The sequence below is a fragment of the Drosophila suzukii genome, unplaced genomic scaffold, assembly GCF_043229965.1.
Source record: "Drosophila suzukii unplaced genomic scaffold, CBGP_Dsuzu_IsoJpt1.0 scf_10, whole genome shotgun sequence".
NCBI classification, from domain to species: Eukaryota; Metazoa; Arthropoda; class Insecta; order Diptera; family Drosophilidae; genus Drosophila; species Drosophila suzukii.
Genome location: NW_027255897.1, coordinates 1,846,828 through 1,907,775, shown reverse-complemented (window position 1 = coordinate 1,907,775; position 60,948 = coordinate 1,846,828). Strand labels below are relative to the sequence as shown.

At 39.8% G+C, this 60,948-nt stretch overlaps 4 protein-coding genes across 4 annotated transcripts; 1 reads left to right on the top strand and 3 right to left on the bottom strand.

Annotated features, from left to right (window-relative positions):
• Positions 1-9,864: 9,864 nt before the first annotated feature.
• LOC139354593 (uncharacterized) lies at positions 9,865-10,779 on the bottom strand. Its single transcript, XM_070998859.1, has one exon. It carries the CDS (start codon positions 10,777-10,779, stop codon positions 9,865-9,867), a length of 915 nt encoding a protein of 304 aa, XP_070854960.1.
• Positions 10,780-12,182: 1,403 nt separating this feature from the next.
• On the bottom strand, positions 12,183-15,643 carry LOC139354592 (uncharacterized). The gene is made up of 5 exons (XM_070998858.1): positions 14,981-15,643; positions 14,528-14,903; positions 14,253-14,461; positions 12,386-14,093; positions 12,183-12,322 (listed from the first exon to the last, which is right to left on the bottom strand). The coding sequence occupies exons 1-5, from the start codon at positions 15,641-15,643 to the stop codon at positions 12,183-12,185; spliced, it is 3,096 nt and encodes a 1,031-aa protein (XP_070854959.1).
• A 36,626-nt stretch (positions 15,644-52,269) lies between these two features.
• LOC118878264 (uncharacterized) lies at positions 52,270-52,800 on the top strand. The gene has a single exon (XM_036820150.3). It carries the CDS (start codon positions 52,270-52,272, stop codon positions 52,798-52,800), a length of 531 nt encoding a protein of 176 aa, XP_036676045.3.
• Positions 52,801-52,842: 42 nt separating this feature from the next.
• On the bottom strand, positions 52,843-53,593 carry LOC139354591 (zinc finger and SCAN domain-containing protein 29-like). Its single transcript, XM_070998857.1, has 2 exons — positions 53,113-53,593; positions 52,843-53,045 (listed from the first exon to the last, which is right to left on the bottom strand). Exons 1-2 carry the CDS (start codon positions 53,591-53,593, stop codon positions 52,843-52,845), a joined length of 684 nt encoding a protein of 227 aa, XP_070854958.1.
• Positions 53,594-60,948: the final 7,355 nt, after the last annotated feature.

Genomic DNA, 60,948 nt, shown 5'->3' with positions numbered 1-60,948 from the left:
CCCTTTTGCGCACGGCCCGCTGGATCTCTCCACTCCGGGTCCAAAGTCCGTGACTCCTGGTTGACCCACTTGTCCTTCACGTACCGCTTCCAATCGATGCTCCGCCCACTGCTGCAGTCCCGCTGATTACCGCTCCACTGCCGAGATGTGGCACTTCCTCTCCCGGTCCAAAATTCACGGGAGTGTCCAAAGTCCGGTGGAGTTCCGTTATCCGCTTTTGTACACGGCACTCTTGCCTTGCCCGCGAAGTCTCCGTTCTCTCTCGATCTCCATCCTTGGTCTCCAAACTCTCTCGCTCTCCATCCTTGGTCTCCAAGCTCTCTCGTTCTCCATCCAAGTCTAAAAACTCTCCTCGCCGCGCCGTTACTACGCGAATTCGCCGCGTATCTGGTAAGCGGCCGGCCATCTACTGCTGCATCTATTTGTGGGGAGTTATTCAACTCCTCACAGCTTGTTACCCCAATTTCACTTTTGTCTACATTAAGAGTAAGATTGGCTTTGCGGAATTCCTCTGCAAGCCGAACCAATACTGACAAATGGGATGCAAAATCTTCCGTAACAACGCAAAGGTCGTCTAGGTAACCAAAGACACAATTGCGAAGATCTGGGAATATGATCTGATCCATTAAACGACACATTCTGGACGGCGCGTTACATAGGCCGAAAGGCATAACTTTGATATGGTATAACGGTAGACCAGGCACCGTGAATGCCGTTAAAGGCTTTGATTCTGAGCTGAGCTGGATCTGCCAGTAGGCATCTTTTAAGTCTAGCTTGGAAATGATATTAGCTATCGGTAACCTCGAAAAAATCCCGTCAATGCTAAGCAAAGGATAAGCATCCTTTTTGGTAGCCTCATTAAGTGTGCGCGCGTCAAGGCAAAGTTGAATTTTGTTAGGCCTGACTACCAGACGCATCGGGGAGCTCCACGGGCTCACGGAAGGCTCAATAACATCCAACTGAAGCATACGGTCAATTTGCGCATACAGCAGTTTTTCTACTGCGGGACTTACAGGGTAGAAACGTTGTTTTACCGGTAATGCATTTCCCACCTCGATTGTATGCTCTATTAGGGACGTACGACCTAATCCATCTGATGCTTTTGGAAATAATTGCTTAACTACTGCTAGTTGTTGACTTTGCGTGGCAGTTAACGGATATAGGTTTTCACCTGAAAGCTCACTGATTTCCTTAGGCGCCTGTAACGACGATATAATATTTGGAGATTTCCAGAAGTCATGGCCTAGAACTAGGTTTTGTTTAATGCTGGGAATAATATATAATCTCATAAGCTTTTTAATATTGTTGTAGCTAATTTCGGTATCAAGGAAACCTGTTATAGCTTGATTTTCCCCGCCTGCTGTTTTCGCTCGCGACTTTAAGGGCTTGTATTCCGACAAATTTGAAAAATCTTGCAGTGCCAGCTCTGCTCCAATGCAACTTATGTTTGCCCCCGTGTCCAACAGACCAAGTTCTTTATACTGTAGGAACGACACTTCGATAACTTCGTATGTCAGTGGAGTTGTTAAAAATAGTCGAAATCTGCATTTTTTTTATTTCTCTTAACCTTAGCATAATAGGCCTTTAATATATTAGTGCGCCTATTTATTTGTGGATCTTTATCCTGAAATATACGGTTTCTTACTTCTAAATAGTTTTGCATTCTCTCTTCATAGGGGCGAAATCGCATTGGAATTAGATTTCCTTTCGCTTGCTTATCTATTACTGTATTTTGACTTACATTTGCGGGGGCACTCGGTTTTTGGCGAATGCACCCACTCTCGGTTTTCCGACTGCTTTTGGAGGCAATTTGGACATTGTGGCGTGTAGGCGTTTAGCTTTCCACAGGTATAGCAAAAGATACGACGCTCCTCTAAACAGTTCCGCCAGATATGTCCTACTTCTTCGAAGTTCCAACACTTTAGCTTATCATGAAAGCCTTGTAAGGCAGCAAGTTTCGCCTCTGCTTGTGAAGTTTCTTCCGTTTCGGAACTATCATCTTCTAGCGCATATACTTGACGGCGATTCGGTCCTAGTTTGGACTTACCCTGATCTGAGCGACAACTTATCTCCTGCAATAAATTTTCGCTCATGTGAACTAAACGACGTAAATGTCCTACAGAATGCACTGGCTGGTATAGCAATTTTTCTCTCGTATCGGGTAGCAAATTATTCTTTAATATTTCACAAAGCTCTTCTTCTTCAATTTTAATAGAGGCTTTGTCAATTAATGAGGCCACGGCCTCATAGAAAGAGGAAAACGGTTCTCCGTGCTTTTACTTGCGCGCTCTAATCAATTCCATGCTCATAAAGTCCAATCGGTAGTTCTTATATTGTTGACGGAGTGAGGCGCAAATGTTTGACCAAACGATTCTATCCACCTGCTTATGGTATCTCCAAGACCAAGATCTAGTTTTTCCAGTGAATAAGACATGCATGTTCTTACACATGATTGTAAGGTCACTACCTAATGTTTCGTTGGTTAGCACTTTTATTCTATAAATAAACTCGTCCACTCCTAACCCTTCAATAGACCCATCAAAATGTACACCGCACTTTTGCATGATGTCGACTGTCTGCCTAGAATGTATAGATGCTGAACTGAGAGATGATGATTCCCGGTTCATATCGGATACCTGCCTATTATTAGATTGAGGACGGTTATGTATAGATATAGATGATATATCGGTATTAACCGTTTGTTTTATCATTTCTTGGATAGTATTATAGTCCACCGTCTGATTTCGACGGGTATTTGTGGTGCGAGCTGGTCTACCGGCGCGGAGCCTACCGCGAATTGGTCTACTAGCAATACCTTCCACCTGGATTGTACTCTGGCTAGCATCCAAAGCAGAAGAGTGAGTACCACTGACGTTTAACGGGACTGGGTCGGGTATGGTGGCCGTATTAGCTTCTTCTAACTGGGCTAAAGTTCTGGCTAAATTTCTGGTGGTTACTCCCCGCGAAACTGGGTCGGGCGGTGGAGGCACTTGTTGCGAACGAGAGGGCGAGCAATTTCCTACAACTACTTTAATTTCTTTTCTGGTTATTGGGGCACTACAGATATAACAACAAGAATTCTCTGTTAACCATGCTTCTACACAATTTTTGGGAAATATTTTTTTGGGATATTAACAAGGATTGGTCTTATCCATGACAGTTGCACATAGTGCGCAATTATTCTCCATATTACCAGAAGAGGCGCTTGGAGGCGAGTTTGTAACTGGCATTTTGATTTTTTTTTTCTTGATCTATGTTTTGATTGTTCCTGAATTTGACATAAAATGGCAACTTAAAAAAATCGGGTATACTGACTTAGCCTGCAGTGTAAATTTATGAAAAATTTCGCTTATTGAAACTAAATATGATGGTCTCGAACTGTCAGATTTTTAACTATCTACGGTTCTCTATTCGGCAAGTAAACGCATTGTATCGCATTCGGAAAAGGTCCAGGAAAGATACATCGTACCTTGACAAAAAAATACGCCAGCTTCATGATAATTAAGTATTGGTATGTGATCTTAGTCCCCTTCTCAATATTCTATAAATATGCAAGCTTGACTTTTTTCTCTCATTAGATATCCTACAACAAACTCCTAAATCAGAAAAATGTGAGCAATAATTGTGAGTAACAAAAGATTTCCTATAGCTGATGTTTTCGCTATTTTTTCCTATTGGTGTATGTCAATCCGTTGGTTTCTCGGTCTGTTATCCGTATCTAAATAGCAGCGTCGTAGGCCTTGTAGGGGGTCGACCTCTTCCCGTACCTTATAATGCGATAGGTAGACCGATCAAGACCAACTACTTCACCAAAAATAATACTATAATGATCTAAACACTACTGAATGGATTAAATCTATGTTCGTACCACTAAAAGTTTTTATTCTTAAAGTGGGCCCACGTTGGGCGCCAAAAGTTCTGTAATGGTTGACTCAGGATGAGGAGATGCTATTTGGCGAAAAATAAAAGTGTTGCCAGCACGCGATACACCAGATAAGTTGTTAGTAGCGATCTCTTCCTTCTACCCAGTTATGGCGTGTGGAATCCTCTAGTGCCTTAGCTCTTTCGGCGATGGGGTGGGTCTGTGTGCCGTCTCTAACTGTCCATACATACTTTAGTTTTTAGGATTCCTACAGAAACTACTTTATATAACGTAACATTGAAAAGAAAAGTGGAGGGGGAAAAAAAGACCAAAATTTAAATATACTACTGCCAGGCTAACGTTTTACAAGGTCTTAGCTGATATTCGACACTTGCTTTCTTTACCCACCCAACCATAATCTTTTCGGCTATTCGACGACGATACCCAAGAGATACTTCCGATTCATAGTTTAAATTGCCATGTCAATTCAGGAAACAACACACCTTTAGCAGTTCATGATTTTCTTCAGGGTATTATCCATATTTATTTAACATTGTTTTTTTCCAGTAGCTAAAATTACCCCTCGCTGCCGTAAAGTATACTTTAATAGGGGTTTGATAAAACTATTGGTTTTGGTTTTTCTGGCTGCAAAATGATAGGCGAGCATTCAGTTCAGAATGACGACCATTACAATTTGGGATATGGTTTGTTCCGACACCTGCAATAGAAATAAAACTTTTGGGAAGGTTTCATCCCCGATAGCTGAGAGACTAGTTTCATAGAAACGGACAGACGGACATGGATAGATCTAGTGATGCTGATCAAGAAACGTGTCCTTCACTGCGTTGCAAACTTCTGACTGAAATCATTATACCCTCTGCTGGACTGTAATTAAGCATCATTCTATTTACATTTTAGAGGCAAAAATAATTTAGCAAAGAAAAGCAACCAAATTAATTAAGTTTAAGCGAAATAGTTAACAGCACACGCGTGTTTGTTTTTTTTTCTGTTTTTTGGTTTTTGTCACTGTGTTATTAGATGATAATTAGATTATTAAATGATAATTTAAGAAACAAATTGATAAGGAAGTTGCGAAGGGCTTGGCAGTCGCTGGTGGAGCGGCGCTATTACTTGGTGGAATATTGGGCTTAGGCATTGCTATGGCTAGAAAGTAATATTATATAATATACTTTTCATTAAAACATTTTCTTTGAAAAATAATTTGTTTAAACAGTGGTTGATTATGATTCAATCTATTTTTGTATAAAATCGACAACAGTATAACTATTGATTAAATTTGCTTGTTCCTTTTTTTAGCAAACAAAAACGGGAGAAATAGTGAAATCCATAATTTTTCCGGAATCTTAATCCACCTGCATCTTGCACAACACAGCCGTTACTTCATTAATATTCTTAAAAATTGTATTAAGTTTAACCGCGGTAATTCAATAAAAGGCCCAAATGTTAAAATTATTTAATATGTAATTATAAAATAGGACCCCAAAAAAGGGAAAGTCAACCGGCAGTTTAAACAGCTAGACAAAAAATATAAAAAACCGGAATTCTGATTAATTTGAGGACGTGTGTACTAACAACTGATGACGCAAGTTATATGACACATTATTTGGGGGCACTATCCCAATTTATGGACATCTTTGAGCCGAGAGCCACTCTCCAAAGAACTCTGACTGGCTTAGAGATAAATCCTTGGTCATCTATTTCTCTCTTTCTTTATGGTTTATATTAAACTTATTTATTTTGAATTTATTTGGTCGCCTTGCCAAACCCCTGACTTAAACTTGTAAACGCATTTGTAAACGTTAAATTTCCGACGAACTTATTAAAAAGCTCTTGTTTCCCGTCGGTTAACGCCGAAAGAGTGATCGAAGTAAAGGCTTTTATACTTTCTAAGGCGTATTAGCAAGAAGAGACAATAACGAAAATGCCGAATTCCGACTCTGTGACGTCGACAGCGTCACAGTGTTTTTGCCTTCTGACATGCCACCTCGAGCCGACTCCAGAACTATAATATATTCTTGATCAGGATCACCAGTCGAGTCGATTTATCCCTGTCCGTTTGTCCATGTGGACGATGTGATCTCGAAAACTATAAGAGCTTCGTAAGCATCGAAAGTTTGTTACACAAATGTGCAACGCCCGCTTGAAACTGTGGCACCTTTTTATACCCTTGCAGAGGGTATAATGATTTCAGTCAGAAGTTTGCAACGCAGTGAAGGAGACGTTTCCGACCCCATAAAGTATATATATTCTTGTTCAGCATCACTAGACGAGTCGATCTAGCCATGTTCGTCTGTCCGTTCGTTTCTAGGCAAAGTAGTTTTCAGTTTTATAGCTATAGGGCTAAAACTTTTTTTTGCAGGTAGTATATGAGTCGGAACCAGCCGTATCGGACAACTATAGCTTATAGCTCCCATAGGAATTATCGGAAAAAAATGTTTAAGAAATTATATCTCTGGTGTTTTTTAACATATAAACTCCTACGCTTGGAAATAACATTTTTTAATTAGTTCTGAATTTCGAATTTAATTTTATCAAAATCGGACGACTTTATCATATAGCAGCCAAAGGAACGATCGGAAAATTTGTGGGAAAAATAGTATGAAACAAATCATAGCTTCGGTGTGTTTTGACATATTATTTTATACTATTGGGAATAACACTTTTTCTACTTTTAAGAATGTTGAATTAAAATTAATAATTATAACTCCAAGGGTATACAAACTTCGGCTTGCTGAAGTTAACTTCCTTTCTTGGCTTAATGTGAAAAATATATTTTTAAGAAAAAATTTTTTTACGTATTGGTTTTATCACTAACTTATCGATTGACCTAAAAGAAGGGTACGCCAACAAACATCACAAAATCGTCCGTATGTACGCAAACTAGTCTGTCAGTTTTAAAGCTATCTTCCCAAAAGTCTTATTTCTATTGCACGTAGTTAATAAGTCGGATCGAGCCGAAGTTTCTATACCCTTGTCGTTCACGTGCGAGCGTTGTAGGTATAGGGCTGTTCGATTTTTAGAAAACTTAAAACTAATTACAGAAACATTAAGGTAATGTCCCATTTTAATTTATAACCGATTATGTTCACCGAAAATGAAATATAACAGCTATATGATAAAGTCGCCACTTGCCACTTGCAATAGAAATAAAACTTTTTGGAAGGTTTCATCCCGATAGCTGAGAGACTAGTTTCATAGAAACGGACAGACGGACATGGCTAGATCTAGTGATGCTGATCAAGAAACGTGTCCTTCACTGCGTTGCAAACTTCTGACTGAAATCATTATACCCTCTGCAGGACTGTAATTAAGCATCATTCTATTTACATTTTAGAGGCAAAAATAATAGCACACCCGTGTTTGTTTTATTTCTGTTTTTTGGTTTATGTCACTCTGTTTTTCGATGGTCGATATGTAAATGAGTTTAAAAATTTAAATGATAATTTAAAAACTTGCATTTCAGGAATACATTAAGAAACAAATTGATAAGGAAGTTGCGAAGGACTTGGCAGTCGCTGGTGCAGCGGCGCTAGTACTTGGCTAGAAAGTAATATTATAAAATATATTTTTCATTAACACATTTTCTTTGAAAAATAATTTGTTTAAACAGTGGTTAATTATGATTCAATCTATTTTTGTATAAAATTGATTAAATTTGTTTGTTCCCTGTTTTTGGTAAAATAAAAAGGGGAGAAATAGTGAAATCTATAATTTTTGCGGAATCTTAATCCACCTGCAACTTGCATAACACAGCCGTTACTTCATTAATGTTCTTAAATATTGTATTAAGTCTAACCGCGTTAATTCAATAATTCAATATTTAATATCTAATAATAACATTGGACCTGTTGTGACGATTCGCACCCGATCGTCAAAGTTGAGCAGAAGTCTACTCTGGGGGTCTTTCACACACTTTGTAATAAAAACTCAGAAATATGTTGAACTTCACCAGATGTATTCATTTGTATACTTTCAATCTTTGACTTATTGCTAACTTTTGATTTACAAATTAGGAAATATAAAAGCTCGGTTATAAACGCGACCAGCTTCTCCTTATGTCTTCTTCGTAGTGTCGTGCTGCTAACATTAGCAGCAGAAATCTAACATTCGCTGTTAAAACTGCTGTTGTCCACTGCTCCTCAGAGTCGCCAGAAAACAGCTGTCCAGCTTCTCCTAATCGACAGAAACACCCGTTCATGCCGCCCCCAATACTGGACCCAGTATTCAAAGCCTTAGACCATGCTTAACTCTGATAAGGTTGAAGTGTGTTATGGAGTGAATGCGGGTATATTCAAAGGTGCATGGGTTGTGTACTTGGGCTAGACTCTTCAGTAAATCTTGGCAAGGGTAAGCGACAAATCTTTGACACAGACCTCTTGTAAATACCCGTTGAGGTCTTAATTGTAGCTGCTCGAACGAGCCCATCGGCCCCAGGATGTAAGTCGATGATTCGCCCTAATTTCCAGTCAGAAGGACCAGTTCGATCATCATTGATAATGATCATGTCGTTATTATTATTATTATTTATTATTTATTGTTTTAGGCTTCCTAACGCTACAAGTTTTAAAACTTATAAATTACAGCGCTAGTCACAACTGGTAAACATATTTAAATTTGGACAAAATTGGTTCTTAAATATAATGACATACATTGTTACATTTATTGTTGAACATTTAGATAAATAGAAATGAAGTTAAATCGAAATTAAAAAACTAAGGAAAAGGTTTTGGGGATAAGTCGCAATGTTAAAATAGGATAATATACCTAATAGTAGACTAGAACTGCTATTTTTTAGGTGTGAGAGAAGTTTTGTCTTAAATAGTGTTGCGCTCCTAGTTTCTTTTATGTAGTTGGGAAGCTCGTTCCACGTTCTAATCGCATTCATAAAAAATTGTCTATTTGAAAGCAGAAACCTGTGTCGGATGCAGATAATATTCTTTGTTCTTGTAGATCTGGAGAATTGTAATTTTTCAAATAAGTACGATGGCTCCCTGGTGTATATAACTTTGTGTAAAAAGATTATTGTTCTACTTTTCATATAATCTGCCAAGCTTATATCAAATATCTTGTAAGAAAATTGAGTTACATGGTCAGATCTATGCAAATTAAATATAAAACGCGCAATACTGTTGTATGCTATTTTCAGCTTATGTTGACTTGCTACATCACAATTTGCATAGATCTCTAGACCATAAAAGAGTGTGGGTATTATACAAGACTTGGCAATTAGAAGACGCACACTAACAGGTAAGGAACATTTAACTAGTGACAAGGATCTTATTAGTCCGTATGTTTTGCCTACAGCTTTGTTTACGTGGTCATTCCAGTTCAAGGTTCTGTTAAATGTGATACCCAAATTATTGGCGGTTTCCACGTACTCAATTGGTGTTTTGTTAATCATCAAGGGGAACAGTTCAATATTGTATAATTTCTTCTTAAAAATGATTAAGCACTTTGATTTCAATGGATTGATGGCTAGACCGTTGTCTTTTGCCCATTCATTTACTCTTCCAAGCTCCATTCTACAAATATCTAAACACTCACTAATTCTGTTTAAGGGACGACTAACATACATCTGAACATCATCAGCATATAAATGGACATTACATTTCGACAGCACAGAAGGAAGATCATTTATATAAAGTGTGAATAATAGTGGTCCAAGAACCGAACCCTGGGGTACACCACGCTTCAGATAGGCAAACGAAGAACAAATATTTGACGATACAACATATTGACGACGATTTTTAAGATACGAACACAAAAGTTTGACGGCAGTATTGGAGAAGAAATACAAATTTTTGAGTTTTGAGCACAGGATATCATGATTTACTGTGTCGAACGCTTTGCTGTAGTCCAGCAAAAGTAAGAAGGTGACATACGAGTTGTCCGTCTGTTGACTTATATCTTCGGTTATTTTTAAGATGGCTGAAGTGCAGCTACGATTTTTTCTAAATCCAGATTGATGGTCATTTAAGAGGCTATTGAAATGAATTATTCTCTAAAGCGGCATCTCTGCTTGAGTTGATTTCGCCCACATCACTACTCAGATCAGAAAGCTCATTGGTGCTTTGCACGTAGTAAGCCTCTCCTCCGTCTATAGGCTTAACAAAAACGTCTCCACGGCGAGTAAAGACGGCCGCTACGCGCTTTTGTTTTTTGAGGCGCATGGCATGCTTAAAAATTTCGTAATTTGTTTTCGTTAATTGTTCATTTAAGTATATAAATGCCGGCGAGTCAAAACCGATCAGCTGTAAGCTCAGCTGCGATTTGGTTGTTTGTCGGTGCACTCCAATCGCCCGCAGCAGCACAGCTTTTTCGCGCACGTGATCCATTTTTATTATTATTATTGGGTCAACAAGTGAGTTTCTTTGGCGCGGTCGGACTCGAAAAATAGACCTAACTCGCGGAGGAGGGGTCAGGTGTAGTGAGAAACAAAGTCGATTGAATAGGGTGTTTAAATTTTCGCCCTCGACGTGCGGTACACCATGCCAGCGCAGGTTGCATGCAACATCCGCGACCTCCTGTGCATTGCACTTTGCTGCCAGTTGAGCATCCAGTTCACACACTTGTTGTTTCAGTGTATTCACCTCTTTTGCCTCGGTTTCCAGCTCTCGCACTCGTTTCGTAAGGTTGTGTATTTCGGTGTTCATTGCATCGAATTTAGCCTGTAGAGTGTTGAGAAAGCGGGCCTCGCTCTCTCGATACTCTCTACCCAGTGACTCCCTTTGCTCCGCAAATTTATCGTCGATCAGTTGCAACAGTTCCATGTTGATTTCCTTCCGTTGACTCGTGAATTTTGCATCAATCTGTTGCAGCAATTGTGTGACCGACGTGCGAGCTACCTTGATTTCGGTACTCGACTTTTCACTCCTTAGTCGCTTTGATGCACTCATACTGTTGTTGTTTTGATCAATTTTGAGTTTGAGTGATTTGTGTAATTGTATAAGTTATTGATTTGAGTGTGTTTTCGGTAGTTTTCAGTCTTTGTGCACTGCAGTATATGTGTGTGAATGTTTCCTTTCTTTTATCTTTACACTTTCGACCAAAAGAAATGTGTTTTAAGTGTTTTTAAACAAAAGTATGGAGATTACACGCACGATTTGAAAGCTAAATGATCATAGACCACAGGCAGCTTATAGTCCGATAGAAATTTTTAATGTTTCTAGATTTTATAGACTTTTTGAGCGACTGTTTCGGGAGCTCTGCAAAAACGCGACTTTCCTTTTGCTACTTAGGCAGCTGAAGATTGTCAGTTTCGTGGCGCCACTTGGGGCGCGCCTGCAGATGAGATAGCCAATCTGCACTCCATTTTCTCCAAAAGAGGCGAAACATCCTTTGACCATTCAGGAACTCTGTGTTTAATGAAGAATCCTTAAGGCTAGGCTCAGGGAGTGACATCATCGAATCGCCGATTAAAAAATGTGCAAGGGTGAGAGCTTGCAAGTCATCTAAGTCAGACGTTAAGGGGCATAATGGCCGAGAGTTCAAGCACGCTTCTATCTGGACAAGAATGATAGACAGCTGCTCGTACGTCATTCGAATAACATTAAACGATCCTTAAAAATGGGTTTTAACAGCTTTTACGTTGGATTTCCAGAGTCCTCCAAAGTTTGGACTATGTGGAGGATTGAAATGCCACTGAATGTTTCGACGAGTAAGTTCAGGAACTACTGTCTTTTCAATTCCTTTATAGAATTCATTGGTCCACAGCTTTAGAGACTTGTCGGATGAGATAAAGTTGGTTCCACAGTCGCTGTATAGATGTTGACAAAAACCCATTCCCGTGTCTGCTTCCAAATGAATCGCTTTGCTCGCTAAGCAAATGAAAACTGCAATGCTTTATAGCAAGTGTGACCTCTGAATCTGGAAGACTTTATCTCAATCGCACTAGTGTAATCAACTCCAGTTGCTTCGAACGCCCGTTTGGGCGGATTGACACGGTGCGCTGGTAAATCTCCCATCAGTTGGCTTGATGGTGACGGGCGGTGTTTGAAACAGGTTACGCACTGTCGCAGAATCCTTTTTACTGCCTGTTTACCGTTACGATCCATAAAACTTGATGAATTGTAGATAAAGTTAGTTGCACACCGCCATGTAAGGTGTTGTGATGAGCGTTCCTTATAACCAAAATCGTCAGGTGGTGGGCCTTTGAAGGATTATTGGTGTGCGTTGAGACATGGAGAGCTGCAAAGCATTCTTAAGTCTGCCTTTAACTCTTATGAGCCCCTGATCGTCGAGAAACGGTGATAGCTGGCTGAGTTTGTTGTGTTTGGATAGAAATTTGTTGGATCGTAGTCTAGATAATTCCCGAATAGACTTGTTGAACCATCCGCACCAGTGCGAACAAAGCCTGTTGGAATTCAGATACCTGAATAGGGCCGGTGAGTCTATCCGCTTTTTTGTGACGAGTATTATAAATGAATCGTTTGACGTAGGCTGTAACGAATAAGAGTTTATTATAGGAGGAATATGATTCGATAAATGGTTGCACTTCTATACAAATGTGGGCTCCGATGTGCTTTAAGGATTGCTCTCCTGAAATAAGTTCTGATTTTGGGGACTGAACTGGATTAACTGGCGAATGCTCCTCTGAAAGATGCAGCCAATGTGGTCCGTTCCACCAAAGCGTGTGATGTTTCAGCTGGGAAGGGGTGAGTCCGCGTGTAGCACAATCTGCTGGGTTTTCTTGCGTAAGAACATGTCTCCACTGCGATGGCGAGCTTGCCTCCAGGATTGCTCCAATTCTATTCGACACAAATGTCTTCCAACGCCTAGGGTCTCCGCTGATCCAATACAGCACTATCATTGCATCCGACCAGTAGTGTACGGATATGGTGTGATGTGATGCTTGAAGTTGATTTACAATCCAATCGGCTAACTGTGTACACAGCAGGGCTCCGGATAACTCAACTCTCGGAATTGTTAGCGGCTTAACAGGTGTGACTCGACTGCGGGCGGCTAATAAGATAACCTGCACGGAACCATCCGTACAACTAGCTCGAAGATAAGCACATGCTGCATACGCCATGGATGATCCGTCACAAAACATGTGTAGTTGCAACGTCGAGACATGCCTTAAATCGAAGCCTAACCAACGAGGGATGTGTATCTCTTCAATGTCGGGGAGCTCTTGAATGAGCTGTCGCCACCGCTCGGCGAGTTGATCTGGCAATGGGTCGTCCCAATCTAATGATGCGGGGGGCTCATCCTTGCGCTCGATACGAAAACTCCAAACTTCCTTCAACAGGATTTTGGCAGCGATGATCACTGGTGCCAGGTATCCCAACGGATCGAATAAGCGTGCTACTGTGGATAGTATAGAACGCTTGGTGAATATAGGATTGAAAGAAAACTTAAGATTAAAACCAAAACCATCTTTGTTTGGATGCCAATACCACCCCAAAGTTTTTATGGAGTCCTTATTGTCTATCTCAAAAACGCTACTGTTAGAGAGATCTGTAGTTGGGATGCTTTCTAAGATATCTGGATGGTTGGATGCCCACTTCTTGAGCTCCATGCCTGCTGATTGCAGAGCTGCGATGACATCATTGCGAATTTTTAGAGCTCCGTCGATTGTCTCGTGAACATCGTCCACATAGATTTCTTTTTTAAGGACATGCTCGGCCAGAGGATAGCGTTCGCGCTCGTCGGACGCAATCTGATGTATGACTCGAATCGCCGTGAAGGGTGCCGAGGCAGTGCCAAACGTTACTGTAGTCAAAAAATATTCCTTGATGAGTCCCTTTTCATCGCGCCAGAAAATTCGCTGATACTGGGCATCTTCTTCATGCATATCTATGCAGCGATACATTTTTGTTATATCGGCCACGAAGACATACCGATGGAGACGCCAGTTGAGTATAACTCCTCCTCCTTGTAGGGCGGGACCCGTGCATAAAATATCATTCAAAGACCTCCCGTTAGACGTTTTGCACGAAGCGTCGTATACGACGCGCATCTTTGTAGTTAAACTGTCGTCTTTGATTACAGCATGATGTGGAGCGGTGCACGCAGAGATTGAGAGTTGCCTTTGAGCGTTGATCCTAGTGTGTTCTTCCTCACTACCTTTTACCTCTTTTATCTGCTTTAGATCAAAGTACTCTTGAATAGTGCTGACATACTGTTGACTAAAATCTGGCCGATGCTCAAGTTTCCTTTCCAGGGCGTGGAAACGGTTTAATGCGATTTGCCTTGACCGGCCGATCACCTGTGTGGGGTCAAACAACGTTTTTAAAGGCAAACGAACTAGATATTTCCCATTCGGCTGACGGATATGAGTTTGTTGAAAATGGTCTTCACACCATTTTTCCTCTGCGCTGAGTTGTCTTGTTGTGGAAACCTGATCCAATTCGAAAAACCTCTGTACCATGTTGTTTAGGTTTGCCAAATTACAACGAATGGAGATTGAAGTCGTCTGGGCTGCTTCAGCTGGTCCAAAAACTATCCAGCCCAGCTGTGTGTTTTGTGCAATTGGTTCTGCAACCGTCCCTTTGCGTATGTCCGGAAGCATTAATTGCGGGATAATGTCGACACCGATAAGTAGGTCAATGCGACCCGACTTGATGAAATTAGGATCTGCAAAGGATAACCCTTGGAGATGTTTACAGGACTTAATGTTTACATTTTGTTTTGGTAAATGACCTGTTAGTGACCGAAGGATGAAGGCTGAGGATACGTAGGCATTAAAATCTGATCCTGAACATGAGATTATGGTGAAGTCGGTGCTGTGCCTGCACTGATTATGCGACGTATTACCAATTCCCGTGATCTCAGCTCGAACAGGATGCCGTTTGAGTCTAAGCGCTTGAACGATGTTTTCCGTGATGAGGGTGCCTTCAGAGCCATGGTCGATGAGAGCTCGAACTAAAGCTGACTGCCCAGTGGAGTTATTTACGATCCGAACAAGTGCAGTAGCAAGAAGGGTCGTTGAGTTCAGATGGGAGGCAACTGCGCTGAAGAGTTGCGTTGATGGTGCATTTTGTACAGCGTCTGCGCTCCGACCAGAGTCTGAAGCATGCTGTCGGGATACTCCAGGAGTCAATGAAGGACTTTGTTGAGCATTCGGGAAATGTAACAAAGTGTGGTGCCGTTGACCACATTGCGAGCAGTTTCGGTTGCTGCTGCATTGACTGAGAGAGTGGGAAGCACTAAGGCAATTGATGCCTTCGAGCGGTCGAATATAACCTTTCGCGCGAAACAATCCTTGGCAAGGAAGTCCGGGCACCGTCTTAGAACGTGATTCTGTTGGCAGAGCGAGCACCTGATGGATCCAGACTCAAGAGTGCTGTGGAAGCTGTGTCCCCTAACAGTGGAGTTTCCCGATGGTCTGGTTGTCTGGCGATGGTTGGTCGATTGTATAGATGATCTAACTGGAACGGCTGGTTTCCTACTCTCAATTAGGTCGATGCTGACCAATCGATTGTGAAGAAACACCTCCAGCTTTGTGAAGGTGGGGATTTTCACGTTGTTGCCCAGGGAATGTTCCCAGGCCTGTGTTGCGCTGATAGGCAGCTTTGTAAGTAAATGATGTACCAACCAATGATCACAGGAATCAATGGCAATGTGTAGTCGTCGGAATTCACTAATACATACATTTGCCAAGATTAACAAATTTCTAAGGTCCACCGCGATCTCCTTGGACAGTGGCTCGATTCCGTACAGTGCATTCATATTGTACATGAACTGCAGTCGAGGGTTGTTGTATCGTTTTACCACAAGGTTCCATGCCACTGAATAGTTGGTTTCTGTTAATGCCATATGGTTTATATCCTGGTCTCGTCCGTGCGGTAGTGCTTGCTTCAAGAAATGAAATTTTTGAACGTTTGAATGAGATTGATGATCATGTATTAGCTGCGTAAAGCTGTCATAAAAAGATGGCCAATCCGCAAAATTTCCTGAAAAGTGGGGTACGGGCAATTTGGGCAGCTGAATTGTGGAAACAGGATGGGCACAAGGGTGTTGTTTATGGATTGATCACCTGATTCCTGTATTAGGTCTGGAAACTTGGTTTCGTATTCATCGGCGAATGAACAATAAATGTGGCTGCATGCTTGCTCAAAATTGTCTTCAACAGCATCCGCAAAATATGGATGCGATCGTGGACATTGCTGTAAAATGAGCGCTTGATGATTTGTGTGAAATTGTTTTGAAAGCTCGTTGAGCTTGTTGAGGCGAAACTCATAGTAGGATTTAGTTTTCTTTATTTGACGGTCCTTCTTAGCATTTTTAATTAGTTGGGTCAACCTGGAAGATAAGTCCATCTGCATTGCGTACATGTCTGCAAAAGGCTCGACCACAGCCAATGGTGCTGAACTCCGTTGTGCCAAATCACTACCATTACTTTCATATTTACCCATTTTAATGTTTTCCTAGTGCACTCTGCTTTGAAATACCACGCACAAATACTCTCACAAACACACTCACCTGTTTCAGTCGTTCCGCTCGTATTGCGATCAAACTTTGAAGGAAGGGGACGGCAAACTTCTCGAGACTAGTGTGTCGCATGAGATGGCAATAGGCATGGGTTGAATCCGCTATTCTCCTCGACTTCTTGATTCCTCCGTTATTCGAGGCTCCGTTATGTCGATTTATGTGGCAAAGGTTGCGTAACTTTGCTGGTTTAAATTAATAGTAGATTTGCAAAATAAGTAAGCACAAAGATTGAAGTAAGTTTACAAATATTGGAAGCTGATGAAGTTATGAGTGTATGTTCCCCTCATGGGCCACCAAAATGTTGTGACGATTCGCACCCGATCTTCAAAGTTTAGCAGAAGTCTACTCAGAGTCTCAGAGTCGCCAGAAAACAGCTGTCCAGCTTCTCCTAATCGACAGAAACACCCGTTCAGGACCCCAAAAAAGGGAAAGTCAACCGGCAGTTTAAACAGCTAGACAAAAATGATAAAAACCCGGAATTCTGATTATTTCATCAATATTCATCTATTTCTCTCAACTACTTCTTCCAAATTATTTCCACCCAGATCAGTTTCACAGACTCCGCATGAAACTGATTCTCTAAACGTCCAAGCCGATATTGTAAACATCAGAGCCCCAAAGCGAGCCTTGAAGTCCGCTAACGTAAACACAAGAGCCCCAGAGCGAGCCCTGAGTCCGCTAACGTAAACACAAGATCCTAAAAGCGATCCCTAACGTAAAAATAAATTCACGGCCGAATTTTAATTTTAAATTTAATTTGCAAATTGCATCATCGTATTTTCCGACTCTCTTGTGTCACTCTCTTTATCAATTTTGAGTTAAATCTCTTAAGCCGAGGTTTATTATTGATCATTGAACTCGAGGCTGGGCAGTTCGTTTTTAAGAATCGAATCGAATAAGTGAAGTTAAAAAAAAAAAATAAATTTGTTTAACAAATTCACTAATGAGAAAGTTAATTCGCATACAAAGCAAAATTAGAACAACATCTGCAAAAAAGAAAATTTCGTAGTAAAAATGATAAATTTTTACCAAATCCTGAATTTACATTTATAGAAGAGTATCGATTTCTGTTCCGATATATCTCCCGGGGTGTAATGGTTGACTCAGGATGAGGAGCGGATATTTCTTCCTTCTACCCAGTTATGAGAACGGCGGGTGGAATCCTCTAGTGCCTTAGCTCTTTCGGCGATGGGGTGGGTCTGTGTGCCGTCTCTAACTGTCCATACATACTTTAGTTTTTAGGGTTCCTACAGAAACTACTTTATATAACGTAACATTGAAAAGAAAAGAAGAAAAAAGCAAATAGAGCAAAATTTAAATATACTACTGCCAGGCTAACGTTTCACAAGGTCTTAGCTGATATTCGACACTTGCTTTCTCTACCCACCCAACCCTAATCTTTTCGGCTATTCGACGAAGATACCCAAGAGATACTTCCGATTCATAATTTAAATTGCCATGTCAATTCAGGAAACAACACACCTTTAGCAGTTCATGATTTTCTTCAAGGTATTATCCATATTTATTTACAAAGGGACGTTTGTTGATTTAACATTTTTTTTCCAGTAGATAAGATTACCCCTCGCTGCCATAAAGTATACTTTAATAAGGGTTTGATAAAACTATTGGTTTTGATTTTTCTGGCTGCAAAATGATAGGCGAGCATTCAGTTCAGAATGACGACCATTACACCACCCGATAATATTTCTTCTTTAGATGCAATATTAGCGGGAATTAGCTTCGAATGTCCTTGGCATGATAAGTTCCTACCTCTTTTCCTTGAAAGTTTTCAAGTTGGTAATAACAATTTCCAAGTTTTTTTTTTCTAATCCTACATTTCACAAATTGGGGACCTAACTTTGCGTTAAAATTCTGTACGAATTTACTCTGAGCAAAATTTCGACGATACACTTCCTGTCCTTCCCGGAACGAGGTCGGCTTTGCCCGCAAATTGTATTGCCGGACATTGCGATCATAGGCACGACGGATATTTGCTTGAATATCTTTTCGCAAAAAAACAAGGTTATCTATTCGAGATATAGGTACTATAGGTTCCTCCAACTCGGCTGAGGAACTTGTGAGATGGTTCCAAAGTCGCCTAGCTGGGGCAACCGAGCGGGTCGCAGGTTGCGGATAGCGGACGACCTCTCTCGAGGTCAACTGTGAATAAGCTAAGCGAATAAGTCAAACACGGTACCGTGGACGGAAACCCCAGTAAATAAACAGTCCGGACAGCCAGCGGATATTTTGCAACGAAGCAATACCGACGATGCGAGTTGTTCAGCCGCATCTAAATAGTTGCTTTACACAAACCCACTCCCAACACAACACCTACCCAACTCCCCTCCCAAACAACATCTCACTCCGGGCCGGACTACGGTGTAATACGGACCGTGCCAAGAGTCAGCCTGGCTGGGGGCCCGGATCAAAAATAGCCCAGTCTCAAACGGTGTGCTCAGGGACATGGCGACCCCCTGTTTTAACTATCGCCTTACCCGGGCATCGCGGATCTCTGCCCGGGCGGACTTTTCCCCCTTCTCCGCAACTCGTGGGACCTAATTATGGATCAAAAAACAGAAGAAAAAAAGACAAAAAACATAGAGACGGGTACTCTTAAAAAACCCATGGATAAGACGAACACTGGTTCCACCTTCCATACCAGCACGGCCCAGAAAGGGCTGCATCCCAAACTGGGGATAATGGGTGGCAGAAAGCCAACCGCAAACGCCTCCGCGACGTGCGCATCTGCGCCGAAAGCAACGGTAGGCACTGCCAAGGCGCTCGGGCCACCCGCTGGTGCAAAATATACATACGCAGAAAGGCGGACTGCCGCCCAGACTCTGCGCTCACACACCAGGAGCACCGTTGCCACGCCTTCGCCTGAATGGCTAAAGAAGGTAGAGTGGGCAAGGAAGGTGCTCCCAAACTACGGGAAGGAAAAGCCCACTCAAGAGGCGACTCAGGCGAAAAGGCAGCGATCCCTCGAACTACCCGGGCCATCGGCGAAGAGATCAAAGATCCAGCCATCGGTCTCTTTCGCCGAAATCCCGAAGAATCGTGTACTACTCGGCCTGATTGACAGGGGAAATCCGGAGAGCAGGATCCCCAGAAACAAGTGGAAGGCAGTGGAGTCCCACCTTTCCCTCATTTGCCTGCGCATGGTACGAGAGAAGCCAGGCACCTTGCCCTGTTGCATGGACGCGGGCTGGTACCAGGGCAGCGTCAAGGTGGTAGCATGCGACAGTCAGCGGTCGGCTGATATGTACAAAGAGGCGACAAGCAAGCTCGGCGAGGTTTACGAAGGGGCGAACATCGTTGCGCTTGACTGGTGCGATGTCCCCAGTAGACCCCGAGCCAGGATCTGGATTCCAGCAGCGATCAAGACGCCGGAGGACATCCTCTTCATGTTGCAACAATGCAACCCGCACCTCCCCACGAAGGACTGGAAAGTCGTCAAGGTGGAGGAGCATGAAGGGGACGTCAACCAGGCGGTTTTGGTCCTGAACAAGGAGTCAGTAGCTCCGATCGAGACTGCTCGTGGAGTGCTGAACTTGGGGTTCAGTGCGATACACATCAAAGTGTATAAGGGCGACTCCAACGCCGCTAGCAGCTCTGCCGGCAACCCAGCCGAGCAGGTGCTTGCTGAGGAGTTGGAGGCACCTGGTGGGCCGGAGGACGGCTACTCTACCGATTCGTCGCTGAGCAGAGAGATGCGTGTGCTCGGACCGGCAATCGAGGACGTGGACCTCAGCGACACAGAGGAGGCCGACGTCACTGTGGTGGAGGTTGAAGCTGTAGATGTCACTAAGACTTCTACAAATAAACCTTCACCACAGTAAAGCAGCGTCTGCTGCACTTCTGCTTCGCCTGACAGAAGGCGGAGCCGACCTAGTCCTCGTACAGGAACCTTGGGTGGTAGGAGGCAAGGTTGCTGGACTAGGAACAAAGGAATACAAGCTTATGCTTGACCCGAAAGAAGGTAAAATTCGAACCTGCATATTAGCCAAAAGGCATCTTAGTATATTTCTACTTCGCAATTAGAGCAACGGAGACAACACCGCAGTAAGCCTGGAGCTGCAGAGTGGCTCTATAAGGGTTCTATCGGCCTATTTGGCCTTTGAGAAGGAAAACCCCCCAGATGCGCTGGTCAGAGGACTAGCAGAGGAATGCGAAAAGCTCAAGTACGGATTGGTAATAGGCTGTGACGCCAACGCCCATCGCACCCAGTGGGGTTGCCCAAACAACAACGACAGAGGTGAGTCTCTTTTTGATTTTATTCTAAATTCGAACCTATTCTTATGCAATAGGGGCAATGCCCCTACTTTCATAACTAAAGCTTGCCAAACGATCATAGATCTAACTTTGGTATCAGATTCACTCGTAGGCGCAGTCAAAAACTGGGCAGTCTCTGCGAGCACTCCTTTTCGGACCATAGATTCATAGAAACCGTACTGTCCCTTGATTCGCCCTTGCCGGTCAGCTTCGCCAACCCCAGACGAGCGGACTGGCATAGGTACAAAGAAGTTCTGACAAATATCCTTCCCATGGAACCGTCAGAAAGCATCACAAACCCACATGAGCTGGACGAAACAGTATACAAATTCACAGAGGCATGCAACACTGCCTTCAAAGTGGCATGCCCCACAGAGAAACCAAGAGTAAGGAAAAAACCCCCCTGGTGGACCCAACAACTATCTATCCTCAGAACCAACTGCAGATGCCTGTTTAACAGAGCAAAGGCGGGAAATGAGGACACCAATTGGCTGAACTACAAGTTCAGCCTCTTACAAAAAGGCCATTAGAAGAGCAAAACGAATGGCATGGCAGACCTTCTGCTCTGACATAGAAAAAACAACTGATGCCGCAAGGCTCAGGAAAATACTCTCTAAGACAGCCGCGCCCTTGGGCTATCTTCAAAAAGCAGATGGATCAGGGTCAGACTCCAGTAAAGAGTCCTTGGACATGCTCCTAGATGCTCACTTCCCGGGGAGCCAACAAGCAGGTCATCCTCCTGAAAGAGGAGCAGAAGAGGGTATCGAAATAGATCCACTCCTATCAGACCGCAACATGAAATGGTCCATTCATAGTTTCAAACCATACAAATCGCCGGGACCGGACGGGATAACACCGGCTCACATCCAGCAAGCAGGACAAATAGCCATAAGCTGGTTGAAAAAAATCTTCCAATCCATCCTGGCGGTAGGAGAACTACCAACAGCATGGCAAGAAACAAAGGTGGTTTTCATTCCCAAGGCAGGGAAGGCCACTCACACCACAGCAAAGGATTTTAGGCCAATAAGCCTAACATCATTCCTGCTTAAGAGCTTTGAAAGAATGATAAGCCTACACATAAGGGCCACCGTAGACCCGACACAAATATCAGAAGCACAACACTCTTACACCAAAGGTAAGTCAACCGAATCGGCGCTACACTTGGTGGTAAACAGCATCGAGAAATCACTCAACATCAAGGAATACACACTGATCGCCTTCCTGGATATAGAGGGAGCCTTCAATAACGTGCTTCCCACCGCTAGAACAGAATCTCTCACAGAACTAGGGGTTGAGCCGCCAATGGTGAGGCTAATCCATAAATTGCTGATAAGCAGAATGGTCACAGCCACACTAGGGACCTCAACCCAGACTAGACTAGTGAACAGAGGCACCCCGCAAGGAGGTGTACTATCACCCCTCCTGTGGAATATCGCAGTAAATAAACTACTGCGGATTCTGGAGGGAGGAGGCTGTAAGGTCGTGGCATACGCAGACGACGTCGCCATCATCTTTAATGGAAAATATCCACAAACACTTTGCGATCTTATGACCGCTAAACTTAAAATACTATCGGAATGGACGATAGCGAACGGACTCGGGGTAAAACCCTCGAAAACAGAACTTGTTCTATTTACAAATAGGTACAAAGTTTCACAACTTAACCCACCCATTTTAAACAATTGTAATCTCTCCTTTAGCGATCACGCCAGGTACTTGGGGTTAGTACTAGATAAACGCCTCAAGTATGGCTTAAACAACCAAGAGAGAACCAAAAAAGCGACCATTGCACTTTACTCCTGTAAAAAAGCAATCGGGCTAAGATGGGGCATGTCCCCAAGAATAGTTAACTGGATATACACAGCGGTAGTCAAGCCAATCCTACTGTACGGAGTGGGTCTGTGGTGGACCGCCTTGCACAAACAATGCATACTGACTCCTCTAAACAAAGTATAGCGAATGGCGGCTTTGTGTATTAGTGGAGCCCTTCGAACCACCCCGAATGAAGCGCTGAATGCGATCTTGAACCTCCCTAGCCTGGACTTAGCAGGCATGGAAAGGGCCAAATCGGCAGCTATTCGACTGAGGGACACAGGGCAGTGGAAAGCCCAGTTATATGGCCATGCTAAAATTCTCCAGCATGATTCCGAAAATCACGGATCTGTGCAAATCTATTGAATATAGTCACACACCCTTTGAGGCCCTGATTCCTGATAGAGAGGAATGGGAACAGGGCCGACTGGGCACGACGGACGCAATCTGTTTCTATACAAATTAGAAGGACACGTCGGCGGAGGTGTATACTCCGAACAATTAGATATCAGGAAGTCATTCAGGCTCCCGGACCACTGTAGCGTCTTTCAGGCGGAGGTCCACGCTATAAAAGAAGCACTAACCTGTTTAGGGAACCTTAGCCTCCAGAGAGGACACCTAAACATATATAGTGACATCCAAGCGGCTATTAAGTCGATCTACTCGACAAACACCAACTCCCGTACAATAGCAGACTGTCGCAGATCTCTCCACGAGATGGCAAATCAGCTTACTATCAGCCTAATATGGGTTCCGGGTCACCGGGACATCGTAGGCAACTGCATAGCGGACGAATTAGCCAGGCAGGGCACCACCAAGCCTCTCCTACCAGGAGAGGAAAATGTCGGTATGCCCATGGCTACTTGCAAGCTAAACATAAAAAACCACTTCAATACACTAGCCAACACCCATTGGCAAGGCGCACCACAGTGTCGCATATCTCACCAGACATGGCCTGTGATAAACAACAAGAAAACCTCGGAGTTACTCAAGCTCAGCCGCACAGAGTGTGGCATGTTGATCCGAGCTCTTACAGGCCACTGGCATGTTGGCGCGCATGCCGGCAGGCTAAAAGCCCCGCAAAATGATTTCTGCAGAAGCTGTAGGGATGAGGAAGAAGTGGAAACGGTAGAACACCTTCTCTGCTTCTGCCCAGCCCTATGCAGACTCAGACTGAAACACTTAGGAAGCCCCTTCATCGACGATCTTACCGAAATATCGGAGATTAATCTCAAAAGCATAAGTGCCTTTATTAAATCTTCCGGGTGGAAGACATGCTGATCAGCTTAACACAAGCCGAAACTACTAGAAACGGGACCCTAGAGAAGGAAGAAACGAGATCATGCGGTATCACAACGGACCCATTGAGGTCTAAGTGTGTCGGACTATAGTCCGACAGCCGCCCAAACCTAACCTAACCTAGGTTCCTCCAAAAGCGATAAGTCTTTGAGTAACTTATAATCGGAGCCGTGCGTTATCATATCCAGTCCGAATAAAGTACGGTATGGGGAACATCCTAACGATTGATGCAAAGATGATCTCAAGGATCATCAAGTTTATAATAATAAAGTGCCTGTCCCACTCGGTTTGATCGTTTTTTAAGTACGAACGGACCGCAGCAATTAGGGAACGGTTTACCCGCTCGGGCGCATTACTTTGTGGCGAGTAAAGCGCGGTATATACGTGGTTTATGCCTAATTCCGTAATAAAAGCGTTAAATTCCGATGCCTTAAATTGTGTACTGTTGTCGCTTACTATAGTTTCGGGAACGCCTACACTGTGAAACACCTGCTTTAGTAGAAACTCTATTTTTGCCGCCGACGTACATTTTTTCAATGGTTGGAGCCAGGGATAATTGCTAAAATGGTCCAGTACTTTAAGTAGACCAACATGTCCCTATTTACTACGCGGGTAAGGGCCTAGCAGATCGATATACAGACGTTGAAATGGTCTGTACGTTGGACAGTGCTCACCCATGTGGGGGCGTAAAGTATAGTTAGGCGCCTTGTTCTCCTTACGTGCGTCACAAGATCGAATATAGTCTCTAACATCTTTTGATAAGCCTGGCCAAAATAAATTTCGACGTATCTTTGCTATGGTCTTTTGCATTCCCGCATGAGAGGAAGTAACGCTATCGTGGGCTTGTCGGAGAACCTCTTCTCTTAAGGATTCGGGAACCCACAGTTTCCATGCCTGTTTATCTTGCATTTCGTTTCCGTCTGCATGTTCGTTACGAATATACAGAATTTGATCTTCTATTTTAACGTCTGAGAATTTATCTATATTGTTCGTAAACTTGGTTTTTAACGCCGTGTATGTGTCTTCCTGAAAAGCCTCGGAACTTAGGTCTATTATGGGGGCCATATCTATTGCCGAGATTTCGTTTTCACATAGCCTAGATAGGGCGTCAGGAACAACATGGTTTTTTCTTTGCGATGTGACAAAGTGAATTTAAATTGCTGCAAGCGAAAAATCCACCGAGCAAGTTTGCTGCCTCATAAGCCAAAGTAAGCTTGAATGGTCAGTAACTACTTCAAATTCTTATAGTTATAGATAGCAACGAAAGTTTTCAATAGCTAATACTACAGCCAAACACTCGCGCTCGGTTACGCTACAGTTGCGTTGCGAACGACTCAGTTTTTTCGACATGAATGCGATGTGCTATTCAGCATCCTCTTCTGACAGTTGAACCAGCACGGCACCAATGCCAAAGTCGCTAGCATCACAGTGAAGATAAAATTTTTTTTCATAGTTCGGATTTGTTAACACGGGAGCCGAGGTCAAAATGGATTTTAACTTATCCATTGCTACTTGGGCTTCGGCAGGCCAAAATTTTACCTTTTTAGAAAGCACATCTGTGATTGGGCAGGTGAGATCAGAAAAATTATGTATGAATCGTCGATACCACCCACAAACTCCGAGAAATCCGCGAACTTGTTTTAGGGTTTTTGGCGATGGCCAATTTATAATACACGAAATTTTGGCGGGTCGGTGCAAATACCTCCACTACCAATGACATATCCTAAGTAGTTGATGCTTTGTAACGAACTGATCTTATATCTGCTCGCTACGAGATTCGTGCGGCTAGCTCAGAAGATTGTATGTTCGTCCCACCAAATTTATATGACGTGACTGCCCCCGTAGATCAGTGAGAAAACAAAGGGTTCAAATGGTAACAGTGGGATTTATTCTCGTGGTATTAGTACAGCGGGTGTGTGCCTGGGCTGGCTTCGGTATCTCCTGGCTCTGATTCCGCCGACTGCTGGCGCTCCTCTTTCTGGCTCCTCGACGCGTTGACTCGGCTTCCGCTGGCTCCTGGGTTTCGGGATGCTCGTAGTGGCCGCCTCTGCTTGCTTGCCGACGCGCTGCCTCGGGGTCGCTTGTTGCGCCTTAGACTCGCAGAGAGTTCGGCCTTGTGGGCTTGGGGAAGCGTCACCGTTCTCAGACTAGGGTGAACAAGCCTTTGCCGACGCCTTTCGAGGCAATACCTGTTCCTTGCTCTGTCCCGGACGGTCCCGCTAGGTTCTTGCTCAGATCGCGCTGACAGTCAAGGCTGCCGCCAGGAAGCTGCCTAGCAGTTCACTTTGCTTTACGCCTAGCGCAGACGAACGTTCCACCCGGTTTCACCCTAATGCGTGACGTCCGCGACGCTCCTGTGCTCCCCAATGAGCTCCGCGCGGCGATGGTAACGTGGCGGCCGGAAATGTCTGCTGGCGTCGCTGTCGATGTCCTCTGCGCTGTCTCCTGACCAGTAGCTTGTCGTTCTGGCACTCGGGGAGTTGGGCGGTTGCTGTTCGGGAACTTCGCCGGTAATCGCAAGGCTCTCCAGGCGGCCGCCTCTTGAAACCGCAAGTCGATTTACCGCTCGTCCGTCACGTCAGGTCCTGCTTGGTCGGGCAAGGTACGCTGGGTCGCAGACAACTTTCCTCCCCAAGCTGACGGTTCTTCGTCGTAGGACTCTTTTGCTTGTCTCTGACAGACCCGCCGGGCGACTCGCCGGGGTTTGGTCGTGACAAAGTTGGAAAACAATCGCCTTGACTTCGCCGTGTGATACCTTCCGGAACTCAGCCACTTGTGTCTCAATTCGGAGATTCCTGATGTCCCAATCCCGAACTTCTCGACGTGGCGATCTTGCTCCTTGTATGCTTCCCACGGCGCTGCTTCCGACGACTCGCTTGGTTGTGACTCCCTCGTAGATTACTTGCTTGACTGACTGTTCACTTGGTACTTTAACTGATCTTAAAGGTTTGACTCCTCGTGATCGACTGATCCAGCTGCCAGCGCTCTGCGGCCTTATATAGGGCCTCCGAGAACCGTTATTTCCCTTTTGCGCACGGCCCGCTGGATCTCTCCACTCCGGGTCCAAAGTCCGTGACTCCTGGTTGACCCACTTGTCCTTCACGTACCGCTTCCAATCGATGCTCCGCCCACTGCTGCAGTCCCGCTGATTACCGTGATGCTTGTGGCACGCCTGTGTGCCGCTCCACTGCCGAGATGTGGCACTTCCTCTCCCGGTCCAAAATACACGGGAGTGTCCAAAGTCCGGTGGAGTTCCGTTATCCGCTTTTGTACACGGCACTCTTGCCTTGCCCGCGAAGTCTCCGTTCTCTCTCGATCTCCATCCTTGGTCTCCAAACTCTCTCGCTCTCCATCCTTGGTCTCCAAGCTCTCTCGTTCTCCATCCAAGTCTAAAAACTCTCCTCGCCGCGCCGTTACTACGCGAATTCGCCGCGTATCTGGTAAGCGGCCGGCCATCTACTGCTGCATCTTTTTGTGGGGAGTTATTCAACTCCTCACAGCTTGTTACCCCAATTTCACTTTTGTCTACATTAAGAGTAAGATTGGCTTTGCGGAATTCCTCTGCAAGCCGAACCAATACTGACAAATGGGATGCAAAATCTTCCGTAACAACGCAAAGGTCGTCTAGGTAACCAAAGACACAATTGCGAAGATCTGGGAATATGATCTGATCCATTAAACGACACATTCTGGACGGCGCGTTACATAGGCCGAAAGGCATAACTTTGATATGGTATAACGGTAGACCAGGCACCGTGAATGCCGTTAAAGGCTTTGATTCTGAGCTGAGCTGGATCTGCCAGTAGGCATCTTTTAAGTCTAGCTTGGAAATGATATTAGCTATCGGTAACCTCGAAAAAATCCCGTCAATGCTAAGCAAAGGATAAGCATCCTTTTTGGTAGCCTCATTAAGTGTGCGCGCGTCAAGGCAAAGTTGAATTTTGTTAGGCCTGACTACCAGACGCATCGGGGAGCTCCACGGGCTCACGGAAGGCTCAATAACATCCAACTGAAGCATACGGTCAATTTGCGCATACAGCAGTTTTTCTACTGCGGGACTTACAGGGTAGAATCGTTGTTTTACCGGTAATGCATTTCCCACCTCGATTGTATGCTCTATTAGGGACGTACGACCTAATCCATCTGATGCTTTTGGAAATAATTGCTTAACTACTGCTAGTTGTTGACTTTGCGTGGCAGTTAACGGATATAGGTTTTCACCTGAAAGCTCACTGATTTCCTTAGGCGCCTGTAACGACGATATAATATTTGGAGATTTCCAGAAGTCATGGCCTAGAACTAGTTTTTGTTTAATGCTGGGAATAATATATAATCTCATAAGCTTTTTAATATTGTTGTAACTAATTTCGGTATCAAGGAAACCTGTTATAGCTTGATTTTCCCCGCCTGCTGTTTTCGCTCGCGACTTTAAGGGCTTGTATTCCGACAAATTTGAAAAATCTTGCAGTGCCAGCTCTGCTCCAATGCAACTTATGTTTGCCCCCGTGTCCAACAGACCAAGTTCTTTATACTGTAGGAACGACACTTCGATAACTTCGTATGTCAGTGGAGTTGTTAAAAATAGTCGAAATCTGCATTTTTTTTATTTCTCTTAACCTTAGCATAATAGGCCTTTAATATATTAGTGCGCCTATTTATTTGTGGATCTTTATCCTGAAATATACGGTTTCTTACTTCTAAATAGTTTTGCATTCTCTCTTCATAGGGGCGAAATCGCATTGGAATTAGATTTCCTTTCGCTTGCTTATCTATTACTGTATTTTGACTTACATTTGCGGGGGCACTCGGTTTTTGGCGAATGAACCCACTCTCGGTTTTCCGACTGCTATTGGAGGCAATTTGGACATTGTGGCGTGTAGGCGTTTAGCTTTCCACAGGTATAGCAAAAGATACGACGCTCCTCTAAACAGTTCCGCCAGATATGTCCTACTTCTTCGAAGTTCCAACACTTTAGCTTATCATGAAAGCCTTGTAAGGCAGCAAGTTTCGCCTCTGCTTGTGAAGTTTCTTCCGTTTCGGAACTATCATCTTCTAGCGCATATACTTGTCGGCGATTCGGTCCTAGTTTGGACTTACCCTGATCTGAGCGACAACTTATCTCCTGCAATAAATTTTCGCTCATGTGAACTAAACGACGTAAATGTCCTACAGAATGCACTGGCTGGTATAGCAATTTTTCTCTCGTATCGGGTAGCAAATTATTCTTTAATATTTCACAAAGCTCTTCTTCTTCAATTTTAATAGAGGCTTTGTCAATTAATGAGGCCACGGCCTCAAAGAAAGAGGAAAACGGTTCTCCGTGCTTTTACTTGCGCGCTCTAATCAATTCCATGCTCATAAAGTCCAATCGGTAGTTCTTATATTGTTGACGGAGTGAGGCGCAAATGTTTGACCAAACGATTCTATCCACCTGCTTATGGTATCTCCAAGACCAAGATCTAGTTTTTCCAGTGAATAAGACATGCATGTTCTTACACATGATTGTAAGGTCACTACCTAATGTTTCGTTGGTTAGCACTTTTATTCTATAAATAAACTCGTCCACTCGTAACCCTTCAATAGACCCATCAAAATGTACACCCCACTTTTGCATGATGTCGACTGTCTGCCTAGAATGTATAGATGCTGAACTGAGAGATGATGATTCCCGGTTCATATCGGATACCTGCCTATTATTAGATTGAGAACGGTTATGTATAGATATAGATGATATAACGGTATTAACCGTTTGTTTTATCATTCCTTGGATAGTATTATAGTCCACCGTCTGATTTCGACGGGTATTTGTGGTGCGAGCTGGTCTACCGGCGCGGGGCCTACCCCGAATTGGTCTACTAGCAATACCTTCCACCTGGATTGTACTCTGGCTAGCATCCAAAGCAGTACCACTGACGTTTAACGGGACTGGGTCGGGTATGGTGGCCGTATTAGCTTCTTCTAACTGGGCTAAAGTTCTGGCAAAATTTCTGGTGGTTACTCCCCGCGAAACTGGGTCGGGCGGTGGAGGCACTTGTTGCGAACGAGAGGGCGAGCAATTTCCTACAACTACTTTAATTTCTTTTCTGGTTATTGGGGCACTACAGATATAACAACAAGAATTCTCTGTTAACCATGCTTCTACACAATTTTTGGGAAATATTTTTTTGGGATATTAACAAGGATTGGTCTTATCCATGACAGTTGCACATAGTGCGCAATTATTCTCCATATTACCAGAAGAGGCGCTTGGAGGCGAGTTTGTAACTGGCATTTTGATTTTTTTTTCTTGATCTATGTTTTGATTGTTCCTGAATTTGACATAAAATGGCAACTTAAAAAAATCGGGTATACTGACTTAGCCTGCAGTGTAAATTTATGAAAAATTTCGCTTATTGAAACTAAATATGATGGTCTCGAACTGTCAGATTTTTAACTATCTACGGTTCTCTATTCGGCAAGTAAACGCATTGTATCGCATTCGGACAAGGTCCAGGAAAGATACATCGTACCTTGACAAAAAAATACGCCAGCTTCACGATAATTAAGTATTGGTATGTGATCTTAGTCCCCTTCTCAATATTCTATAAATATGCAAGCTTGACTTTTTTCTCTCATTAGATATCCTACAACAAACTCCTAAATCAGAAAAATGTGAGCAATAATTGTGAGTAACAAAAGATTTCCTATAGCTGATGTTTTCGCTATTTTTTCCTATTGGTGTATGTCAATCCGTTGGTTTCTCGGTCTGTTATCCGTATCTAAATAGCAGCGTCGTAGGCCTTGTAGGGGGTCGACCTCTTCCCGTACCTTATAATGCGATAGGTAGACCGATCAAGACCAACTTCTTCAGCAAAAATAATACTATAATGATCTAAACACTACTGAATGGATTAAATCTATGTTCGTACCACTAAAAGTTTTTATTCTTAAAGTGGCCCCACGTTGGGCGCCAAAAGTTATGTAATGGTTGACTCAGGATGAGGAGATGCTATTTGGCGAAAAATAAAAGTGTTGCCAGCACGCGATACACCAGATAAGTTGTTAGTAGCGATCTCTTCCTTCTACCCAGTTATGGCGTGTGGAATCCTCTAGTGCCTTAGCTCTTTCGGCGATGGGGTGGGTCTGTGTGCCGTCTCTAACTGTCCATACATACTTTAGTTTTTAGGATTCCTACAGAAACTACTTTATATAACGTAACATTGAAAAGTAAAGTGGAGGGGGAAAAAAAGACCAAAATTTAAATATACTACTGCCAGGCTAACGTTTTACAAGGTCTTAGCTGATATTCGACACTTGCTTTCATTACCCACCCAACCATAATCTTTTCGGCTATTCGACGACGATACCCAAGAGATACTTCCGATTCATAGTTAAAATTGCCATGTCAATTCAGGAAACAACACACCTTTAGCAGTTCATGATTTTCTTCAGGGTATTATCCATATTTATTAAACATTTTTTTTTTCCAGTAGCTAAAATTACCCCTCGCTGCCGTAAAGTATACTTTTGATAAAACTATTGGTTTTGGTTTTTCTGGCTGCAAAATGATAGGCGAGCATTCAGTTCAGAATGACGACCATTACAATTTGGGATATGGTTTGTTCCGACATATAAACCACCTGCAATAGAAATAAAACTTTTGGGAAGGTTTCATCCCCGATAGCTGAGAGACTAGTTTCACAGAAACGGACAGACGGACATGGATAGATCTAGTGATGCTGATCAAGAAACGTGTCCTTCACTGCGTTGCAAACTTCTGACTGAAATCATTATACCCTCTGCTGGACTGTAATTAAGCATCATTCTATTTACATTTTAGAGGCAAAAATAATTTAGCAAAGAAAAGCAACCAAATTAATTAAGTTTAAGCGAAATAGTTAACAGCACACGCGTGTTTGTTTTTTTTTCTGTTTTTTGGTTTTTGTCACTGTGTTATTAGATGATAATTAGATTATTAAATGATAATTTAAGAAACAAATTGATAATGAAGTTGCGAAGGGCTTGGCAGTCGCTGGTGGAGCGGCGCTATTACTTGGTGGAATATTGGGCTTAGGCATTGCTATGGCTAGAAAGTAATATTATATAATATACTTTTCATTAAAACATTTTCTTTGAAAAATAATTTGTTTAAACAGTGGTTGATTATGATTCAATCTATTTTTGTATAAAATCGACAACAGTATAGCTATTGATTAAATTTGCTTGTTCCTTTTTTAGCAAACAAAAACGGGAGAAATAGTGAAATCCATAATTTTTCCGGAATCTTAATCCACCTGCATCTTGCACAACACAGCCGTTACTTCATTAATGTTCTTAAAAATTGTATTAAGTTTAACCGCGATAATTCAATAAAAGGCCCAAATGTTAAAATTATTTAATATGTAATTATAAAATAGGACCCCAAAAAAGGGAAAGTCAACCGGCAGTTTAAACAGCTAGACAAAAAATATAAAAAAACGGAATTCTGATTAATTTGAGGACGTGTGTACTAACAACTGATGACGCAAGTTATATGACACATTATTTGGGGGCACTATCCCAATTTATGAACATCTTTGAGCCGAGAGCCACTTTCCAAAGAACTCTGACTGGCTTAGAGATAAATCTGTGGTCATCTATTTCTCTCAACTACATTGTTTGTGCCTTACCGAAGTAGACACTTTCGGGTCACACCGTGGGACAAGGGGGTAATGAGCACGTGTCGCTGGCACGGGGACGCTTTGCTGGCAGGACGATCGCTTCGCGGCAACGGTAACGATAGTTACTGCGATGCCGGACCACAGGCGATGCAGAACTGCGCTCCACTAGCAGTGGAGATAGTGTATTACGAGCCCTATTCCCAGAGGTAGGAAGTAGAACCGCGGAGTTATGAGATGCGTTGATAACTGATTTATTCTTCATTTGATACCTGCTTATATACTACTTGGAACACGGAAGCTTAGTGTAATGATTAGTGAAATAAGCTATATTCTAAAGTAGGTCAGGGAATTATGATTATGGTGCAGTTGGCTCAGCTAAAACTGCAACATGTGATGACTGCATTGGCGCGTCACTGTGCCGTTGAGTCGATGAGACGGTGAGTTAGTGAGACATATAATATGCTGATCAGCAATTCTCATATGCTGTGGGTGCTACTGAATGCCTGGTACTGACACTGCAACATGTGCTGACTGCATTGGTACTGTTCCCAACTTGGCTACTGATGATTTGTTGGGTGTGGTCATGTTGAGTATCTTTGGGTACAAACATACTTCTTCCAAATTATTCCCACCCAGATCAGTTTCACAGACTCCGCATGAAACTGATTCTGTAAACGTCCAAGCCGATATTGTAAACATCAGAGCCCCAAAGCGAGCCTTGAAGTTCGTTAACGTAAACACAAGAGCCCCAGAGCGAGCCCTGAGTCCGCTAACGTAAACACAAGATCCTCAAAGCGATCCCTAACGTAAACATCAATTCACGGCCGAATTTTAATTTCAATTTTAATTTTCAAATTGCATCATCCTATTTTCCAACTCTCTTGTGTCACTCTCTTTATCAATTTTGAGACAATTCTCTTAAGCCGAGGTTTATTATTGATCATTGAACTCGAGGCTGGGCAGTTCGTTTTTAAGAATCGAATCAAATAAGTGAATTTAAAAAAAAATAATAAATTTGTTTAACAAATTCACTAATGAGAAAGTTAATTTGCATACAAAGCAAAATTAAAACAATATCTGCAGAAAATAAATTTCATAGTAAAAAATGATAAATTATTACCAAATCCTGAAACTGTAACTTCGGATTGCAGACCGCATGTACATTTATAGAAGAGTATCGAAATCTGTTCCGATATATCTCCCGGAGATTTAAGTCTTAATTGCGTGCACTCATTAGCTCTAATGACTTTAGAAAACATGGCAATTAACATATCTTGACGATTGTCAATGTGCGGGCAACTAATTAACTATTTTGTTAAAGATGCTGAAAAAAATTAAACCTCCTTAACAACTTGAACTTCTGTGGCTGCGATAACGGGACAAAAATGGTCTTCAGTTTTAAAAAACTAAATTGTCCTTTTATAAAAAATTAGTTAAACCAAAAGAATACACTTACTTCTTTGATTTGAATTGACTAGAATCCAAAATACAGTATAATATTGCGCAAAACAAATACTGCCGTGCTTTTGCACAAGCAAAACTTAAAAAAAAATTGCATCGCTGTAATGTTTGAAGTATTGTTTTTGGGATTCCTGCGCAGCGCAAGTTTGTTTCACAACTATTTTTAGATATAAACAAACTCAAAAACATAAGTGGATTTTCACCTAACAACATTATTAAGACACATTTTGCTGTTATTTTGTTAAATCAACTGATTTGGTTGATTGATATTCCCGTTATTCGTAGAGTAAAACTTTTAATGTAAAATGGTATATTGTAATTGTGGAAAAGTATGTAACAGGAAGTAGTAGTCACCTCGTGACACTCCATATAGACATTTGTATTGGATGCCCGCTTTTTCACTCGTTACAGCTCAAATGAAAATTTTGCGATGTCAGTCGTGATTTCATGCATGCCTTATACGTGTTTGTCGTATGGGAGGCCACCTGGTCAAATGTTCTTGGAGATATCTTGTGTGATATAATATAAAATGTGATCGATAAAAATGGTATAAATAGGCTTATTAACTTTTTATTTGTATTCATTTTTAAAAAATAAATTTTTGCATTATTTAACTTTATGGTTTATACCAAACTTATTTATTTTGAATTTATTTGGTCGCCTTGCCAAAAAGTTTGTCAAACAGTCGATTTGCCGGGCAGTCGATTAAAAATATTGAAAATAAAAGTACGAGTTTTTAGTATATTTTTTTTTGTTTCACAGGTATAGGGGGAAACAACAAAAACTGTAAATAAATAATTTACATATTTTAATTGCTTGTAATTATTTTATTAATCACTGTGGACGGCAGTACACGTAGTGGCGAAGCGCGCAAGAGAGCGTGCGAAGACAAGTACTATATAAAGCCGCAGAATTGAAAATCTGCCATTATGGTCCATTATGGTATCGCACTAACTAAGAAGACTGTTTACCAAGACTTTCGAAATATAGATTTGTTTGGGAGAAAAAGCGGTGAAAGCGTAAAAGAAAAATTTAGAAAATTGGAGCTGCTGGATGCGATGGGGATAAAATCCGCCGGCTGTTTAGCTAGTTTTATTCTTTGTGAGAATACGCGTCGAATGACACCACATTTGTTGAAATCCGATGTCCCGTTCAAAAGTAATTCCAAAAACAAGATTTTCTTCTTCCCAAATTAAAATGTTTGTCCCTTTGTTTGTGGGTTTGTATGCATCCCATCTTAATTTTAGGGTTTTGAAAACCCTATGGGAGTATAAAGTAGCTTGAATTAGAAACCGTTTGTTCTACGACTTTTGGAAAAACCCGCTAGATTAGCGGGAAATCAAAAAAAAAAACAGATTTAAAATGCTTATAGTATCTAAACAACTAATGCTACAGAAACGTGCTATATATCCCTAAAAAGATAATTTAATTTGCTAAATACTCTTCATATAGAAAAGTTGAATATAATAGATTTCGAGTTAGGACAAAAAGTTATTTTTTAAAACCACTTTTTGACTATTTTCTCAAAATGGAGTCAAACGATTTCCTTTTAAAATTTTAAATCCCATAGCCCTTGAGATTCCCCAACTTTTGATTTATAACACTTTTTGCCCTAAAAATTTCCGTTTGGAAGATATTAAGCAATAATTATTAGATTTTTTCAAACGGAAAATCTGTTATAATTTTAGGGTCCTTTACTTGAATGAAGTAGGAAACTTGATCTATTTGTTCTACCACTTTGGAAAAACCCGCTAGTTCGGCGGGAAATATTAGAAACGAGAGGATTCTCTTGGAATCTGAAACTGTACAGCCCTTGAGATTCAAAACTTGTGCTATTACAGTAGTATGAAAACGCGAATGCTGGGACAATTAGCATATTAACGGCCCCGCCCCCTTACTAATTAGCATATTAATGACCCCCGCCTCTCACTAATTAAAATATTAATGGCCCCCGCCTCTTCATTAATGTATGCGGGTTCTGGGACAATTAGCATAATCCTTAAATTATCTGATCTTAAAAGGTTTAGATGTCATAAAAATGTCACGATCATATCCATAAAGAGTATACTAAATTGCCCCCCAACCCCACACCACCACGTGACAATACTGATCACGTGACCTTTTTCCTCATTATCAGCAATTAATATTCAGCACGTGTTGCTGTGCACGTGAGAAAGGTTGCAAACCCAAAACATCTAAAGATGGTTACCTTAGAGGGACATGTCCGATCATGTTGGGGAATAACGTTTCCTATGATTGTAAAACTAATTTAGAAATCAAAAGAACCCCAATAAAATAAATCAAACAAGTTAATGATTCTCAGATGTCGAATATTTTCAAACAGACATTTTTTTTCGCCCCAGAATGTTTAACTGGTAAATTTTCCAAGATCTCTCCTTTCTACAAACGGGTCATAAACATATCATAAAAGGGGTTCAAGCAAGAGCTACCCGAACATGCGCACCTGTCTATTACCTGACCGGAATAAAAGGGACACATGCACAAGCCTGAAGGCGCACGCTCATTGACAAGATCATGGGCCTCACGCCAACGACCTCTAACACGTCCCATAGTAGGGGTTGAAATCACGACCGCGCAACAACTTGCAAGGAGCCGACATATCCCAGTCGAGAAAATATTTACATTCTCCGTACCTATTTACGTCTACACTAAGGGTGTTAGCTTCCAAGTTAACTCGACTTAATGCGTCTGCTACTAGATTTTGAGATCCTTTCTTATATTCGACCTCGTAGTCATATTCATTGAGTTGTAACTTCCAGCGGACCAATTTTGAGTTTGGTTCTTTGAAGTTCATTACCCTCTTCAGTGGTTTGTGATCTGTCCGTATTTTAAATCTTTGTCCGAATAGGTATGGTCTAAAATATTTAGTAGCCCAGATAATGGCCAACATTTCTGTTTCGACTGTCGAGTAATTTAGCTCCGTGTCGGACAGGGTTCTGCTTGCGAATGAAAAGGGCACCGCACCAATGGCTACGTTACTAGCATCCGTTGTGAGTATGAAGGGTTTGGTGAAATCAGGGTAACGAAGAATTGGATCATTACACAATAAGGTTTTACACAATTCTAAGGCTTCCGTAAACTCAGCTTCGATTTTTATCGGTGCTTTTCCTTTTAATTTCTGGGTTAGAGGCTTAGTCAATTTCGCAAAATCTCTAATGAACTTCCTATAATACCCCAAAAGTCCGAGAAAAGATTTGATTTCCTTTCTAGATTTGGAAATAGGAAATGCCTTAATGGCTTCTATCTTCTTTGGGTTAGGTCGAACACAGTAGGGTGTATTTGTATGTTCTGGATAAAACGATGGTGTATTTGTATGTTCTGGATAAATTTTTATTGTATGTTCTGACTTACTGTTTCGCTGGTGCGGGGGCGCTTATCGCGAGCGGAAGTTGTTGTTGTGGAAGCTGCTAGGGCCGCGCTCACTTCTCCTCCCCCTTCCCCTCCCACTTCCCCTCCCACTTCCCCTCCCACTTCCCCACCCGCTTCCCCTCCCGCTTGTCCTGGTGCTTGACCCTCTGGGGGGTTGCGCTCACTTCCCCTCCCCCTTCCCCACCCACTTCCCCTCCCACTTCCCCACCCACTTCCCCTCCCACTTCCCCTCCCACTTCCCCTCCCACTTCCCCTCCCACTTCCCCTCCCACTTCCCCTCTGCCTTCCCCTCCCGCTTGTCCTCGGACTCTCACTCTCGTTTGCGATAGCGCCCACTCCGCCCTCCCACTTGTCCTCTCACTCTCGTTTAAAAGTTATGTATGTGTATATTGTTATAAACATTGTTGTGTGTATATATATTGTTGTTATCGCTTACCACATGTATTTATTTTATTGAAATATACTACATAAGTATTTTATCTCTCTTTCTTTTCAGATTTTTTTTCGTCTCGCAAACTGGTTTAAATATGAGATGTATAGTACTGGGGTAATTCAGAAAGCAGAAGTCAAATTCAGAGCAAGAACTCACTTACACTATTTGAAGAATCCTTCATCATCAGCATTATAAGCAGCAGCAGCAGCAGCAGCAGCAACATGTCTGACTTTGGAGAACAGTTTAACGAGCTTGGGGCCGTCTCTCTACCCCCAATTAAGAGTGTTAAGGCTCTCCCGTTTGACACACCGATTGTGATACAGAACGCTGAAGTGAAGCAGAAACGCTTCGGCGCTAAAATTATGCTCACATTTGAAGATTTTGTGCTGTTCTTACCAGAACGCTTTAGTACTCTGTCATCGAAAGCTGTGGAGCACATGGCGACGGGGGGCTACAAGCTAGTCAAACTTAAATCAGGAGGGGATAATTATATTTTAAATTTTTGTAACGAATAAGAAAAAAAATAAAATAAACTTTTTTAATTAATATTTAAAACAAAACAAAAACAAAAATGGGTGATGTGTGATGAGTAACACAAATCCTGTCGCTAGTGAAATACGATATTGTGATGTCTGTAATCTAAATGTTGCTAAAATTAGTTGGTCGCATCACTTACGCACCAACTTGCATAAACAATTATCTGGTGCGCAAATAAGTGATAACTTGCGGTGTATAAGAAGTGCATTTCGGAATCGTATTGAAACTTATATAATTACAAATCCAAATAAAGAATGCTTGGATATCAATTTATTTCAACAATCAATCAAAGAACAAGTGATCACTATACTCCAAGAAGCTCAAAAAAAACACGTCAATATCAAATTTAATTTTGAACAATTCTGTAATTATGTTGTGATTAAAGAGAGTGAAGATCATTGTGAAATCAATCTAAAGTCATTTCAAACAAAAATGCAAGTCTTAAATCCAACAACGAGTCAGACTGAAAATCTAAATGAAATAATCAAAAATTTAAATGACTATATGAAAAGTGAAATATGCGAGTTTCAAGAACGAGACAGTGGTTGGTCCCTAATTGAAATAGTTCATTTAGAAGTTAATATAAATAAATATCAGCCAATAAAGGGCTCGAATTTCATTGGTTTACCAAGAGAAATAGTAAATAGAAAAGCCTGCATCAACGTGCAAAATAGAGACGAATATTGTTTTAAATGGGCATTAATATCGGCTTTTGTGAAATTACCTTGTAATAAGAATCTACCCAATCAATATAAACGTAAAGGCATTTACAACATTGGATCGGATATAATAAATATAAGAAATAAATCGTTAAATTTTAGTGGGTTAAAATTTCCCACACCGGTCGACAGCATAAAAATATTTGAAGAAAATAATCCTGAAATTAGTGTAACTGTGTTGGGTGTAGACAGCGATGAAAAGACAATTATCGGCCCATATTATTTAACTAATAATAAAACTAGCAACGTCTTACACACTATATATCTACTACTTCTCGAGAAGGATGACAAATATCACTATGCTTGGATTAAAAATATTTCCAAGTAAGTATGAAATTAGAAAATTTAAAAAAAAAATTATATATATATTTCTTTGCTTCTCCGAAAAGTACGAGGAAGATTCATCTATGCAATGGCTGTTTTCTACATTTCTACAATAGCGACAAACTGGAACAACATATTATGGAGTGTAATAGAATTATAACTGAGATGCCCACAAATGAAACGGCGACTTTAAGATTTAAAAATTTAAAAAATCAATTAGATGTTCCTTTTGTAGCATATGCTGATTTTGAGTGTATTTTAGAAGGGATGAATCTGAAAACTTCGGATAACATAAATTTGATTCAAAAGCACATACCGTATGCATATAGTTATTATATAAAGTGTTCATTTGACAATAGTTTGGATATATATCGAATATATTATGGTAATGATTGTGCAACACATTTTGTTGAGAGCATATATAATGATTGTTTAGTGTTATATCAAAATCACTTAAATGTAACGATACCCTTATATCCGCTATCAATGGAGCAACAAAAAATAATTTACTTAGAACAAAATTGTAGTATATGCGGTAATTTATTCACTGATCAATCTAAAAGAGTTCTAGACCATTGTCACTTAACAGGCAAATATAGAGGTGTACCACATAATAATTGCAATTTAAACTATAAATTAGCAAAATTTTTCCCAATATTTTTCCATAATCTCTCGGCATACGATGCTCATTTATTTGTAAAAGAATTAATTAAAATTCCTGGTGATATTTCTATAATTCCGCTAAACAAAGAGTTTTATATTTCGATCTCAAAGAAAATTTATATAATTCCCAATGAAACGTTAGAACTTCGATTTTTAGATTCATTTAGATTTATGCCTTCCAGTTTAGACAGCTTAGCCAGTTATTTAAAAGAAGAAAATCTAACCACAATAAAGTCATTTTTCACGGACCCGAACAAATTTCAAATGGTTAAACGTAAAGGCATATTTCCGTATAGCTATTTAAATTCAGTTGAACGCTTGTCAGATACACAATTACCGTTGCGCGAAAATTTTTATAACCAATTAACTGATAGACACTGTTCTGAAGAGAGTTATCAGCACGCTCAAAACGTTTGGAATGCCTTCGAGTGCACAAATTTATTAGATTATTTATTATTATATTTGAAGGTAGATGTGCTGTTGCTATGCGATGTTTTTGAGAATTTTAGAACAGTATGTAAAAAAATCTATAATTTAGATCCTTGTTAATATTATACAACTCCTGGTCTATCGTGGGATGCTATGTTGAAGACAACTAAAATTGAATTAGAACTACTCACAGATATTGATATGTATAATTTTATAATGAAAGGTATTAGAGGTGGTCTTGTTCAATGTAGTAAACGTCATTCTATTGCAAATAACAAATATCTAAATAACGATTACGACTGTGAGAAAGAATTAAATTATACTGTATACGTAGATGTTAATAATTTATATGGGTATGCTATGTCACAAGCTATTCCGTATAAAAATTTTAAATGGCTAGAAGAAACAGAAGAGGGAAATTTTGAAAATTTTGATTTAAACACGTGCGTAGATGATCAACAAATTGGTTATATTTTAGAGGTCGATTTGGAATACACTGAAAACTTACACAGCCAGCACAATGATTTACCATTTTGTTCGCAGAACAAAAAAAATGAAAATATGCAACTATCAAAATTGATTGCAGACTTGACAAACAAATATAATTATATAATTCACTATAGAAATTTGCAGCAATGTCTTCGACATGGACTGATTTTAAAGAAAATTCATCGAATATTACAATTTGATCAATCTGATTGGCCTAAAAAATATATTGATTGTAACAATCATCACAGAACATTGGCTGTTAATGATTTTGAAAAGAATTTTTTCAAACTGCTAAACAATGCAGTCTATGGCAAGACAATGGAGAATGTCGACAAGAGAAAATCAATTAAATTAGTGTCCAGGTGGGAGAGTGATGGTAAAAAATTGGGAGCTAGAGCACTTATCTCAAAATTTAATTTTAAGAATATATTGCAATTGGCCGATGATTTCTTTGCAATTCAAATGAAAAAAGTGCATGTTGTCTATGATAAGCCTGTCTACATTGGCTTCACCGTTCTAGAATTATCAAAATTTAAAATGTACAATTTTCACTATGACTATATGAAGCCGAAATATCAAGAAAATATAAATTTAATGTATATGGATACTGATTCTTTTATCTATGATATTAAGACTATAGATTTTTATGATGACATTCGTTTTGAAATTGATGAGCATTTCGATACTTCAGAATATGATAAGGATAATGTTTTTAAATTACCATTGATAAACAAAAAAAAATTAGGTATGATGAAAGATGAGTGCAGGGGGGATATAATAAAAGAATTTATTGGACTCAGAGCTAAAATGTATTCAATGCAAGTCTCTAATATAAATAATGCTGAAACAACGGAGATCAAAAAAATTAAAGGAGTAAAGGCGAGTGTGACCTCAAAATTAACTATTTACGATTTTCGAGATTGCTTGTATAAAAAAAATAAGCAAGTTGGAACAATGTACTTATTAAAATCGAAATTACATCAAATTTATACGCAAGAGTATACAAAAGTCACCCTAAACTATTTAGATGATAAGCGCTATATAAAAGAGAATAATATAGACACACTTGCATGGGGTCACAAAGATATAGCCTACTAAGTTAAGCTAAAAATAAAAAAAATTGTGTTTTTTTTTTCTATATACAAATATATTACATTTTATTTTTTCGAAATAAAAATTTTAAACATAAATGACCACAGTTATATGTATTGAATTTTTGTTCATTTCTATAGTTATATTCAATGGGTGGTTTTAAATATTTCACAATTTCAATGGGCGGTTGCAAATTACCAAAACTATCATAGTATTCTTTATAATTTCTATTCTTGAAATATGCTACCCAATGCGTGCCACTACCGCTTTCGTTATCTAAATTAATTATCCCACATTCGTTGGTCCATGGTTTCTTGGGGAGACGATCACGCATAAAAACACCACGAAAGTGTCTAAAATGCTGTTTACCAAAATCAATTAAATCAATATCGGTAAGTGCTTGTTTGGGTAGCATATTTATTAGTTTTTTGGTGAATATGGCTTATAAAATAGTCCATATCCTTTCTTATAAGGTTTCAGGAAAAGTCCTTTTCCCATCGCAATTGATTCCATATAGCGGTTATGACGTGTCGCTTCGGCTAATTGTTCTTTACCATTTTTGACAGCGTTTATTGCTTTAGCAACAGCAGATCCACCACTAGCAAGACCACCAACTGCACCAAATGCAGTCAATATTGGTATCAACGGTAGGAATCCCCCAATTTTTGGTAATGGTATCACCCTCGGAATATTGGAGATATTATTCGCTAGACCTCGTCTTCGTCCTCGTTGTCCTCGATGAAAACTAGGTGGGATTGATTGTTGAGATATCTGAATTGCTTCATCGATACTCGTAGGATTTCTTCATTTCAAAATTCGTCTCGTTTTGCTCACAATGCTTGGGAATGATTTTTTTTTGTTTGTCGATGACGTCGACGTTGTTTTTTATTACTAGCTGATTTCCTCTTACGTTGACGTCGACGAGATTTGTTCTTAGTCATACCTAGGCCGAATTTAACTTTTGTTTTCATAGCGTTTGTCACAAACCAAGTAGCAGAACGTTCTTTTAGACCGCTATCTTTTGCTTTAAAACGTTCCCACGCTCTATCACCTAATATATCATCAGCCTGATGACGATATTTCAGGTCTTTGAATTGTGAATATGCAATATCGTGCTCTCGACACGCTGCATCTAGCGGATTAATCCCTTTGTCTCCACGTTTCAAACGCTCTGCAAGTTTTGTGCCTGGTCCACAAAATTGATATCCTGGCAAATGAAGTTCAATTGGTAGTTTGTTAATCAAGTTGTTAACGAGTCCACTACCAATTCGATACTGATATAAATTTAATTTATGTTTATAATTTATACGCATTATTGCATTTCCTTTTTTTTTTTTTTGTTTTTTGTTTATGACTATTCCGTTTCAATGACAATCGTATATTAAACAAAAACGAAATATATACTCAAATATTTATAGTATTTTCATTAGTAGTTGTAAAAATTTGTCCAATAAAACAACCACAACAACAACAACAACAACAACAACAACAAAATGAGATTTATAAAACAAACCAGACAAATTAAAGTTCGAAATGTCGATCAAATTTGTGGTGAGGGGGATAGGAGTGGAAAAATTACACATAGCCCATAGTTACCGAATTCGATACCCGCTCTAATTGTGGGGCCATCTAATTGTGGAAAGACAAACGTAATGATAAGTTTAATCGAAAGTCCCAATGGACTTAAATTTCAAAATATATACATTTATTCAAAATCGTTGTATCAGCCAAAGTATCAATATTTAATGAAATTGATTAAACCAATTAAGGGGATACACATGTTCACGTTTTCAGACAAGGAAAAAGTCGTCAGTCCAGAAAGGGCTAGACCACACTCAATAATGATATTTGATGACGTATGCAAACAGCAATAAGAGATTATTTCTGTATGGGTCGCCACAAACACATAGACTCCTTCTATCTATGTCAAACTTATACAAAAATACCAAAACATTTAATACGTGACAACGCTAATTTGATTATAATTTTTAAACAAGATGAAATGAATATTAAACATATTTACAATGATCATGTTATAGGCGATATGACTTTTAAGCAATTTATAAAAATTTGTGAGGAATGCTGGAAGCAAAAATATGAATTTGTTCTCATAAGTAAAGATAATGATATTGATAAAGGACGATATAGAAAAGGATTCGATAGTTTTATACATCTATAATCATCATCATCTCTCGATCAGCTCTGGATCAGCTCGGCATCAGCTTTGGATCAGCTCTGGATCAGCTCTGAATCAGCTTCGGATCAGCTTTGGATCAGCTTTGGATCAGCTTTGGATCAGCTATATATATATATATATAATATCATATATTTTACTAGTAAATAATTGGTTTTTAAACAAACAACAACAACAACCACAGCAGCAATGGTGAAATCAAAAAATAAGACTAAAGTGTTGGATGATCTGATTCAAACCAGATTGTTGTTGACACAGAAATTGAAGAGCATGAAGTCGAATGAAATGGATCGAATTAATATGCTGGAAAATACCTTTAAACCAATTACAAAACCTTTGAATGTGATTGCGGAAAATTTTCTAAAAAAGAACAAGAAGGCAAATAAATACAACGTTGAGAATCCGACTAACTCGAACAACAACAACAACAATAATAAGCGTGAACTGATAAAATATGACGATCATCAGCATCGAGGTCTTCAAGAAGGAGAACAACAGCAGCAGCAGCAGCAACAACAACAACAACAACATGTTGAAATGCTTAAACACAAAAGACGAAACTCTCCAAAGAGGGTTAAGCGAAGAAGACTAGACAACACCGACAACACAAACAACGATTTGGAGATAAAAGTGAGAAAATTTAAATCCTATAATGCAAACAGAAGGAAAAGAAGACCTTATCAACGAAGAAACATCCAGCATGAGGATGCTGCTGCTGCTGCTGCTGCTAATAATGATGATGCTAATGTGTTTGATATGGAATTTAATCGTCCGCAAATAACGAGTTTTCCAATAACCAACAACAACCCACCCGACTTGATAGATACTTCCAACGATATCCTATCAGACTATACTTCATTTTTGGATAGTCAAAGAGCAAAATACTCTAATTTATTAGAAAAAAACAGTCCTGCACACACACTAAAACGGGGGAACGATGATGACCACAATGCAGTAGTTAGTAGTAGTACATCTGCTGCTCTCCCTCTCCCTCTCCCTCCTGCTCCCCCTGCCCCCCCAGCTCTCCCTGCTGCTGCTGCTGCTGTTGATGATGATGATGATGATTATGATTTAAAATTAAGTCTTTTTAAAAATCTCAAACGTAATGCTAACATTGAGAATTTATCTTTAGCAGCAGTTCAGCCTAATAACAAGAGATACAAATTACCTTTTAATCTGCTACAAAAAGATTCTATGCTTGAAAAAAGTCGTAAGGTCAATGGTCCCAAATTTAATAGATTTAAAAAAACAGCACAGGCATCGTCATCGAACATTATAAATTTTATACCGAGATCATACACACACACACAAAAAAAACGAAGTGCTCACACAGAAAATTTACCTCTGCCTCAGTCTTTTTCTTCTTCTTCTTCCTGTAATAAAAGATTAAAATTAATCGAAAAAAGAGATTTTATGCTTGAGAAATGTTTTTTGATAAATGGACCCAGATATCCAAGATATAACAAGATAAAACAACAGCCACAACAACAACAACAGCAACAAAACAACAACAATGTGATCAAAAAGGAAAAACAAACAAAGGAAACAGAGAAAAGTTTCGATCAAGAAATCACCGTTTTTGCATAATATTCAGCTCTTAAAAAGTCAAAAACAATTGGACATGTTGTATGGTCTGAATATAAAAGAAAATGGTGAATGGTATTTTGCCAATAGTAAATTGAAATATAATAATAATAATACAATTGATAAGGAAAAATGGAAATTGACTCCTGGTCTATTTCAATTGTTATTTCACACGAAGCCCGCGCATTATTCAAATCTGGACTTGAAAAATTATCGAGATATTCTGTTAAGAACAAACGCACACAAACGAAAATATCAGAATAGTTCACAAGTTAAGGGGTCTAAATCATTTAAGTATCAGCATATTATAAAAAATCTAGTTAAACCGAAAACACAACTTATTGGTAAAGGTTTGCTTACAACACAAACAGCAGCAGCAGCAGCAACAACAAAATCTTACTCCAAGGAGGATAGAGGATACAAGTATTGGGATGATCCGAATGAATTAATCGAGAGATTACGATTACTATTAGCATCCGAGAGTGCTGGAAATACCAATCACAAAAACGAAATTATATCCATTATTGAAGAGCTTAGAGAGGCAAATATAATAAAATGAATCAGATTAATAAATTTGGTGAAAGCTTGTCGTCCGGAGGAGTAGGAGGAGGAGGAGGAGGAGTAGGAGGAGCAAGTCTAAAAAAATATATTTTAAATCGACAAGAGAAAACGGATATTGATTTAAACAGCTTGAGACAGAGCATAAATATTTTAAAAAGCAAAATAATTACATTGGAAACAAACCTTCAATCAGAGGTCAGTGAAAGTGCGAATCTTATAAAATTAGCTCTAGAGGACTACTCTCAAGATATTTATACTAAGTATATAGAGCGATTAGAAGAAAATATTCAACGGCTTGAGAACGTTCTCTTTAAATTACTCTCTACACAGCTACCTACGGATGAGGTGAAAAAAATTAAAGTACAGTTCCCCATTGTTGTTAAATATATTGACAATAAAATAAAACAAAATGAGTGACAACAACAACAACAACAATAACTTGAATGCGGATAAAAGACAACTCACCGTAGAGTTGCAAAGACAAGGACGAACAAATTTTATCAGACGACGTGTGATAATGAAGGGGATAGATGATTTATGGCAAGCCGATTTAGTTGAAATGATACCCTATCAATTATATAATAAGGGATATCGTTATCTTTTAACTGTTATTGACACGTTTTCGAAGCAAGCATGGGCTGTTGCTATTAAAAACAAAACAGGAGACAGCGTCACAAAGAGTATGAACAGCATTTTCGATGATGCACAAAGAAAACCGAAAAACTTACAAACAGATGATGGTAAAGAATTTTTCAATAAGACATTTCAAAATCTGATGAAATTAAATCATATTAATCATTATTCAACGTGTAGTATTTTAAAAGCCAGCATCGTTGAACGATTTAATAGAACCATCAAAAATATGATGTGGAAAGAGTTCAGCTATCAAGGTAGCTACAAATGGATTAATATCTATAAGGCATTGATTGCTAAATATAATAACACATACCATAAAACAATTCTGATGGCGCCAAACGATGTAAGTTTTCTAAATGAAGAATTACTCCTCCAAACCGTTTACAATCATCTGAAAATCACTCATAAACCAAAATTCAAAGTTGACGATTATGTGCGAATAAGTAAACATAAACATGTGTTCGAAAAAGGTTATACTCCAAACTGGACAACTGAGATATTCCAAATCAAACGGATACAAAATACCAATCCCATTACGTATATATTGAAAGATTATCAGGGAAATGATATTAAGGGAGGATTTTACGAATATGAGCTGATGAAAACTAAATTTCCCGATACATATCTAGTGGAGAAGGTTATTAGACGTCGAAATGGTAGAGCATTCGTTAAATGGTTAGGATTCTCATCAGAGCATAATTCCTGGATTGATTTTTAAACACACACACACACACACGCAGCATACTATATATGTGTATGTGTAAAGCCTATAAACATTTCATTCCCTCCCGAACCGTTAAGATGTCGATAACATTAACACTAACAGGCAATACGTCAGTACTTGTTGCAGATTATTTTCCTCCAATTGAACTTGAACAGAACTATCAGTGTGCGTTAATCAGTCTGGACACTTATAATTCGATTCCAAACGTTGACGTAGACAATAATTTATTTCATATTGGTAAACATTTGATAAAAATCCCCGTAGGTTCCTATGAAATCAGCGATATTAATGATCTATTGACACGAAAATATAGAAAGTTAACACAGAATGAGACCGACGGAATTCCCAAATTCTATCTAGTTCCAAACTATAACACTTTGCAATCAGAAATTTTCTCTGCAACTGATGAAATATATTTCAATAAGGAAAAGTCAATCGGCTCTTTATTGGGATTCACTTCGAATATATTAAGCCCTAATATATTACATACTTCTGATAAGGCAATTGATATCACAAAAATTATTACCATTTGTGTACAATGCAATATTATAAATGGTACATATATAAACAACGAAACAACACACACACTACATCAGTTTGCGCTTGTCGTTAGTCCTGGATATAAAATAACTGAGGTACCACAAAATGTTATATATCTACCAGTAAACACAAAAGAAATACATTCGATAACTTTAAAAATCTGTGATCAAGACGGTAATCTGATTAATTTTCGCGGTGAAAGAATTACAATAAGATTACATTTAAAACCAATATAAAAAAAATGATTATATACAACAACAACAACAACAACAACAACAACGTCTATAAAAAGGCATTATCACTCAATTCTCCCTCACTCGCTTCACCAACGCTGACCAGATTAGCTACTCGACAACAACAACGACGGCGACGACAACAAAAACAAATCCCATTAACGGAGTGCAATAAAAAATTTTTATTGAGTTTAGGATTCAAATTAAAAAATAAAAAAGTCACATATAATTAACGTGCTCGAGAAACCGACTATTGATAATTCAATAATAAAGAAAGATTATCATAGTTATTCACCCTATTTGCGATCGTATGAGAACAATGACGAAATTCGGATTGCCATACAAAATCAAGATTTGTATGTGTTGCCGAGCGAAAGTTTTCTTCACATTCAAGGGCATATCACAAAAGTTGATGATCAAATCGAAACCACAATAGCTTTATTGAATAATTGCATGGCGTATCTATTTAGTGAAATACGATATGAATTGAATGGTATTGAAATTGATCGAACACGATATTTGGGTGCAACAAGCGATTTAAAAAATTATTTATCAATTAAACGAAATCAAGAACACTTGCTCGAAAATTGTGGATGGTCCATCACAGACAATTTAAAACTTGAAAGAGGAAACTTTAATTTTTGCGTGCCGTTGAATCTGTTACTTGGATTTGCTGAGGACTACAATAAAATACTGCTGAATGGGAAACACGAGCTAGTTCTATTAAGAGGAAAAGATAACGATGATGTTTATAAGAGCACTGCTGTAGCTTTAACAATGAGTCAATTGAAAATGACGATTTCGAGCATTGTTTGGAAAATGCCCCATGTACAATTATCTGATGCTTATAAATTGTACATGTTTATTGTGATAAACAAACAAACGCCATTATTGATTCCCTTCAGGAGTTGGGATATATACTATAACCCAGTAGTTCCACAGACTACTAAATTTATTTGGAGTGTTAAATTAGCTGCTGAAACTGAACGCCCTCGCTATGTTATTATCGCATTTAAAAACAATAAGAAGTATGTTCATTGTGATTTAGTCGATGTGAAAGTATATCTCAATTCTGAAGTATATCCGTATGACGGATTAAATCAAAATTTTTCTTATAATAGATATGCACTATTATACGATATGTATATCAATTTTCAAAAAAGTTACTACGGCTGTGCTGTGAGTCACAACCGTTATTATCGCTAGAGACTTATAAAAATAAGGCTCCCATTATTGTCTTAGATGTAACGCATCAAAATGAAGCAGTAAAAAGTGGACCCATTGATATACGAATTGAGATTAAAACACAAAGTAATATCCCTTCAAAAACATCTGCATACTGTCTCATAATTCATGATAAATTATTCGAATATACACCGCTATCAAACGAGGTTGGAAAAATATTAGAAATATATATATATATATATACAATGTACGTATATGTGAATATTTTTTCTATTGCGTTCTCTGTGAGAATGCAAGCAAGCAAGCATTAGTAGCAAGTCGAACTGCAAGCTAGAAACTACAATGAAAACAAGAATAAAAACCAAAAAAAAAAATATAAAAAATAAAAATAAAAATGTTGCGAATAATAATCATTGTAATTATTTTACTATTCGGTTGCAATTTCGGGGAGGGAAACTGTAATCCTATTCCGAATCCTGAATTTGCTTCTATTCTGAATATCACCAATAGTATCAATACAAATACAAAAAGTGTAGAGTTTAATATAACATTATCGAACAAGGAGGTGTTAAAAGTAAACCTCTCATTAGAATTTATGAGACAACCATCATCAACACCACCACCACCACCACCACCACCAACCACAACAATAAAACCCAGTGAGTGGGTGGAATTGATAACTGAATCGTCAACACCAACACCACCAGCAGCACCACCAACATCAACAGCTAACGATGAGGACAATGCCGAGGATAATATTAAAGTTACGGTTGATCAAGTAATCGAATTGTTTCAAGCAAACCTAATAGAAAAGGAGAAAAATATTGGAGGAATACTGAATGCAACAGTACCATTCTATAGGCACTTTAATCTCCAATATAAAGAGTCGGCTATATCAATTCGTTGTTTGTATAAAAGCAATTATGAGAAGAGAACACTAAATATAAAATGCAATCGATATATTGAGACAATCATTATTGAACGTTTATTAGCAAACGGTGAGGTAGAACAAACATTTGTCGAAAAAAACCCCAACACCCTGAAGAACAATATCCTCAACGAAGACATCAACAACTATATACAAACTGAGACGATGACAATCACTTGAGAGAGAGAGAGGGGCACGCGCTAGAAGTCGATTACAACACACAAAACAAACAGACGCAGCCAATAAACGATAATCAGTGGAGAGCCGGAGCCCCGAGAGAAAGAAAGCAGACAAAAAAAACTGTTTTAATCTTTTTTTATACGTATACCTATATATATATATATTTATATACACATACTTTATTCATGCATTTACTTACTAGTGTTGTTGTTACTATGCTATCAGCCCAAAACAAATGCAGCTAATACTCAATAATCAGTAGAGAGAGCCAAAGCCAGAGCCCGAGAGAGAGACGTCAAAAAAAAAATTTATATTCTTTATACCTATATACTATACATGCATTCATGCATTTTTTTACTTTAATCACAATTCTGTAAAACTAGTCTCTAAGCATTCACCCACAGGGAAAGTATATAATCGCATAATAAAAATTAATAATAAATACACAAAATGAAAATAATTATGGTTTTGATATTATTATTTGTACCTGGAATCCTCGTTGGAATAGCGCCAGTAAAAAGCGAATATGATATCAAAAAATTCCCTACCAAACGGAAATTAAATACTCTAGTTTTGATCTCGTTGTAAACGAAACATTTACTATGTTTATGCTACGGGAATCGCGATTTCTTGAAAGCGCGATATAGAAATAACCCCTGTTTATGCGACACATATCATTTCGTGATTTGATTTCAGTAGAGATCCCAGACGTGAAAAATTAGGTATTTTAGTCTGGTCACACTTGCATAAAAAGTAAACAAACCAAACAACGCGATGGATAAAGTTAAATTTTTTATTTACAATCGGCAAATAAGATCCGGAAATTTAATTTCCAAAGTCGCTGAGTGGAGGCACAGAAGATCGATGGCTTTATTAAAAGCGAGGCGGTTTTTGGTGGCCAGGAGTCACAGGATGCTGATGCAGGTTTACCCGGCTGCAACCGCGACTCTCAGCCTGAGGACATCCAGAGTGCGAAGATTTAGGAGCAGGCCAAGAAGCAATGCATTTTGGTTACTTATGCAAGAGCCAAAATATGAAAATTTGTTTTTTGAAAACTTAAGGATGTCCAAGAGTTCATTTTTCGAACTGTGCGAATTGCTACGTCCCCACATACCAATGCAGAGCTTGTTTCTAACCGTTCCAGTTCCCTTGGAGAAACAAGTTGCGATCTGCGTATATAAACTGGCGACCTGTGCCGAGTATCGAGTGATTGGGGATGTATTTGGAGTACATAAAAGTACTGTGCACAAGTACTTTCATATTGTGGTTAAGGCAATATTGAAACTTACGAGTGAATTAATTTCATTCCCAAAACTGGATGAATGCATTCAAAATGCAAGTGCATTTCAAAAAATGTGTCACATTCCTAACGTGATTGGAGCTACTGACGGTAAAATGCCTTTTAGAGTATTAATTACAAATTATAAACGCTATGTATCAATTATTTAGGAACACACATTCCTGTTAAAGCCCCAAAAATTGGGTACATGGATTTCGTCAATCGAAAGGGATGGACATCGATGGTCATGCAAGCTGTAGTTGACAACAATTACTTGTATGTAAAAACATATTTAGATATTGGTTGTTTTTCCAAATATTATATATTTTTAGGTTTAGAGACGTCAGCATGAAATTTCCAGGAAGTGTCCACGATGCCACGGTCTTTAAAGAATCGGGAATTTTTAAGAACCATAGCCGAATTATTCCGGAATTTTTAAAACTGGTGGGCAACAAGGAGATTCCCTTCATTATCCTGGGAGATCCGGCATACCCATTGCTACCGTGGCTTTTGAAACCATATACCGGACACTTAACTCCACAGGAAGAGTCGTTTAACTGCTACCTTAGCACGGGCAGAATTGTTGTAGAAAATGCCTTTGGTCGATTAAAAGGACGCTGGAGGTGCCTGGCCAAAAGAATAGATATTAATTATAAATTTGTGCCATATGTTGCTTTGGCTTGCGCGACACTTCATAACTTCGTCGAAATAAGAAAGGAGAAGTTTACGCCAATCAACGAGTATGAATGTAACCAGCAACCACCGGACTGGCATTGTAACCAAGTACTGGAATCTTCTGAATGCGATCCATCTGACCTTAGGGAACACCTTAAGGAATACATTGTTTCTAACTTTCCTTTGCGAAGCAGTTCAAAATAAATGAAAATTGCACAATTACTTTTGTTTCGAAATATTTCAGCTTTAATTGGAGTTGAAGAATTCTAGCATGAATCTTTGGGTCTCCCCCCGATCCTCCGCAAGAACATCGCGCATGCTCTGCACAAAGGTGGCGTCGATTTCCCGTTGAGCCTCAAGGAACTCCTGGTTCTGCACCTCCAGCCTGTCCAACGCCTCCTTGTTGTCGTCTGACATCTTCTGTACCATCTGCACGACGTTTGCCTTGTCTAAAAATCAAATGAAATCATTGAAAATTACCATCGTGTTACCGTTAATGAGAATTAATATGCTTACTTGAAGTACGGCTGCTCCTAGGCATAGATGTCTCTACCAGGAGTTCAGGTGCATCAACAGTAGAACTGGATTCATCAATCCCCTCTGTTTCGGTGAAGACTTCATTGGCCAGGTCATCGAAGCCATCGATTGCCACAAATCCCTCCTCCGATGTGTCCACACCTACAGCCTGAGACACCGGGCGAGTCCCGTACATCTCCTCGAGCTCCTCGAAGTGGGTGCACGTTTTCCTGGCAGCCCCACTGACTGCATTGCTGCGCTTTACTTCAAAATATGATTTTTTTAACTGTCGCAGCTTGGTTTTGATTTGGTCTCCGGATTTGATCATATTTTTAGCCTTCATCGATTCTGCGAGGCCCCTGTAAACTAGGTTGTTTCGCTTGGTCTTCCCATCGAACTTGCTCAAGATATTGTTTTCCTTCATCAGGCCAAGCAGCTCGGTTACCTCAGCGTCTGACCAAAACGATCTTTTCGATTCCATGGCTATTTCGATAATTATTCCCTTTTCTTTGTTTAATTTGCGTTTTAATTTCAACTTTTATGCACGGCGTTGCCACCTGATTTGTATAGCGTTAAGTTGGTTGCGCATCACGAATTCACGCTTTGAGGCTGAAATCATAGTCAACTTTCGTGTGTTGCCGAAATCACGAAATGGCGTTTATGCACACACGAACCGGCCGAAATCGCGAAATGAAAGCGTGAATTCGGCATCGCATAAACACAGTAATTGACTGTCAAAGTAAATTTAATTTTTGAACTTAATACCGCATTTGTGGAAGTGATTCGAGAGAGCAGCAGCAGCAGCAGCAACAACAAAAATCAAAATGATATTAGATTTAAACGAGATTTGGTACTATTCGAACATATGCCTCTTACTTTCCCCACGATCGATGAGGTAGTTGAAAATTTTCGCCGAGAGTTAATTAGAAAAGAAGAGGATATTGGTGGACTAATTGACGCACCCGCTGTAATTTGTAGATATTTCAAATTAAGATACTTGAGAAGTATTGTCAATATTCGATGCAATTATCATAGCGATTTCACAAATAAAACATTACGAATTTTTTGTCATCTCTATAATGCTATAAGCAATACCAATGAGCGAAACCTGATAGAGAAAAATTATTTTTTTGAACGAGACTTTACCAACGATGAGGGAGATGATTATTACGATGAAGCCAACCCCACCAACCTTCAGTTAGAGAGACACATCGGAACGTATAACATCAATGATTATCAACAGGTTTTGCATATGAATATTCAATAATAACAACACAAAAAAAAAATAATGACATTTACAAAAAAAATTATTGATTTTATTCAAAATTATCTACACATTCTGTCGCCCGAGGATAAAGAAACTCTCCAAAGTATACATATGCGATTAGAACATATTAAAAATTTAAATATTACCTTTAATCGAATGGAAACGAATAAAGAGATGAGTACAACTTATGCTGCTGCTGCTGCTGCTGCTGATGATGTAGTAGATTGTGAAAAAGAACCACATTTCAAGTACATACAACAAAAATTGGTTGATGAACATGACGCATTACAAATTATGACTTCCTATCAAATTTTGTAAGTATACTACTAATAAATATATATATATATATCAGTTATTTTATTTGTTATATATATTTCAGATCATCATCATCATCATCGTCATCATCTAGTATATCCGAATAATAAGTGGGAGGCTTCCTGTGTTGTTTGTGTGTGTGTGTGTGTATTATAGAGCGAGAGATTGTAAAAAGGAAAACAAAGAAAATGGGGGGAAAATTAAGGCAAGATAGAATGTGATATATAGTATATAGATTCAGCTTTAAAATTGAGTGTATGTTGGTCAGTAGATTTAGTATGTTGAAAATTATTCTCGAGTCTCTCTCTCAAGCATTTCGAACAAAAAAACAAGGAAGAACGCTATAGTCGAGTACCTCGACTATCAGATACCCGTTACTCAAAGGGAAATGGAGATATGCAAGCAGCAAAGCGAGATTAAAATGCGCCACCTACCGGCGGTAGACAGATTTAAGCGTTATGGGCGTTGGAGTGGGCGTGGAAAATTTATTTTTGGATCAATCGATAGGTATTGACGACACCAATACATTTCAGTTAAAATTTTTTATCTAGCATTCAAATTGTGGGCGTCACAGGTTTTCGCGGTTTGTGGGCGTTTAAGTGGGCGTGGCAAACTTTTTTTTGGGTCAATCGATAGGTATTGATAAGAACAATACATTTCAGTTAAAAATTTCTATCTAGCATCAAAACTGTAGGAGTTACAGTTTTGGGCGGCTTGTGGGCGTTAGAGTGGGCGTGGCAGTCTACTGAAACAGTCGGAAACGCTTCCTTCTGCCTGTTACATACTTTCCGACGAATCTAGTATACCCTTTTACTCTACGAGTAACGGGTATAAAAATGCATTTTCGCGTATTCCTATTACTGTTAGTATGCGCAGTCGCTAAAATCACTTCAAATCAAACAACAACAACAACACCACAACCCCCCGACAACAACAGAAACAGCAACAACAACAACAACAACAACAACAACAACAACAACAACACAAACAACAACCAGCACCAAAGAACCAGGCTCATCATCATCATCAGCAACAGCAGACAACACAACAGCAGCAACACAAACAACAACCAGCATCAAAGAACCAGACTCATCATCATCAGCAGCAGCAGCAGCAGCAGCAGCAGCAGCAGCAGCAGCAGCAGCAGCAGACAACGATGACGTTTCAAAAACATCACTTGTACCAAAATATGTCTATCATATTAACATTACTATTATATTTTTATTATTGCTTTTGTTAGTCTATCTTGCAATTGTAATATTTCAAATAATCTTTTCTTGTTATATAGACTGCATCAAAGTTGCGATGACTGAAGATACAGCATCAGCAGTTCGAAATAATAATAATAATAATCACGAACTTAATAATGTTTACTGTCCTCAAAATATTTAAAAAACAAAAAAAAATTTGAAATAAATTAAAATACTAATATTTCATATTGTGGTGAAACTAAAAAAAAAAATCGTATTTAATATTGGGGTGAGCGGGAGGGAGGGCGGTGGGGAGAGCGGGAGGGAGGGCGGTAGGTAGAGCGGGAGGGAGAGCGAGAGGGAGAGCGAGAGCGGGAGGGAGGGCGAGAGTGGGATTTTTTTATCACTCACTTGTTGTGCAGTTGAGGAATTTAAATCACCCACTCAGCCAATAAATTTAAAACACTTTATTTCTTCGTTATCACAAGAAAAAAATAAAAATACATACTTTGTATTGCAAGTGATTGTGTGTGTGTGTGTGTGTGCACTTTTTGCGCAGTTGTGAATTTAAATCACCTTTTTTTCTCAAAGCATACTCTTATCATCCACTCAGCCAATAAATTTTAATGTCCTTTTTTTCTTCGTTATCTTTCACATAACTTTAAAAAAAAAAAAACGAAAAAAATCCAGCAAGCCACCTACTCAAATAAAAAACTTGAGCGTGGGGGTAGAAATAAACAAAATAATAATTTTTTTTTGCAATGGATGCAGTTATCGCACATCCGGTGTTCAAAAGGGATTTCAAACAAAAAACACTTACTTTGTATTTGCAAGTGATTGCAAGAAAATGTAGCGTCCACATACACACACTCAATCAGCGAAAAATTTCCAATAAATAGCGCTGAGACAGTCAAATTCAAAGTCAGTTCATAATTGAATTAAGTACGTGAACAATATATATATAACCAAAACTAAGCAAGCAAGCAGAAGTTAACATGGAGTCACAAACGATCAAATTCAAGAAAGTGGTAGTAGGAGCAGAAGAAGCATCCGGTTCAAATTGGTTAAGCAAATTGAGTAGACCACCGAAAGCGCTTCGATGCTCCAATTGCAAATGTGTGGTGTGTACCCACAGACAACCCGGTTACGCAACCTCAGAAGAAGACGAAGAAGAAGAAGACTATACCGTCCACGATTACACCACTGAGGACACCATTGAGGATAATAACGTAGCTCTCCACCATAGCCATACCTGCTGCGCCTAGACAAAACAAAAAAAACATAAAAAAAGAATGTAAAATTATAATTTATTCTTCATCTCTTTTTATACCCGTTACTCGTAGAGTAAAAGGGTATACTAGATTCGTCGGAAAGTATGTAACAGGCAGAAGGAAGCGTGTCCGACCCCATAAAGTATATATATTCTTGATCAGGATCACTAGCCGAGTCGATCTAGCCATGTCCGTCTGTCCGTCTGTCCGTCTGTCCGGATGAACGCTGAGATCTCGGAAACTATGGGAGCTAGGCTATTGAGATTTGGCGTGCAGATTCCTGAGCTTCCTACGCAGCGCAAGTTTGTTTCAGTAGACTGCCACGCCCACTCTAACGCCCACAAACCGCCCAAAACTGTGGCTCCTACAGTTTTGATGCTAGATAGAAAATTTTAACTGAAATGTAATGTTCTCATCAATACCTATCGATTGACCCAAAAAAAAGTTTGCCACGCCCACTTTAACGCCCACAAACCGCAAAACCCTGTGACGCCCACAATTTTCATGCTAGGTAAAAAATTTTAACTGAAATGTATTGGTTTTATATTTATATATATTTATATTTTTTCAATTCAAAAAAAAAACAAGGAAGAACGCTATAGTCGAGTACCTCGACTATCAGATACCCGTTACTCAGCTAAATGGAGATATGCAAGCAGCAAAGCGAGATTAAAATGCGCCACCTACCGGCGGTATACAGATTTAAGCGTTATGGGCGTTAGAGTGGGCGTGGCCAATTTTTTTTTGGATCAATCGATAGGTATCGACGAGACCAATACATTTCAGTTACAATTTTTTATCTAGCATGAAAATTGTGGGCGTCACAGGTTTTTGCGGTTTGTGGGCGTTAAAGTGGGCGTGGCAAACTTTTTTTTGAGTCAATCGATAGGTAATGACGAGACGAATACATTTCAGTTAAAATTTTTTATCTAGCATAAAAATTGTGGGCGTCACAGGTTTGGGCGGTTTGTGGGCGTTAGAGGGGGCGTGGCAATTTTTTTTTCGGGTCACTCGATAGGTATTGATGAGAAGAATACACTTATGTTAAAATTTTTATTCTAGCATCAAAACTGTAGAAGCCACAGTTTTGGGCGGTTTGTGGGCGTTAGAGTGGGCGTGGCAGTCTACTGAAACAAACTTGCGCTGCGTAAGAAGCTCAGGAATCTGCACGCCAAATCTCAATAGCCTAGCTCTCATAGTTTCCGAGATCTCAGCGTTCATCCGGACAGACGGACAGACGGACAGACGGACAGACGGACATGGCTAGATCGACTCGGCTAGTGATCCTGATCAAGAATATATATACTTTATGGGGTCGGAAACGCTTCCTTCTGCCTGTTACATACTTTCCGACGAACCTAGTATACCCTTTTACTCTACGAGTAACGGGTATAATAAAGGGTTCCAAAACACAAGTTTCTAAATCTATCATTGATGGTGATGGTGATGCTGCTAGTACAGATGATGGTACTACTGATGTTGCTGCTGCTGCTGGTGTTGCTGATGCTGATGCTGCTGCTGCTGCTGCTGGTGTTGCTGAAAAGGAAGATCCTCGACCCAATAAGTTGGTTAAATCCAGCACTGTTAACTCTCTTGCTAAACGAAGATCTATCAACAGTGAAGACGCTGTTGGTGTTGCTGATCGAGAAATTCGAGAGCTAAAGGATGAAATTGAAGAGTTTCGTACGTTATACAATGATGTAATATCTAGCGCCGATCTGAGAACCTTACGCACTATAAAAAAACTTTTGTCAGTAAGAACAGTACTTACTCCAGGGGACTACAGAGCCTTACGCCCAATCAGGGGGCAATTCATGTGGGGAGCGTTATGGGCGTTAGAGTGGGCGTGGCAAATTTTTGTTTGGATCAATCGATAGGTATTGACGAGACCATAACATTTCAGTAAAATTTTTTATCTAGCATGAAAATTGTGGGCGTCACAGGGTTTTGCGGTTTGTGGGCGTTAAAGTGGGCGTGGCAAACTTTTTTTTGGGTCAATCGATAGGTATTGATGAGAATATTACATTTCAGTTAACATTTTTTATCTAGCATCAAAACTGTAGGAGCCACAGTTTTGGGCGGTTTGTGGGCGTTAGAGTGGACGTGGCAGTCTACTGAAACAAACTTGCGCTGCGTAGGAAGCTCAGGAATCTGCACGCCAAATCTCAATAGCCTAGCTCCCATAGTTTCCGAGATCTCAGCGTTCATCCGGACAGACGGACAGACGGACATGGCTAGATCGACTCGGCTAGTGATCCTGATCAAGAATATATATACTTTATGGGGTCGGAAACGCTTCCTTCTGCCTGTTACATACTTTCCGACGAATCTAGTATACCCTTTTACTCTACGAGTAACGGGTATAAAAAGTCCTAAAATTATTATTGAAGATGATGATGACGTTTTCGGTGCGGGATACAATAATAGGAAAGAATTAAGCAGTTATGAGATTGAAACATTCGTTAATACAGACGAAGTTGATGAGCTAAAAAATGAAATCGATGAATTTTGCATTGAGTATGAAGACATTCTCCCTGATTTTGAACTACAGACCTTACGTAATATGAGGAAATTGATGACGATAGGGGCACACATATCAGACAGCGAATTGAAGTTTTCACGTAACATTAGAAAACGTTTTAAAGTAGGAGTTTATATTATAATACAACGCTACCAGGACTTGGCTGAGAGAATTGAGAGGCGATATTAATAATATACACATATATAACAATAACCTATATATATATTAACCTATCAACATTAATAAAAAACTTATTTACTCCTGAAAATAGAATCTCTTAATATACAACGTTCTCATTTCAGCTTACACTCGCAAAAACAAAAAAACAATATTATATTGTTTCTGTTCAACGACCTATTGATTATATTAATATTCACAAAATATGGCACTAGAACGTTGAACAGAAACAATATCAAAATCAACGATCGTGTGTGTGTGTGTGTTTTTTTTTTTTTTTTTTTTTTTTTTTGTGTTAGTGGTGGTTTAAAGCATCGAAAGCCAACTCGGAGCTGAACTAGCTTGCCGAAGTCTGGGACTCTAACCCAGTAAAAACTCCACCCCCTCCCCGCTTCCCCGGCGGTACTGCCGTTAGGTATTACTTCGCCGGGGGGGGGAATGCCCTTAGGGCTCTCTAGGATTCTATCCAATTGGAATTTCGCAGTCTTTCTGCGATGCGCTGTTTTTTTCATTATCCGACTCGCAGAGTGGGCAGTGCGGATAACGTTCATGCTTAAACCTATTCAGATAGTATTTAAAGCATCCATGTCCCGTCAACAGTTGCGTTAAGTAGTAGTCCACATGTCCATGCTTCCGTCCCAGCCATCTCTGCAGTTCTGGGATAAGCTTATACGTCCATCGTCCTTTGCTACTATTTACCCACCTCTCTTGCTACTTAGCAATGGTGAGTTCTCTGCACCTTTTCCGTACGGATTCTGCAGTTGCGACCCCTGTGCTGCCCGCGCGGATGTGTGTGTGTGTGTGTGTGTGTGTGTGTGTGTGTGTGTGTGTGTGTGTGTGTAACGTAGGTTGAAGAGTATATTTTTTCTGTATCGATGAGGAAGATCTGCTATATTTAATAGATCTTTTTACGCGATCAGGAAAAAAATATATTTTTTATTTTATTTTTTTGTGTCGCGGAAAGAGATTTGCTATTTATTTAATAGAAGAACTCTTTCCGCGATAACAAAAAAAAGATGTATCTAAAGCCTTCAATAATGTGCGTGGGTGATAAAAGAGTATATTATTTGTTGTCATCATGGGAAAAATATCTGA

Coding starts and splice junctions, on each gene's coding strand:
- LOC139354592 (XM_070998858.1), bottom strand. CDS start 15,643: ATGGCATTAACAGAAACCAACTATTCAGTGGCATGGAACCTTGTGGTA. Junction 14,904..14,980: donor CCGAAACTGCTCGCAATGTG/GTCAACGGCACC, acceptor GTATCCCGACAG/CATGCTTCAGACTCTGGTCG. Junction 14,094..14,252: donor TGGCAAACCTAAACAACATG/GTACAGAGGTTT, acceptor GACCCCACACAG/GTGATCGGCCGGTCAAGGCA.
- LOC139354593 (XM_070998859.1), bottom strand. CDS start 10,779: ATGAGTGCATCAAAGCGACTAAGGAGTGAAAAGTCGAGTACCGAAATC.
- LOC139354591 (XM_070998857.1), bottom strand. CDS start 53,593: ATGGAATCGAAAAGATCGTTTTGGTCAGACGCTGAGGTAACCGAGCTG. Junction 53,046..53,112: donor TAGGAGCAGCCGTACTTCAA/GTAAGCATATTA, acceptor TTTGATTTTTAG/ACAAGGCAAACGTCGTGCAG.
- LOC118878264 (XM_036820150.3), top strand. CDS start 52,270: ATGAAATTTCCAGGAAGTGTCCACGATGCCACGGTCTTTAAAGAATCG.